Source organism: Nicotiana tabacum, chromosome 23 (assembly GCF_000715075.1).
Source record: "Nicotiana tabacum cultivar K326 chromosome 23, ASM71507v2, whole genome shotgun sequence".
NCBI classification, from domain to species: Eukaryota; Viridiplantae; Streptophyta; class Magnoliopsida; order Solanales; family Solanaceae; genus Nicotiana; species Nicotiana tabacum.
This window is the reverse complement of record NC_134102.1, coordinates 120230017-120302105: the sequence shown is the minus strand read 5'-3', so window position 1 is coordinate 120302105 and position 72089 is coordinate 120230017.

Genomic DNA, 72089 nt, shown 5'->3' with positions numbered 1-72089 from the left:
AATCTGCAACCATAATAATCAACAACCACTATCGTGTCCAGCTACACCTGAATCTGTACACAAGGTGCAGAGAGTAACATGAGTACGCCAACTCAGTAAGTATCAACAATAAATAAAGACTGAGCAGTAGTGACGAGCAATAAAGCATATAACGTTCATATCGGAAAATTTCAGTAGAATACTATATGCTTTAAAAATCAGGATTTGAATCAAAACATCTCGTTTAAACCCAGTTCCAGTAAAAATCATTTAAAGATATTTTTTAACAGTTTTCAAATAGAGAAAAAATGCAAAGGTGAGAAAAAATGATGAAATCATAAACATCCCCTCGGACAAAACATCACTCATATACAGCCCCTCGGGCAAACCTCACAGCCACTCGAGCCACTAAGGCATACTTCACTATCACTCTTGCTACTCGGGCATACCTCACAATCACTCATGCCTCCCAGTCACTCAGCACTCGCATTCAGTAGGTACTGCGCTCACTGGGGGTGTGTACAGACTCCGGAGGGGATCCTTCAGCCCAAGCGCTATAATCTGCACGGACAACTCACGTGCTGCACGGACAACTCACGTGCTATAATAATAAAGTATGCTGCAGGCGGGCAACCCCGATCCACACTCATCCTCACAATCAGGCCCTCGGCCGATATCAAACATGCTGCGGCGTGCAGCCCGATCCCATAAATATGCAACATGTTGCGGCGTGCAGCCCGTACCCATAAATATCCTCACAAATCAGGCCCTCGGCCTCACTTAGTCTTAAACCTCTCAAGCCCCTCAGGCATTTCAGTAAAACAGGGCACTCGGCCCAAAACATTTATATGCATCAAAATAGAGTCATAAAACTGAGTTATGCGGTAAATAAGTATAAACATGACTGAGTACAGATTTTTCAATCGAAAACAATGAGAGGATAGTAAGAAAAGGCCCCTAAGGGTCCAAACAACACTGGCACAAGGCCCAAATATGGCATTCAGCCCAATTTATAGAAACTCTTTCTAAAACATATAAGTATCATATAGTTTCAACAAAGTATGCAACTTTACAGTTGCTACGGAATGGACCAAGTCACAATCCCCAACAGTGCACGCCCACACGCCCGTCACCTAGTATGTGCGTCACTAAAAATAGTAGAATGATACAAAATCAGGAGTTTCGTACCCTCAGGACTATATTTACAATCGTTACTTACCTCAAGCCTAAGAACTTCTAAATTTTCAAATTCGGCAACCGATGCCGAAACCAACGAAACCACGTCCGAATGACCTCAAATTTTGCACACACATCACAAATGACACTACAAACCTACTCCAACTTTCGAAATTCCATTCCGACCCCGATATCAAATTTTCCACTACCAACCGAAATCGCCAAATTTCCAATTTCGCCAATTCAAGCCTAATTCTACCACAGACCTCCAAATTACATTCCGGACGCGCTCCTAAGTCCAAAATCACCTAACGGAGCTAACAGAACCATCAGAATTCAAATTCGAGATCGTTTACACATAGGTCAACATCCGGTTGACTTTTCCAACTTAAAGTTCTAAATAAGAGACTAAGTGTCTCATTCCACTCCGAAACCACTCCGGGCCCGAACCAACTAACCTGGTATATCATAATATAGCTTAAGAGCATGAAGGAAATAGAAATGGGGGAAATAGGGCTATAACTCCCAAAACGACCGGCCAGGTCGTTACATCCTCCCCCACTTAAACATACGTTCGTCCTCGAACGTGCCAAGAGTTGTTGCAAAAGCCAAGAAATGGCTGTGTAACTTTCCCATGCATATATCCGGGGGTGATCCCACGTCACCATATTCCATACAGGTCCGATAGCACAGCATAACTGAAATTCCTCAATTCAACCTAGCCCCCAAGCCTTCGAATCAAATTTCTGACATCCGAAATTTCTTATAAGATTAGAAGTTCGCATCTATATACCGTATGAGTCTAAACAAGATGTACCAAAAGCTGTAACCATAACTCAAATACTCAAATTCAAATACCGCAAAGCTCGCATGCTCGAAGCAATGATTTCAAATCACAGTATTGACTCAAATCAACCCAGTGCTGGTAATAAACCTCATATCAGACAAAACCTCGTTCTAAAACCTCCGTACACTGCCGATGATGAAAGAAACATACCGAATTTATAACCATTCATTAGACCAACAGGTGATGGAGCTCCCGTTCTTTCTACAAGAACTATAGCCAATTTTAAAGCCGACTTCCGATATTATCCTCCCAATTATACCACAATCAAATCTGATAACATCCATTCTAGGCCCAATGACCTCGTCTCATCCAACACGACCACTCTAGTGACATGACACATCAATACAATCTAAAGCCACAACTCGTGCAATCCGTGCACCAGATAGCAACATTCCAAATGTACCCAATCGTAACAATGACCCAAACAGGAGAACCGTTCCGCAAGCTCGACAGTACCACCCCGACGCAATGCTAAGAACCCATCACACACCGTAGAATCATAACACACGAATCTTACATGAGGGATCATATTTCCACATAACTTTGCTGCAATACGCGACCCTATCCAAATACTGGTCCATATGAAACACCTCAAGCCACCCTGCTAAAATTAATAACCATGCGCAATTCGACATCAAGTACCCAAAGTGCATTACCATAACCACGGAGAAGCAAACGACACCATGCCACATAAAACCCGAAAGAACATAACCAATACGTCATCAACCAAGCAATATCCAATACTATTCTCGCTCAAATTCCGCTATAGGGTCACAATAAAACCGCACCATATGTGCATAAAACCAACGAATCACAATTCATCGTAGCATAGAAGAGTAACTCACGGATCATTTCATAACACGAATAAGCTTCACATCAACCGAATGGCACATCCTTCAACAATAGCAGTATGGAGCCAATCAATCCGGCTCGGTGTAGAATACACATCCTAATTGGGCCTACCAATGGGCCCCAAATCAACTATGGTCAGCCACCAATAGATAAACAACCTCCGAAAGTCCACAATGATGGAATCATAATACCTTCTATCATATGGCTAGCTCCGGCCACAACTTCACAGTCCACAACCATGAAACAATCTGCTCCTGAAAACTCCCAATCTCCAATTCCATAGAACACATGAATCACCATATTTGATTCCACCTCCACCGCCCGAATGCCTAACACCTCTCTCATACACAATCATCCCACAAGAAATACTTTAAAAATTCTTCCGTGCCACCTGGAAAAAAACAAATTTGAATATCAACAGTCGATCAACCAGGAGAGTGCTGCAATACCAGCGAAGTACCCATAAATCAAAACACACTACCCCTTCTAAAATGTACACTCTCATCAAGCCATACCAAATAGTAAGATCATTTACCTAGTCATCTGAAACCGTCTATGCTACCTAAGAATTTATGTCCTTCCCTTCAAAACTGAACTGTGACCTTGTACATGTAAATCTTATTCCCGCACAACACACCACATCTATTATGCCATCACGTGACAAGCATAAAAATTTCATTATCAACTCCGAGTCACTAGCAGATTACATACCTTATTAGTCAGAAACCTATTTCTTGCTTCTTTCTAGGTGGAAATCATAACACACAACACGTTCCGTACATCGGTAGAAAATATCCAGTTCAAACCATGGTAGAACCCATCATGATCACTTTGAAATCCATTTGCACTTGATCAAGCTATCTGAACTGAATTCCTCTAACTCCACCAAGCCACACAGGTTGCCAAATTCGAGAGCACTGCCACGAAACACCTATAGATACTAGCCACATCATAAGTACCCAAAGAACCGATCATACCCATTACTATGCTAACCCAACCTACTACCAAGCGGTCCTATTTCTCCAAGTTCTTTCTAAATTGCCTTCAAATTGCTACTTTTTCCTTTTTAGAACACTACTATCCTTAACTAAAACTTACCCCACGAATTCTAGCATACAATCACGCCGCCCTAAGGCTTATAAGCTGCCGAATTCCCTTTTTTATGTATCCCAAAGGTTCCACAACCAAAAATGCTTACTCCGAAGAGACTTTATGTGAACCTAAAACTGTTTCCTTCACCTTCTTAATACTGAAATGCATAATTCACAATGATATAAGATGCCACGAGTCTCAATACCGTTCAATGCAACACCCAGATTTCTAGCCATATTTATAAATCTTGAATCCATTGGAACCATTCTCGAGAGTCATCCACTCTACTCAAATCTCGAATTAACCGACCAAACGGACCGAACGACCTGTGCCCCATTAGCACACCAACAACCAAGGGAATAAAGATTAACCCATACTCCTACGCAACCGAGCAAATTCCCACTCCATGTACACTACACTCTCTGTGAATAACCACTCAATTATTTTATGGTCCTCCTATAACCATAAAGTATAATACAACTTGTGTCTAGAAATTCCTTTACCCGAGTCATCCTCGATCTCGACCTCTACAAGTCATAACTGATTCACCGGTATACCCCGAACCGAAACTAATATGACCCATAACCGTGCAATCAACTCGTCGATAACAGACTCCCCCACTTAGCCTTAAGCTGCAATTATATAAAATTAGAACCCGTAAGGATTTCTCCTTCTCAATTAGCAAGGTCTCGTACCGTTAACCTGCCAGACTTCTCGAAGTCTTTTATTAAGCCTTTCATGAACATTCTGAATCTCCAGCCAAAATCATACATGTGACCTCCTACAGGGTAGCAAGTAATATTCCTCGCAAAAGCTTCATCAACATCACGCCACCGCTAGCTACACACAGGAGATAACCCACATGTGGAATTCCTTACCGATATCTTCCAATGACACTGCACTGAGTGCAACGACTACTAAATCCATAAATTCTCCTGAGTCCATGCTCGCCCACCATTTGTATAAGTCTACACTTTCCCTATTGACATCAACTGTACGTCAGCAATACCTTCCGAACTCAAGTCATATTGCACTTGACACGATAATCAGATCTTCATGCCTCTATTTATTTCAAACACACTCCTTTCTGCCATATTCAATTTTCATTTGTACACTAACCATCACTCCAAATAGAGTCTGCAGGCCGATTCACATACTAACACGATTCCAAACCATTCTACACTTTCTCAAGGCGCACGACTACCCTACTAGTGAATTCATATGCTAATCTGCCACTCTTACTTCGATTAAATCATCTCCTTTAAGAAACTTCTCAACCTCTACTTCTCCTACTTGACCTGCTAGTACTTCAACCACCGTGAAACACTTCCCGTCATGTCTTTCCTCATACTTTTCTACCCAACTGCTGCATCAAATCGAAATATATCTTTGTCGCACCTGAACCAATAAAATGTTACCAACTCTAAGTCTCTTCGAAGATCATCTTTCTCGAGCTATCAACATAAAAAATATCCATTCGCAACCACAATTACTACACAATCACTTACTCTTCTTGAGTCCAAACTCATTGACAAGACATGAGAATTTAATTTGCCCCAAAATTTAACAACGTGAAAGATCCTTCAAAACATTCACACTCGAGACTGTACGTCACATCAAAATGAAAATCAAGCGCCCAATGGCCTTCCTTTACATTTCAAGGAAACACTTCTCGTCACATTCAAATCATCTTAACACATCCCGCAGTTACATCATACTTATCACAAAGCCATTCCACCGCTCATCGAGCCACAAATTCCACTCGTAGGGGCATTACCGGACATATGAGTCCAAATGTACAGGTTACAACTGAAGCTACCGAGCCAAAACTACGGTTTAAACCTGTCCTCAAGTCCTCCAGACTAGCCAATCACCAAAACACATAATACACACCTCGAACCTCGATCATAGAATCACAAGCTGGCGATGCACAACTGATATCGAGCGCTCATGTGCGCATACGAATGCGTGGAAGGAATTCAAATAGTTATGTTTCAAGCTGAATCAATTTCGCACGATAGAATACAAGAAAATGAAATTTTCCTAAGGGTTTTGCAGCCTCTCGAAGATAAGTACAGACGTCTCCGTACCAATCCGCAAGACTCTACTAAACCCGCTTATGACTCGTGAGACCTATGTAACCTAGGCTTTGATACCAATCTGTCATGACCCAAACTAACCCCTGTCGTGATGGCGCCTATCGTGGAAGGCAAGCTGACTCATTTCCAAAACAAACCGATATTTTCATTTCAAAGATAATTTCAATGTTATTTAACATAAAAACCTTCGTAAAGGAGTTCCAATCAAAATAAAAGTACGGAAGGAAAATCTCGACATCGGGGTGTCACTAGTCACGAGCATCTACTACAATCTGTCTAACAATATCAAGGCTAACTCAGCCTGGAAAATAGCTAAATACAACTAGAGGAAGATAAGAGGGAGAAGAGCAGAGGCTGTGATCGCCAAACAGCTACCTTGCTATCTCGAGAAAATCTGCAACCAAAATAATCAACAACCGCTACCGTGTCCAGCTACACCTGGATCTGCACACAAGGTGCAGGGAGTAACGTGAGTACGCCAACTCAGTAAGTAACAACAATAAATAAAGACTGAGCAGTAGTGACGAGCAATAAAGCATATAACGTTCATATCGGGAAATTTCAGTAGAATACCACATGCTTTAAAAATCAGGATTTGAATCAAAACATCTCGTTTAAACCCAGTTCCAGTAAAAATCATTTAAAGATATTTTTCAACAGTTTTCAAATAGAGAAAAAATGCAAAGGTGAGCAAAAATGATGAAATCATAAACAGCCCCTCGGGCAAAACATCACTCATATATAGCCCCTCGGGCAAACCTCACAGTCACTCTTGCCACTCGGGCATACCTCACAATCATTCTTGCCACTCGGGCATACCTCACAATCACTCCTGCCTCCCAGTCACTCAGCACTCGGCACTCGGCACTCGCAGTCAGTAGGTACCTGCGCTCACTGGGGGTGTGTACAGACTCTGGAGGGGCTCCTTCAACTCACGTGCTGCACGGACAACTCACGTGCTGCACGAACAACTCACGTGCTATAATAATAAAGTATGCTGCAGGCGGGCAGCCCCGATCCACACTCATCCTCACAATCAAGCCCTCGTCCAATATCAAACATGCTGTGGCGTGCAGCCCGATCCCATAAATATCCTCACAAATCAAGCACTCAGCCTCACTCAGTCATAAACCTCTCAAGCCCCTCGGGCATTTCAGTAAAACAGGGCATTCGGCCCAAAACATTTAGATGCATCAAAATAGAGTCATAAAACTGAGTTATGCGGTAAACAAGTATAAACATGACTGAGTACAGATTTTTCAATCGAAAACAATGAGAGGATAGTAAGAAAAGGCCCCTAAGGGTCCAAACAACACTGGCACAAGGCCCAAACATGGTATGCAACCCAATTTACAGAAACTGTTTCTAAAAGATATAAGTATCATATAGTTTCAACAAAGTATGAAACTTTACAGTTGCTACGGGACGGATCAAGTCACAATCCCCAACAATGCACGCCCACACGCCCGTCACCTAGCATGTGCGTCACTAAAAATAGTAGAATGATACAAAATTTGGGGTTTCGTACCCTCAGGACTATATTTACAATCGTTACTTACCTCAAACCAGTCAAATATCTACCCCGCAATGCTCTTGCCTCTAGACTCGGCCTCCAAATGCTCCAAATCTATTCACAATCAGTACAATACATCAATATACGCTAATGGAATGAATTCCAATGGAAAAGCTACAAAATTAGACCAAACCCGAAATTGGCTCAAACCAGCCCTCCCGAGACCACATCTCGAAATCTGACAAAATTTAAAAGACTAGATAGCCAATTCACTCACAAGTCTAACCATACCAAATTCATCAAAATCCTACATCGTTTGGTCCTTCAAATCCTTAAATTACTTCTCCAAAAATCCCAAGACCTAACCCCTCATTTTCACTAATTACAATGACTAAACAATGGAAAATCACCATATATACAAGTATTAGGGCTCAAGAAACTTACCTCACTGATAGCCCTTGAATCACCCTTCAAAAATCACTCCAAAAGCTCCACAAACCGACTTGAAAATAGTGGAAATGAACCAGATTCGCGAAGGGTTCTATTTATGATTTCTGCCCAGGTTTTCGCACATGCGGGCTCTTTTTCCGCACTTGCGGGACCGCACCTACGGTCAAGGCGCCGGATCCGCGAACTCCACTTAATTCCCCAGCTTCCGCACCTGCGCTCCAGGCCTCGCACATGCGGGCTCGCAGGTGCAGCCAAATCCTTCGTGCCTGTGCAGCAAATTCTCCGCTTCTGTGCAGCAAATTCTCAAATTTTCCGCTTCTGTGCAGCAAATTCTCGCACCTGCGCTAGCGCAACTGCGCTCTCATACTCCTCTTCTGTGAAGCCTGCCCAACATCCCTTTTCCGCATCTGCGCCCCAGGTTTCGCACCTGCGGGCTCGCAGATGCGACCTCCAACTCGCACCTGCACAACCTGCCTAGCCCAGCATTGCCCGCACCTACGAACTCCCCACGCGCACCAGCGGCCTCGCACCTGCGACTCTTTCTTCCGCAGGTGCGAAAATAGCAGTAGCGGCAGCTTCAACTGCATTTTCCAACTTCGACAAATCCGTTAATCACCCGGAATCACCCCGAGGCCCTCGGGACCTCAACCAAAAATACCAACAAGTCATATATCAACATACGAACTTAGTCGAACCTTCGAATCACTCAAAACAATATCAAATCATCAAATTACCCTCGGATTCAAGCCTAAGAACTTCTAAATTTCCAAATTCGGCAACCGATGCCGAAACCATCCAAACCACGTCCGAATGACCTCAAATTTTTCTCACACATCACAAATGACACTACGAACCTACTCCAACTTCCGGAATTCCATTCTGACCCCGATATCAAATTTTCCACTGCCAACCGAAATCGCCAAATTTTCAATTTTGCCAATTAAAGCCTAATTCTACCACGGACCTCCAAATTACATTCCGGACGCTCTCCTAAGTCCAAAATCACCTAACAAAGCTAACAGAATCATCAGAATTCAAATCTGAGATCGTTTACACATAAGTCAACATCCGATTGACTTTTCCATCTTAAGGTTCTAAACAAGAGACTAAGTGTCTTATTCCACTCCGAAACCACTCCGGGTCCAAACCAACTAAACTGGTATATCATAATATAGCTTAAGAGCATGCAGGAAATAGAAATGGGGAAAACAGGGCTATAAATCCCGAAACGATCGGCCGGGTCGTTACATTATTTTTCCACAATAAGGAGCCATGACTCGATCATAATGTGCAAAACATCTTAACAAAATGTTCGGGAGTGAACAACTCAACCGAATAATATTTCACAATTTGGCACTTTGCCTCAATATGATTCACGGCCTTTATAATTCAATACCAAATTTTCTACAACGTGAACTGAAAAGTAATTCATCTTATTAACTAAATTTTCTATTTTAATTATTTGTAGGTAAAATCAATAATGAAAGTGTTTTCCATAAAAAAATGGCAACTCAAACAAACACAGAGTTCACATAAAAGCCAAGTGACAATCACACCAATTTATCCTATAAAAACAATCTCGGCAAACAAAGAATGAGGCATGACAAATAAGAGATTTAATAAGTTACAATAATTTTCCAACTTAATACTTAAGGGCGTCTACGAATTTCAACCGATATAATTTGCACATATAAACCAAGTACGTATTCGTCACCTCGCGTACATGGTATTTTAATTACACAATTTCCACATAAGACTCAATGCCTAAGGGATAATTCCCCCACTCGAGGTTAGGCCAGATACTTACCTTTTTGAAGTTATGCCAATATTTCATAATCACCTTCTTTCTTGAATTTGACCTCCAAACACCTCGAACTAGCCACAATTAATTCGATTTAGTCAATAAAATTTATTGGAATTAATTCCATAAGAAAATACTAATTTTCCAACAAAAACAAATCCGAAATTAGCTCAAATATCGTCTGTGGGGCCCATATCTCGGATCTCGACAAAAGTTACAAAATCCGAAAGCCCATTCAATCACGAGTCTAACCATACCAATTTTACCAAAATCCGACCTCAACTCGACCTCCAAATCTTCAAAACTTATTTTCAAATCCCTAGGTTCAAACCCCCGATTTACACCTCAAAAACATGTAATCTAGTCTGATTAGTCGATGATAATTCAATATTATGGAGTAGAAATGATCACAAGTGACTTATCTCAAGTTTCCCTTGAATTCTCTCTCAAAATCTCCCCAAAAACCGTGCTTGAAGACCCAAAAATGGCAAAACTCGGAACCCTTCTGGTTTTAACATGCTGTCTAGGATTTTCGCACCCGCGGTGATTTCTTTGCACCTGCGGTCTTCGCACCCACGGTGATTTCTTCGCACCTGCGGTCTTCGCACCCGCGATAATTTCTTCGTGCCTGCGGTCTTCGAACCCGCGATAATATCTTCACGCCTGCGGTCTTCGCACCCGCGATGATTTCTTTGCACCCGCAGTCTTCGCACCCGCGATGATTTTTTTCGCACCCACGGTCTTCGCACCTATGATGAGTTTTTCGCACCCGCGGTGCCTGGACAACCCATACATTTTCTCTTCTGCGAATCATTCCTCGCATCCGCGAACTCGCACCTGCGGCCTTTTTCGCGCAGGTGCGATCACACCAGCAGCCCAGCTGCTTCAGCTCCTCCTCCAAATCCAAATTCGATCCGTTAAGCATCCGAACATACCAACAAGTTCCATAACATAACACAGACCTACTCGAGGCCTCAAATCATATCAAACAACATCAAAACGATGAATCACACCTCAAATCAAAATCTATGAACTTTGAACTTTCAAATTCTATATCTTGTGCCGAAACATATCAAATCAATCCTAAATGACTTCAAATTTTGCACACAAGTCATAAATGACATAAAGAAGCTATTCAAATTTCCAAAATAATATTTCGACCCCGATATCAGAAAGTCAACCCCCGGTTAAACTTCCAAAAATTCATTTTTTTACTATTTCAAGCTTACTTCCACTACGGACCTCCAAATAATTTTTCGGACACACTCCTAAGTCCAAAATCACCATACAAAGCTATTGATATCATCAAAATTCCATTCCGGAGTCATTTACTCAAAAGTCAACTCTCCAGTCAACTCTTTCCATTTAAGCTTCTAAATAAGGATTGTTCTTTTAATTTAATTCCGAATCTTTAGTAAATCAAACTCGACCACACACACGGGTCATAATACATATTGTGAGGCTTCTTGAAATCTTAAGTCACTGAACGGGGCGTAAATTCTTAAAACGACAAGTCGGGTCGTTACATTCTCCACCTCTTAAACAAACGTTCGTCCTCGAACGTGCTAAGAATCTTTCTGAGGACTTTAAATTATTGAGTATATTCTTGCACACATACTTGTGGGTAATTCTACATTCCCGCAATTTAACACGGGTCCGACAACACCATCTCAATTGAGATTATTTCTTTTCTCCATTCTTATAAGCTTTAGAGCAAAAATCCCTAACTCTACATTCATTTCCAAAATACCTGATTTTCACTTCGATGCACGGTATTAGTCTCAACTGGCTATAGCAACTCATGCCTATGCACACATCAACTTTCTTGATAGTGTTGAAGTACTTCAAAAAAACATTCTGGGATATTTCATTCTTCCCCGCTTAGGATTATTCGCCCTCAAACACATAACATAACTTATCTCTTCTTTCGCACATCTCAATCCCCCAAATTTTTCTAACTCCCAAAATTTTCAGAAAATTTCGGCAGAGTCTCCCCTGTAATTGGGCCTAATTACCTGCCAGAGTTACACCAAAATAACTCCTACAACACATCCGCAACCCAACAAAATACCACAAGGTATATATCAATAACACTAATCTCAGCATTGCATTATCACAATAATATCAGGACATGAAGCACATCATATGTATGCTCATCACCACATCTCTGGTCTTAAAAGCTGTTCATAATTAATTCCTGTATCATCAATTAATCTCATATTAACCACTACCTCGTTTTAAATTTTTACAATACCGACAACAGAATGCGAGGCATATCACATTTAACGCCACCTGGGCATTCACCTCATAGGCTAAAACTCAATGTTTACAGCACGAAAATGGCTGAATATGAACAGAAAATATACAAGAATTATCGAATAAGCCTAACAGGCATGACTCCCTATTAATATTATTGTACAAATTAAATTTCACAAAGGGAGAATTTTAAACTCATAAATATTTCACCACAAGGACCTCGTCCTTAACTCCGAATCACAAGTGTTTTGCATATTGTGCCAACTGAAATTTCAATTTCCTTTCTTTCTTCCTTTCAATAAATTTTCGTAAACATTTTTTTTTTCATAACACATAATGAACCCTCATACCGGTAGGGTATATAATTCATAAAATTGGAATCAATTATTCCGAGATACATTAAACCCACTGTAATGAATAATAAAAATTACTTTTGGACTTATAGCCCTCAATGGTGCCCAAAAATAAAAATGATAGACACATGCTCACATCTTCAAATCTCCCAACAGGGATAAACATATAAGTGGGTCACAAAATTACGAAGCTCACCCATAAGTAGAGCATAATAGGAGGACTCACCTCAATATTCAAAACCGAATCAAATTAAGGGAAAAATATCCTTTTATAACAAAAAATAGGATCGTACCTATAACGTCACCATCTGATGTATTGGCCTCAGCCAAATCATAGCGATTATATCAACGGGTCAGGTCTCCACCTCTTAGGTGCCCACTACCCGCATGTCCTCCACCTCTAGCTGACTGTGCACGTGGAGTATTAACTGGAATAAAGCTCGTTGCCTAACTATTCTGATGAAATCCGTCTCTTCCAAGTCTGGGACATTCCTCTTGATGTGTCTAGTACAATCACACTGATAACAACCCTTCTGCGGGTTCGACTGCTCATACTGAGTCTCTGTCGGATAACAGAAATAACTATTATAGGAACCCCGTGCCGGTGGTGCATTAAAAGAACTTACTGTAGCACCCCGAGTATTCTGAAATTATTTCTGTGATCTCACTGGTACTGAAATGTAGAATTATTAAGAAAGCGGGAATACCGCAAGTCCCAGCATCATCCCATACCAATATCAACTCTTAATCATATACCAATTTTAGAGAACCTTTCAATACCACATAAATACATCTCAGGCCAAAACTGATATAACACATGACCCCCACAATCTGATAGTTGATAGTGGACTCCCCTCACTTGGTGTGAAGCCATATGGCACATTCTGATGATCCACAATACTAACCTTCATCGCTCGTACAACTCCGGTCATAAGACATCTCAAACTTTTCATATTTCCACGGCACCTCGTGCCCCATAATTAAATCATCATGTTTCCCCGGCACCTCGTACCCTCAATTCATATCTCAACTGCACGAACAACTCACGTGCCAAATATTCTCAATGTATATAAGATCCACATGATCAATCTATTTCCACTAAAGTGAGTTTAGAAATTTTAAATAGAAATCAACAAAGAATTAAATTTATTTTTTTTAGAATTCATTTGGGTGAAGAAAGTAACATTCCACATAAATTAAGGCATCAGATAAACTACTGGTTTGGTTGTAAAACTATTTAATTTAAAATAAAATAATAATTCCTTTTTATTTAAATCAACTCAATCATCAAAAATCAGTAAGAAAACCTAGAAATATACTTCTTCAGAGTCACGTGCTAAAAAGCCAAAGCCAACACAATATAACTAGGAACACAAAACATGTGATAATAAAGTCAACTAGTACATCACAGAAGAAGACAAGAATTTACATATTCAATGAAACAAAATCACCAAGATAGGAACATAAATAAAGAAATATCAACAGGGCACTTCAGAGGTACCGCCTCGTAGTCCCAAATCATAAATAAATTCACAATATCTCATTTTCTTATATCACCACGGGAGCCTTCACATTTAATATTTAAAGAAATTATTTTTTTCCGAAATGGCATCCCGCGTTTTAGCCATGGATTCTAGTAGTTCCCCTATTAGCCACGCGTTTCAAGCCACCCTTATCTCACCGCATACATTTTAACACCTTGACCTTATATCACCGCATGACTTCAAGTAGTTCCCCTACTAGCCATGCGTTTCAAGCCACCCTTATCTCACCGCATGCGTATCAATATCACAATATTTCACAAATCGCACCTCAAGTGCCCAAATATCACATCATAATACAACTTGCACCTCAAGTTCCCAAATATTACAACATATCACAAATTGCACATCAAGTGCTCAAATCTTACAACATATCACAAATTGCACATCAAGTGCTCAAATATTACAACATATCACAAATTGCACATCAAGTGCTCAAATCTTACAACATATCACAAATTACACATCAAGTGCTCAAATACTACAACGTATCATAAATTGCACGTCAAGTGCTCAAATATTACAACTTGCCACGAAAATCAACAACACATTATTTTTCCACAATAAGGAGACATGACTCGATCATAATGTGCAAAATATCTTAACAAAATGTTCGGGAGTGAATAACTCAACCGAATAAAATTTCACAATTTGGCACTTTGCCTCAATATGATTCACGGCCTTTATAATTCAATACCAAATTTTCCACAACGTGAACTGAAAAGTAATTCATCTTATTAACTAAATTTTCTATTTTAATTATTTGTAGGTAAAATCAATAATGAAAGTGTTTTCCATAAAAAAAAATGGCAACTCAAACAAACACAGAGTTCACATAAAAGCCAAGTAACAATCACACCAATTTATCCTATAAAAACAACCTCGGCAAACAAAGAATGAGGCATGACAAATAAGAGATTTAATAAGTTACAACAATTTTCCAACTTAATACTTAAGGGCGTCTACAAATTTCAACCGATATAATTTGCACATATAAACCAAGTACGTACTCGCCACCTCGCGTACATGGTTTTTAATTACACAATTTCCACATAAGACTCAATGCCTAAGGGATAATTCCCCCACTCGAGGTTAGGCCAGATACTTACCTTTTTGAAGTTATGCTAATATTTCATAATCGCCTTCTTTATTGAATTTGACCTCCAAACACCTCGAACTAGCCACAATTAATTCGATTCAGTCAATAAAATTTATTGAAATTAATTCCATAAGAAAATACTAATTTTCCAACAAAAAAAATCCGAAATTAGCTCAAATATCGTCTGTGGGGCCCACATCTCGGATCTTGACAAAAGTTACAAAATCCGAAAGCCCATTCAATCACGAGTCTAACCATACCAATTTTACCAAAATCCGACCTCAACTCGACCTCCAAATCTTCAAAACTTATTTTCAAATCCCTAAGTTCAAACCCCCGATTTACACCTTAAAAACATGTAATCTAGTCGGATTAGTCGATGATAATTCAATATTATGGAGTAGAAATGATCACAAGTGACTTACCTCAAGTTTCCCTTGAATTCTCTCTCAAAATCTCCCCAAAAACCGTGCTTGGAGACCCAAAAATGGCAAAACTCGGAACCCCTCTGGTTTTAACATGCTGTCTAGGATTTTCGCACCCGCGGTGATTTCTTTGCACCTGCGGTCTTCGCACCCGCGGTGATTTCTTCGCACCTGCAGTCTTCGCACCCGCGATAATTTCTTCGTGCCTGCGGTCTTCGCACCCGCGATGATATCTTCGCGCCTACGGTCTTCGCACCCGCGATGATTTCTTTGCACCCGCGGTCTTCGCACCCGCGATGATTTTTTTTGCACCCGCGGTCTTCGCACCTACGATGAGTTTTTCGCACCCGCGGTGCCTGGACAGCCCATGCATTTTCTCTTCTGCGAATCATTCCTTGCATCCGCGAGCTCGCACCTGCGGCCTTTTTCGCGCAGGTGCGATCACACCAGCAGCCCAGCTGCTTCAGCTCCTCCTCCAAATCCAAATTCGATCCGTTAAGCATCCGAACATACCAACAAGTTCCATAACATAATACAGACCTACTCGAGGCCTCAAATCATATCAAACAACATCAAAATGATGAATCACACCTCAAATCAAAATCTATGAACTTTAAACTTTCAAATTCTATATCTTGTGCCGAAACATATCAAATCAATCCTAAATGACTTCAAATTTTGCACACAAGTCATAAATGACATAAAGAAGCTATTCAAATTTCCAGAATAATATTTCGACCCCGATATCAGAAAGTCAACCCCCGGTTAAACTTCCAAAAATTCAATTTTTTGCTATTTCAAGCTTACTTCCACTACGGACCTTCAAATAATTTTTCGGACATGCTCCTAAGTCCAAAATCACCATACGGAGCTATTGAAATCTTCAAAATTCCATTCCGGAGTCGTTTACTCAAAAGTCAACTCTCCAGTCAACTCTTTCCATTTAAGCTTCTAAATAAGGATTGTTCTTTTAATTTAATTCTGAATCTTCAGTAAATAAAACTCGACCACACCCGCGGGTCATAATACATATTGTGAAGCTTCTCGAGACCTTAAGTCATTGAACGGGGCATAAATTCTTAAAACGATAAGTCGGGTCGTTACAAAAATATTATTAGTGTCTATTTTCTTTTGTTTCTTGATTTGAAGTCAAAATGACAGTAATCTTTGTTTCTTCTATAACAACATACTTTGCTGATGTTATATAATAATTTTTGTTTTTTCGAAATCCATATATCTATCAAATTTTCTATCTAGTACTCAGTTAAATATACTGGAACTCATCACATAGAATATAGCAGCATTCTGTATATTATACTGACCCAGTATAATATACTGATCTAGTATATTATACTAATACAGTATATTATACCGATCGAGTATATTATGTGCCATGACCCAAATACCTAACCAGTCGTAATGGCGCCTATCGTGGAACTAGGCAAGCCGACATTCTCAATATGCTTTCAATATATAACAGAAGTGAGCTAAAACAATTAAACTAACTGAAGGTTTACATAATGACGGGGTAAAACCCAAAACACGGGTGCAGAATGATAGCCCTACATCGGGGTGTCACTAAGTCATGAGCATTTAACAACCAATCTAGAAACAGAGTCTACTACAGTCTGTGCCAAATGCCAATACAAGAGAGAGAAGATAATAAGAAAAGTAGAAACAAGGACTGCGGACGTCGGCAACTACCTTGTCACGACCCCAAAATCCATTAAAGGTCATGATGGCGCCAGGCAACACCGCTGTCAGGCAAGCCAAAAATAAATACTTAATTTGGTTCTCATTTTTAATATTTTTGAAATCATATTTTCTTCAATTAAATATTAAAAGATGGAGTTTACAAAATACATAATAATATCTTTAAAAATTCCAATATAGTGCAACCCATAATCGCCTAAAACCCGGTGTCACAAGTGCATGAGAATCAACTAGGAATATAAAATAAAATACAACATCTGTCCGGAATACAAATTGGACAGGAAAATATTAATACTCTGAAGGAGACTCTGCTGGCTGCGGACTCATAACGTGAAATGCAGCTCACCTAAATCCCCGCAATAACCGCGCTTATCCGCCCACAAGGCCACTAGACATATATGCACCTGCACAAAAATGTACAACAAGTGTAGCATGAGTACGTAAATCAATGCGTACCCAGTAAGTATCCCATCTAACCTCGAAGAAGTAGTGACGAGGGGTCGACTTCGACATTTACTAAGGGCCAACAATATGATAATATGAAATTCTAATTAAGCATGATATATATAACAATACAACTCAGAACAAGAAATAACTGAAAACTTCATCACCCTATTTAAGGACCCAAATCACTTCCTTCATTTAAAACAAATAATCTTTCAAATAATGAATTTATACCAATTGTAAAAGGAACTTCCAACTCTATTATCACACACGAATACTGCCGAGGATGTTTGGCCCGATCCAACATAAATGTAAACTGTGCACTGCCGAGGGTCGAATGACGCGAACCATAGATGCATCTATTACCCCGCTCGCAAATCATACATGCGATGTGGTCAAATATAAATTTATCAATAAATCATAACCCTTTCTTGATTCTTTTCAAAATAAAGACAATTCAACTCGAAGCTTTTAAATCCTTAAAAATCCTCAACTCAGTTCCATTTGATACAGTTAACAAATATAATCAAATAACAGTGTCCACAAGCATGGTATAAACCTAAAACTACCCGACATAAACAAGAATACTAGCTATGTACGGACTCTCGTCACTTCGTGCGTACGTAGCCCCCACAATAACAACACATATTAATTAAGTTCACTTATGGGGTAAGTTCCCTCTTACAAGGTCAGAAAAGAGACTTACCTTGCTCCAAAATTCCATAACCGGCTCCCAAGCCCTTCCAACAACTCAAACTGATGCCCAATGCTCCAAAACTAGTCAATAAATGTGTAAACCCATAAATATATACTCTAATACTCATTATAATTCAACTTACAACAATTCCTAACTCCGCTTGAAAAGTCGATAAAAAATCACCCTTGGGCCCACGTACCCGGATTCTGAAAATTTTCAAAGATAAACTTTACCCATGACACCACGAACTCAAATATATAATTTATTCCAAATTCCATGTCCAATTTCGTGGTCAAAATCCAAAAATATCAATTTCTAGGTTTTCTACCAAAACCCCAAATTTCTACAAATTTTGAAGTCTAAATCCATATATAATTCAAGTATTTAACTTGATATAGGTGGGAATCACTTATCTTGACATAGATGATGAAAATCTCCCTTCCAAGAGCTCCAACAATCGCCCAACCAAATGAAAAGTGGAGGAAAATGGCCAAATCCCATCTTTTAAAAACCTCACTGCCCAGGCAATTTTTGCACATGCGGTCCCGCACCTGCGAGTATACCCTCGCAGGTGCGCATTTCCCCTACCTGGCCAAGCTCCGCACCTGCAGACAAAAAGGGGCCGCTTTTGTGAGCCCATCCGCTTCTGCGACTACTTCCCTCGCACCTGCGGTCACGCAGGTGCACCAAATCTTCCGCACCTGCGGTGGCTGGCCTGCCCTCACTCTTTCGCTTCTGCCGCTCATAGCTCGCACCTGCGGTTACCTCTGCGCAGGTGCGGTTACATCAGAAGCTGGAAGCTTTAGCTGTTCTTCCCAAGTCCAAACTTGATCCGTTTACCGTCCGAAATTCACCCGAGGCCCTCAGATCCTCAACCAAATATACCAACACGTTCCAAAACACATTACGAACTTAGTCGAGGCCTCAAATCATGCCCAATAACATCGAAACTACGAATCACCCTCCATTTCAAACTTAATGAACTTTGAAATTCCAAACTTCTACAATCGATGCCGAAACCTATCAAATCACGTCCGATTGACCTCAAATTTTGCACACAAGCCATAATTGATATTACGGACCTACTCCAACTTCCGAAAATCGGAAATCGACCCCGATATAAAAAAGTCCACTCCCGGTCAAACTTCTCAAAATATCCAAATTTCCAACTTTCGCCCAAAATGGCCTACGGACCTCTAAATCCACATCCGGACGCGCTCCTATGACCGGAATCATCATACAGAGCTATTCCCTGACTCGGAATCCCAACGGACGTCGATATAATTGAAATGCATTTCAACTCTATGAAATTCTTCCAAAACGCCAACCATCCACAATAGGTGCCGAAATGCTCCCGATTCATCCAAAACCCGATCCGGACATACGCCTAAGTCCAAAATCATCATACGAACCTGTTGGAACCTTCCAATTCCGATTCCGAGGTCGTTTACTCAAAAATCAAAACTTAGACAATTCTTCCAAATTAATGTTTCCGAGATAAGAATTTCCTTCCAAATTAACTCTGAACTTCCCGAAAATAAATTACGACCACGCGTACCAGTCATAATACCTGAAGTGAAGCTGCTCGGGGTCTCAAACCGCTGAATGACGTGCTAGAGCTTAAAACAACCGGTCGGGTCGTTACATTCTCTCCCACTTAAACATACGTTCGTCCGCGAACGTGCTAAGAATTGCTCTGGAGTTGTCTAAAATCGCCGTTTAACACCTCGTGCACCTACTCGTGCTGCCATAACCCAGTTGAGCACATTTGCCCGAGCAAACCCGAAAATCCTCCCTTTTATCTAGTCAAATAAGCCTTAAAGCCAAATTCCAACATCTAAAATCCTCTACCAGGTCTGTTTCCAACATACGAACGCCGTATTAATCACTACACGATGCACCAATACATGTTTGCATACCTTCGCGGAATCCAAACCATGCACTGCATAATTCACATGACCATAATACATCCCCTGATAACAACAGCCGAAAACCCATGAATCTGATGCTCACAACACACCTCATGACTCATATAAGTCCTGTTCCAACTCTTGCAATACTACCACGACAGAGAAGACGTGTAGAACTCATAACCACCTGCCAAATCACAATTTATAGAGTCTCACCTCTCGATAAGAACTATTACCTCATTATGGACTGAATAACAATATTTACTCTTTAATATGCTTCATATAAATCTGATCGCACTGATCCCATGTCCAATAATCTCGTCTCACCCAGTACAAGCTGCTCAGGCAATAAGCCACCTCAGACACTACCAAAAGTCTCATAGGATGCCACAATGTGCCAACAGTCCACAAACTCGAATGTGGTACATAAGAAAAACAAACTCTGGAAAGAACTACTCAATCCACACATCTAATTTAAACATCCGATAAGATATTATGAACCTTCCTCAGGAAATGGGAAGCAAAACGCACAATAGTAGATATGGGAGACTGTACTTAATAACACACTGTTGCGGCATGCAACCCGATCCACACATGATACCGTTGCGGCGTGCAACCCGATCCAACCATGATACCCGTGGCGGCGCGCCACCCGATCCAATCAACATATCCGTGGCGGCGTGCCACCCGATCCAACCATATACCTGTGGCAACGTTCCACCCGATCTACACATAATAATCTAAAGAACATACACATCGAGCCGTAACGCTCATATACACGAAATGCCCGAATATCAATCATAAGCACGCCAAGTGCATAATACAAATCCTGGGGAGACGGGTAGTGTCACGCACTACCAAACTCAAGCACGACTAAGGTGCGATATATGATCTGTATCTCGAGAGCCATCCTGCTCACATAATACCACAAACCATACGGGATCTCAATACGAGTGCGAATAATCAAACCACCTCACAACCCAGTTGGTATAATATAGATTGCACGGGATAGCTGATGAAGGAATAACATCCAAGGCCTGAAGACCCTTCCGAAGACAACGCTATGCTGAGATGAGCACATCTGGCATGATATAGAGCCCACATTCACATATAGATCCATCCACAGACCTCAACCAATTTTGATCATACCATGCTTGGCTAAATAGCCTCTCAAGGACCCACAACGACCTATTCACGACACATAAGAACAGCCTTCAAATCCAGAACAAACTTCCACATTCCATAACCAAATGAACCGAGTGCCCTTCAGGCATAAATTCTCACATTAGCGATAGTACTACAATCTCCATACTTGGTTTTAAATCTTTAATAAATCAAGTGACTACATGTCACACTTATATAATCTTCCATGGGATACACTCCCACGACCCTCCGCACCAGGTAACAAGTCTGCACATCCATACCACCGGTCACACTAATGCTGTAAAGCAAATCAAGAAGCCTCAATCAGTACATAAAACCTCTTACACATGATACCAATATTAAGTGACACTAAAGACAATACCAGCTTACTCTAAACATCCAAATTCTTCCCTGATCATCCGAGCTCGTGACATTCTTGTCAACACCGAACCACAACCTTGATCCTCAGCTTCCAATTTCCCAAGCCGCTCGATGCACCTAACATGCCAATACGTGAGAGTACTAGAATTCCATAATAACCCCTGATCCATTAATAGGATAAACATTTCATCAAATAGAAACCTTTTACTCAACTCATTTCAGGAGGACCATCGCCACACGTGACTGAATTCCCAAACCACAGAAAATACAACCTCATGTCGTAATCTAAACTGCCATAACTTTTTCGAAAATCCCTTTACATAACAGAGCGATACGAATCGAATATCTCCCAAATCAACCAAGTTGTGGTGGCACTCAATCCCAAGTGCACAGCCATAAACTACATGTATAACTTCACACTAGAGAAACTAGCCACTGCCATAACCATGCTGATTCAACCATTACCAACCAAGCCATTTCTGCTAATTTACTCGGGACTTGCCCTAGAAATAATGATAGCTCCACACAAAACATCACGAACCCAAATCCGCACTCATCTTGAGTGACCTTATTTCACGAGACCACGTTGTCTCCAAACTCACGAACTATCTCATACTTTCCTTGTGCGCATATTCGCATCTTCAATGGGTATACTCATTCTGATAATTTCCCTATGATTCCGAAGTTATTTTCTCCCATTCTTCCACTACTACACCGCATACCGCAGAGAACATAGAACACTCCAAGCCCCTTTTATAATCCGTTGCAATAGCTCAATAGTTAACCACACTACGGACTCGAAATCCTTAGGCACCACACTTTAACTTTTGAATCCACTAGGACCGTTGTTGAGAGTTACCCACTCTGACTTGGTCCCGAATATAATCAACCCCAAGGCTCTGCTAACACATGAACTCCCTCTCAAAGAAGCACCCGCTGAATCACTTCCCTTGTAAATCACATTTACGCAAAGCATAAACTCCGAGTCTTCCCGAAGCCTGAACATGAATCGATAAGACCAATTATAGCATACATTCCTCAAATCCTTGGCTCAAATAACTACTGATGTCCTCTTTCTTTAGTCGTAATAACCCACCAACATGCCGATAACCAGAAACCTCACAAGTAGATAACTATGCAATCCAATCATAGACGGTGGGGGCTCTCCCACTTAGCTTGAATCTACCATTGCATAACTCTGGAACCTTCTTCCTTACTGATATGATCTTGCGCAATCGACTCGCCAAATCCCTTGAAATCTTAATGTTAACCATTTCATGAATGCCTTGAATCACTAGCCACGTTTACATATTCTACCTTTTACCGGATAGCAAGTAAAGTTCTACGTAGAAGTTTCATCAACACCATGCAACAGTTAACCTGCTCACAAGAAATAACCCACCTGTGAAATTCCATGCCGACATCTTCCAACAATGCTGCACCGAGTACAATTACTATGAAATCTTTAAACCATCTTGAGCCCATGCTCATTCACCAGCCGTACAAGCTCGTTCACTCTCCATTGACAACAACTAAACGTGCGACGATACATTCCAATCCAAAGTCATGTTGTATCCTTCTTCATATCATGCAACTCTTTTTCGTAGTATCCAACCCTTCTCTGTATAGCAGCCAATATTCCAAATTAAGTTCGTAGACTTAGTCACTGTCCACCATGAGTTCCAAATCACTCTAAAAGTTTCCCAAGGCGTATAGTCATCCTACCATAGAACCCATATGCTACTCTGCCACTCTCCCACTTTGGTCAAACCCTCTCCTTTAAGCAACTACCCGACTTCTGTTTCTCACACTTGGCCTTCTAGAAATTTAAACACCTCAAGACACCTCCCACATGTCCTTCCTCATCCTTCGCTGCCCAATTGTTGCCTTAATTCAATATCTATCTCTGTAGCACTTGAACCAATAGATCGCTACCAACTTTAAACCCCCTCCCCCCGAAGATCATCTTCCTCGAGCCGTCAACATTAGAAATACCCATTTAAATTCCGGAATTACTGCACTCCGTTGTCTCTGACAACCGCTTCTCCGGGGCGACCTTAACACATTCAATCCGGGGCGACGACACCACGTCACAGATGAAAATCCCACCATGCTCAAAATACTAAATCTCATTACTCTGTCCACCAAAACCTAAACATTCATAGCCCGATTGCCTTACCTTTGCCGGAAATAAAACACTAGATCTCTGAATCATGCACTGAGTAAACCTCCTTCCAAGTCATTCACTGCTTCAACGCGTAGACAAGCATCCTACCATTACACCAACATTGTGCGATAGCAACGCGCGAATCATCATAACAATCAATAACAAGTCTCAAAACCTTAAGTAATACTTATTTTGAGCTGAAATGAAAGAACGACCTTCCTCAAGGCGACGACAATAGCCCAAAGCAAATATGCAGGGAGAAACATCCCGCACCACATTTGTAGTACCATTGGAATTCCTCGATTCCCAATTTATAACAAGCGTTTCACGCCTCATAAGATTGAATAGGAAGGAAATGAAGGCATAAGCCTCACAGGGATCAAATCACGCGACGAGGAATCAAGAAGGGAAGTGCTCCTAATAGCCCTGTAGCCTTTCGAAGATAAGTACAGACGTCTCCGTACCGATCCGCAAGACTCTACTAGACTCGCCCATGACTCGTAAGACCTAAGTGAACCTAGTGCTCTAATACCACTTTTTCACGAGCCCAAAATCCATTAAAGGCCATGATGGTACCGGACACCGCTGTCAGACAAGCCAAAACTAAATACTTAATTTGGTTCTCATTTTTAATATTTCTGAAATCATATTTCCTTCAAATAAATAGTAAAAGATGGAGTTTACAAAATACATAATAATATCTTTAAAAGTTCCAATACAGTGCAACCCATAATCGCCCAAAACCCGGTGTCACAAGTGTATGAGCATCAATTAGGAATATAAAATAAAATACAACATCTGTCCGGAATACAAATTGGATAGGAAAATATAAATACTCTGAAGGAGACTCTGCTGGCCGCAGACTCGTAACGTGAAATGCAGCTCACCTAAGTCCCCGCAATAACCGCGCCTCTGCGCCCACAAGGCCACTAGACATATATGCACCTGCACAAAAATATGCAGCAAGTCTAGCATGAGTACGTAAATCAACTCATACCCAGTAAGTATCCCGCCTAACCTCGAAGAAGTAGTGACGAGGGTTCGACTTCGACACTTACTAAGGGCCAACAATATGATAATATGAAATTCTAATTAAGCATGATATATATAACAATATAACTCAGAACAAGAAATAACTGAAAAATTCATCACCCTATTTAAGGACCCAAATCACTTCCTTCATTTAAAACAAATAATCTTTCAAATAATGAATTTATACCAATTATAAAAGGAACTTCCAATTCTATTATCACACACGAATACCACCGAGGACGTTCGGCCCAATCCAACATAAATGTAAACTGTGCACTGCCGAGGGTCGAACGACGTGAACCATAGATGCATCTATTACCCCGCTCGCGAATCATACATGCGGCGCGGTCAAATATTAATTTATCAATAAATCATAACCCTTTCTTGATTCTTTTCAAAATAAAGACAATTCGACTCGAAGCTTTTAAATCCTTAAAAATCCTCAACTCAGTTCCATTTGATACAATTAACAAATATAATCAAATAACGGTGTCCACAAGCATAGTATAAACCTAAAACTACCCAGACATAAAAAGGAATAGTAGCGATGCATGGACTCTCGTCACTTCGTGCGTACGTAGCCCCTATAATAACAACACATATTAATTAAGTTCACTTATAGGGTAAGTTCCTTCTTATAAGGTCAGAAAAGAGACTTACCTTGCTCCGAAATTCCATAACCGGCTCCCAAGCCCTTCCAACAACTCAAACCGATGCCTAACGATCCAAGACTAGTCAATAAATGTGTAAAACCATAAACATATACTCTAATACTCATTATAATTCAATTTACAACATGTCCTAACTCCACTTGAAAAGTCAAAAAAAAAAAATCACCCTCGGGCCCACGTGCCCAGATTCTGAAATTTTTTGAAGATAAACTTTACCCATGACACCACGAACTCAAATATATAATTCATTCCAAATTCCATGTCCAATTTTGTGGTCAAAATCCAAAAATATCAATTTCTAGGTTTTCTACCAAAATCCAAATTTCTACAAATTTTCAAGTCTAAATCCATATATAATCCAAGTATTTAACTTGATATAGGTGGGAATCACTTACCTTGACATAGATGACGAAAATTACCCTTCCAAGAGCTCCAAAAATCGCCCACCCCAATGAAAAGTGGAGGAAAATGGCCAAATCCCATATTTTAAAAACCTCACTGCCCAGGCAATTTTCGCACCTACGGTGCCTTGGCCGCATCTACGGTCCCGCACCTGCGACTAAACCCTCGCAGGTGTGCATTTCCCCTACCTGGTCAAGCTCCGCACCTGCGGACAAAAAGGGGTCGCTTCTGCGAGCCCTTCCACTTTTAAGACTACTTCCCTCGCACCTGCGGTCATGCAGGTGCGCCAAAACTTCCGCACCTGCGGTGGCTGGCCTGCCCTCACTCTTTCGCTTCTGCGGCTCATAGCTCGCAACTGCGAGCTCGCACCTGTGGCTTCCTCTGCACAGGTGCGGTTACACCAGAAGCTGGAAGCTCAGTTGTTCTTCCCAAGTCCAAACTTGATCCGTTTACCGTCCGGAATCCACCCGAGGCCTTTGGGACCTCAACCAAATATACCAACACGTTCCAAAACACATTACGAACTTAGTCGAGGCCTCAAATCACGCCCAATAACATCGAAACTATGAATCACCCTCCATTTCAAACTTAATGAACTTTGAAATTCTAAACTTCTACAATCGATGCCGAAACCTATCAAATCACGTCCGATTGACCTCAAATTTTGCACACAAGTCATAATTGATATTACGGACCTACTCCAACTTCCAAAAATCGAATTTCTACCCCGATATCAAAAAGTCCACTCCCGGTCAAACTTCTCAAAATGATCCAAATTTCCAACTTTCTCCCAAATGACCCTAAAATGGCCTACGGGCCTCCAAATCCACATCCGGACGCGCTCCTAAGATCGGAATCATCATACGGAGCAATTCCCAGACTCAGAATCCCAATGGATGTCGATATCATTGAAATGCATTTCAACTCAAATTTATGAAATTCTTCCAAACGCCAACCTTCCATAATAGGCGTTGAAATGCTCTGGGGTCGTCCAAAACCCGATACGGACATACGCCTAAGCCCAAAATCATCATACGAACCTGTTGAAACCTTCCAATCCTGATTTCGAGGTCGTTTACTCAAAAATCAAACCTTAGACAATTCTTCCAACTTAAAGCTTTCGAGATTAGAATTTTCTTCCAAATCAACTACGAACTTCCCGAAATTAAATTCCGACCACGCGTACCAGTCATAATACCTGAAGTGAAGATGCTCGAGGTATCAAACTGTTGAATGATGTGCTAGAGCTCAAAATGACTGGTCAGGTCGTTACATACCTCGTAAGTCTCCGATAATCAGCTCGCGTACGAACTTAATAACCGCCAGAACCGTACACACCTAGATATGCACATGAAGTGTAGGGTGTAGCATGAGTACAACCAACTCAGCAAGTAACAGAACTAAATAACGAACTGAGAAGCAGTGAATCTTCCAGAAATAGATATGAATCTTCCAGAAACTTCACATCAACCACAAATAACAACTAAGTGCAACAATGAATAAAAGCAACTATATCCTCTCAAGGCAGCAGTCACTCAACTCATCTCAACAGCTCATGCTCTCGGCTCTCAGCCCTCAATACACACTCTCAATAGGTACCTGCGATCATTGGGGGTGTATAGATTCCAGAGGGGCCCCTTCAGCCCAAGAGTTATATTGCTGTGGCGTGCAACCCGATCCAATATTATTGCGGCGTGCAACCCGATCCAATATTATTGCGGCGTACAACCCGATCCAATATTGTTGCGGCATGCAACTCGATCCAATATTGTTGCGGCGTGCAACCCGATCCAATAATATATATATATATATATATATATATATATATATATATATAGCCTGAAGGCTTGTTGCGGCGTGCAACCCGATCTATATACCTCACAGCTCACAGCTCGACACTTAGGCTCTATCTCAGTCACTAACCTCTCCAGCCCCTCGGGCTCACAAAATATCATAATAATCAGCCCAAACACAGAATACAACAAGTATCAATAAGAAATGAGAGGGAACGGAGATATAACACACAAGTAAGACTGTGACTGAGTATAAGACAACAATTAGTAGTCAATTCAACAAGTATACGACCGCTGCGAGTCCCAACAGTGATATCATATGGCCTAAGCATGGTTTCGAACATGAAAGGCAGTCAATTGCTCAAAGACAAGGAAAAACAAGTAATAACAATGGCTATTCGACTTTACAGTCTCATGGGACGGACCAAGTCACAATCCTTCACGGTGCATGCTCACACGCCTGTCACCTAGCATGCGCGTCACCTCCAAATATTCACATCATACCAATTCTCGGGGTTTCATACCCTCAAAACTAGATTTAAGATTGTTACTTACCTCAACCGCGCAGAAATCCGACTCTGAAATGCCTTTGCCTCTCGAATCGGCTTCCAAATGCCCCGAATCTAGCCACAAACAGTACGAGATAATCAATATTGGCTAAGAGGACCAATTCCACAAGAAAACTACTAAAATATAGTCCAAACTCCGAAATCGGCTCAACCCGTCCCCCCGGGTCCACGTCTCGAAACCTGACGAAAGTCACAAAACCCGAAATCCCATTCACTCACGAGTCTAACCATACCAAATTTATCAAAATTCGACCTCAATTGCCCCTCCAAAACCCCAAAATTCACTCTCTGATTCTCAAGCCCTAATATCCCAAATCTCACCTCAAACACTCACCAACTAGGTGTAAAAGTCAAAGGGGAACACCATTATTAAAGATAAATAGGCACAAGGAACTTACCTCAGTGATTACTCCGAAATCTCTCTCATAATCCCCAAAATCCGAGCTCAAAAATGACGAAAATGGTGAAAAAACTTGAAGTCTTCTATTTATTGGTTCCGTCCACACTTCTCGCACCTGCGGCTCCATTTCCGCATCTGTGGAAAAATCACTAAAACACTACCTCTGCTCCTGCGATCAAGTGACCGCATTTGCGCTCTTCGCGGGTGCGGGAACTACATCGCACCTGCGGTCCAAACTCGCACTTGTGCTCCTAAATCCGCTTCTGCGACCATCGCAGGTGCGGGAATGCCATCGCACCTGCGTCCTCTGCCAAGATCCACCTTAGCCGCATCTGCGGCTCCTCCTTCGCTTCTGCGGGCTCGCACCTGCGGTTCCCACTCTGCAGGTGCGGTTACACCAGTAGCAGCAACTTCAGCTGCATTTCCTCAACTCCCATCAAGCAGTTAATAACCCGAAATCACCCAGAGGCCTCCGGGACCTCAACCAATTATACCAACAAGTCCTATAACCTGATACGAACTTAGTCGAACCTTCGAATCCCTCAAAACAACATAAAAACACCAAATTACACCCTGATTCAAGCCTAAATAACTTCTAAACTTCTGAATTCCACAACGACGTCGAAACTTACCAAACCACGTCCGATTGACCTCAAATTTTACACACAAGTCAAAAATGACACCACGAACCTACTCCAACTTCCGGAAATCCAATCCGAACTCGATATCAAAATTTCCACTGCCAGCCAAAATTGCCAAAATTTTAACTTTCGCCAATTCAAGCCTAATTCTACTACAGACCTCCAAATCATATTCTGGATGCGCTCCTAAGTCCAAAATCACATAACGAAGCTAACGGAACCATAAAAATTCAAATCCGAGGTTGTTCCCACAAGTTGACATGCGGTCATAGTTTCCAACTTAAGCTTCCAATTAAGAGACTAAGTGTCTCAATTCACTCCAAAACAACTTCAGACCCGAACCAACCAACCCGGTAAGACATAATACAGTTGGATATCTGCTCCGCATCTCCCGCTGGGTCTCCCAAGTAGCCTCCTCCACAGGCTAACCTGTCCACTGCACCTTCACTGAAGTTATATCCTTTGACCTCAACTTCCGAACCTGCCGCTCCAAAATGGCCATCGGCTCCACATCATAAGTCATATCACCCTCCAACTGAACCGTGATGAAATACAAAACATGGGATGGATCGCCGATATACTTCCGGAGCATAGAAACATAAAATACTGGATGCATACTCGACAAGCTAGTTGGCAAGGCAAGCTTGTAAGCCACCTCCCCTATCCTCTGAAGTACCTCAAAAGGTCCAATGAACCGAGGGCTCAACTTTCCCCTCTTCCCAAACCTCATAACACCCTTCATGGGTGATACCTTCAGTAGAACCTTCTCCCTGACCATGAAAGACACATCACGGACCTTCCTGTCAGCATAGCTCTTCTTCCTAGACTGGACCGTGCGAAGCCGCTCCTAAATCAATTTCACCTTGTCTAATGCATCCTAGACCAAGTCTGTACCCAAGAGCCTAGCCTCACCAACTCAAACCATCCTACCAGAGATCTACACCGCCTCCCATATAAAGCCTCGTACGGAGCCATCTGAATGCTCGACTGATAACTGTTGTTATATGCAAACTCCGTGAGCGGCAGAAACTGGTCCCATGAACCCCAATATCTGGATAGTGCACTCGGACTGTCCGTCCGTCTGAGGGTGAAAGGCTGTGCTCAACTCAACTTGAGTACCTAACTCTCGCTGCACGACCCTCCAAAACTGCGATGTAAACTGTGTGCCTCTATCTAAAATGATGGAAACTGGGACACCATGAAGGCGAACAATCTCTTGGATGTAAATCTCAGCCAACCGCTCTGAAGAATAAGTAGTACCAACTGGAATGAAGTGTGCGGACTTAATTAGCCGATCAACGATCACCCAAATCGCATCGAACTTCCTCGAAGTCTGTGGGAGCCCAACTACGAAATCAATGGTGATCCGCTCCCACTTCCACTCTGGGATCTCTAACCTCTAAAGCAAGCCACCCGGTCTCCGATGCTCATACTTAACCTGTTGACAATTGAGACACCGAGCCATAAACCTAACTATATCCTTCTTCATCCTCCTCCACCAATAGTGTTGTCTCAAATCCTGATACATCTTCGTGGCACCCGGATGAATGGAATACCGCGAGCTATGGGCCTCCTCAAGAATCAACTCCCGAAGCCCATCCATATTGGGCACACATATCCGGCCCTGCATCATCAACACGCCATCATCACCAATAGTCACATCTCTAGCATCACCTCGCCAAACCCTGTCCTGGAGGACGAGCAGATGGGGGTCATCATACTGACGCTCCCTGATATGATCATAAAGAGAAAACCTAGAGACCACACAAACCAATACCCGACTCGGCTCCGAAATATCCAATCTGACAAGATGGCTAGCTAAGGCCTGAACATCCAATGCCAAGGGTCTCTCTATTTCTAGAAGATACGCTAAACTCCCCAAACTCTCCGCCCGGCGACTCAAGACATAGGCCACCACATTGGCCTTCCCGGTATGGTACAAAATGGTGATATCATAGTCCTTGAGAAGCTCCAAGCACCTCCGTCGACGCAAGTTAAGATCCTTCTACTTGAACAGATGCTGCAAACTCAGGTGATCAATGTAGATCTCACAATAAACCCCATACAGATAGTGCCACCAAATCTTCAAGGCGTGAACAATAGCTGCTAACTCAAGATCATGGACAAGATAGTTCTTCTCACGGGTCTTCAACTGGCACGAAGAATAAGCAATCACTCCACCCTCCTACATCAGAACACATCCAATACCTATCCATGAGGCATCATAATACACTGTGTAAGAACCAAAAGCTGATGGCAGAACTAGAACTGGGGTCGTGGTCAAAGCAGTCTTGAGCTTCTGAAAGCTCTCCTCGCACTCATCCGACCACCTGAATAGAGCACCCTTTTGGGTCAATTTTGTCAAGGGCGATGCAATAGATGAAAAACCTTCCATAAAACGACGGTAATAGCCCGCCAAACCAAGAAAACTCCTAATCTCCGTGGCTGAGGACGATCTGGGCCAACTCTGCACCGCCTCTATCTTCTTCGGATCCACCTGAATACCCTCGCTGGATACCACATGCCCCAAGAACGACATTGAACCGAGCCAAAACTCACACTTGGAGAACTTTGCATAAAGCTTCTCCTCCCTCAATCTCTGTAACACAATCCTCAGATGCTGGGCATGCTCCTCCTGGCTACGAGAGTACACCGGGATATCATCAATGAATACAATAATGAACGAGTCCAAATAAGGCTGAAACACAATGTTCATCAAATGCATGAATGCTGATGGGGCGTTAGTCAGCCCAAAAAACATCGCAAGGAACTCATAATGGCCATATCGTGTCCTGAAAGTTGTCTTAAGAATATCCGAATCCCAAATCTTCAGTTGTTGATACCCTGACCTCAAATCAATCTTGGAGAACACCCTCGCCCCCTGAAGCTGGTCAAATAGATCATCAATACGTTGCAAAGGATACTTGTTCTTGATTGTGACCTTGTTCAACTGCTTGTAGTCAATGCACATCCTCATAGAACCATCCTTCTTCTTTACAAATAGAACCGGTGCACCCCAAGGTGACACGCTAGGCAAATAAACCCCTTATCAAAGAGTTCCTGAAGCTGTTCCTTCAACTCCTTCAACTCCGCTGGTGCCATACGATACGGTGGAATAGAAATGGGCTGGGTGCCCGGCACCAAATCAATACCGAAGTCAATATCCCTATCAGATGGCATGCCCGACAGGTCTGTAGGAAACACATCCGAAAAATCATGCACCACCGGAACAGAATCAATGGCAGGAGTCTCTGCACTAACATACCTCACAAAAGCCAAATAGGATAGACAACCCTTCTCAACCATCCGCTGAGCCTTCAAGTATGAAATCACTCTACTGGGAACATAGTCTATAGAACCGCTCCATTCAACCCTCGGCAACCCCGACATCGCCAACGTCACAATCTTAGCATGACAATCTAGAACAACATGACATGGAGACAACCAATCCATACCTAATATCACATCAAAATCGACCATACTGAGCAACAAAAGATCCATTCTGGTCTCCAGACCCCCAATAGTCACCACACATGACCGATATATGCGGTCCACAATAATAGTATCACCCATAGGAGTAGATACATGAACAGATGAAACTAAAGACTCACGGGGCATATCCAGAAAATGAGCGAAATATGAGGAAACATATGAATAAGTGGAACCAAGGTCAAATAATACAGAGGCATCTCTGTGGCAAACTGAGACAATACTTGTAATCACAACATCTGAAGAAATGGTATCTGGTATGGCAAGGAGGGCTTAGAAACGGGCCTGGCCACCCCCTGATCTTCCTCCCCCTCTCGGGCAACCCCTAGCTGACTGGGCTTCACCCTGGGCTGGTTGAGCGAGTGGTGGAGGGGTTGGTGCTGATGACATAGACTGGCTCCTCTGCGGAGCAGGACCTCCCACTATACGACGACACTCTCTCCTCATTTGACCAAACTCCCCACATTCATAGAAACTCCCTGGTGCTGATACAGGGGACTGAAGGTAGCCCCGAGCATCGGGATAACTGGCAGATGGAACTGGCATAGACGAACCCTGACCCGATGAAGCACGGGACGAACTCTACGCTGGGAGGGCACCGAGAGATGAACGGCCCTACTGATAACTGTGAGAACTATGGCCAGATGATGCACCACGGTGAACTGGATGAGCCGTCTGAGCATGTATGAAAGGACAACCTCTACCGTGCTGGAACTGACCCCCAGAAGAAGCAACGCTAAATCCACCATGTCCACAAGGCCTCTTGGCCTCCCTATCAACCCTTTCCTGGCTGTGAACCATCTCAATCTGACCAGCAATGTCGACAACCTCATCAAAAGTAGCATCAAACACTCTCTCTCTGGTCATAAGCAATCGCAGCTAAAAAGTGAGGCCATCTATAAACCTCCTGATCCTCTCCCTGTCTGTGGGAACCAACCAGATAGCATGACGGGCCAACTCCGAGAATCACATCTCATACTGTATCACAGACATATCACCCTGACGGAGTTGCTCCAATTATCTGCGCAGCTCCTCTCTGTGGGACTGAGGCACGAACTTCTCCAGAAAGATACCGGAGAACTGCTTCCAAGTAAGGGGCGATGTGCCGACCGGCCTACACCTCTCATAAGCCTCCCACCAACTGAATGCAGCCCAGAGAACTGAAAGGTAGTGAACGAGACCCCACTGGTCTCCAGAATACCTGCTGTACGGAGTATCCTCTAACACTTGTCCAAGAAACCCAGTGCATCCTCTCCCTCTGTACCACTAAAATATGGAGGCTGGACTCTCCCAAACCTATACAATCTATACTGCTCATCCTCAGGCATAGCAGGAGCCACATAGTCCTGAGCAACTACAACCGGCTGGGCTGGTGGTGCCCCCGGTGTCTGGAGTCCCTGTACTACCTGCTCAGGCATGCGGGCGGCGGGAGTCTGAGTGCCTCCCCCGGCCTGAGAAGTGGCTGTTGCCATCAAAACAGAGACCGCCTGAGCAAGGCCGGTACACACGGTCAGAATCTGAGCTAAGGCATCTTGAAGGCCAGGAATCACGATGGGCACAAGTGGTGCTTGAGCTGGTGCATTAACAACTGGAATCTGGTCCTGATCTAGGGCAACTAGTGGATCTGCAGATACTTCCCCAGCTGCTGTGCAGGTTGCACCTCTGCCCCTACCGCGACCTCAGCATCTCGCGGCCCTGGCTGTTCGTACTGGTGGTTGTCCATCCTACAAAGTAGTACGAGTCCTCACCATCTACGAGAGAATAAAACAACAGATATTTAGTTACTAGAATCACAGATTCACATGACAATAATTCAAGAATATCTAGTTTTTCTAAGGGTTCTGTAGCCTCTCGAAGATAAGTACAGACGTCTCTGTACCGATCCGCAAGACTCTACTAAACCCGCTCATGACTCGTGAGACCTATGTAACCTAGGCTCTGATACCAACTTGTCACGACCCAAATACCTAACCAGTCATGATGGCGCCTATCGTGGAACTAGGCAAGCCGACATTCTCAATATGCTTTCAATATATAACAGAAGTGAGCTAAAGCAATTAAACTAACTGAAGGTTTACATAATAATTGGGTAAAACCCAAAACACAAGTGCAGAATGATAGCCCGACATCGGAGTGTCACTAAGTCATGAGTATCTAACAACCAATCTAGAAATAGAGTCTAGTACAGTTTGTGCCAAATGCCAATACAAAAGAGAAAAGATAATAAGAAAGGAGAAACAAGGACAGCGGATGCCGACAGCTACCTCGTAAGTCTCTGATAATCAGCTCGCGCACGAACTCAGTGATCGCCAGAACCGTACACACCTGGATCTGCACATGAAGTGTAGGGTGTAGCATGAGTACAACCAACTCAGCAAGTAACATAATTAAATAAGGAACAGAGAAGCAGTGACGAGCTATAAAAATACAGTTCATTTTAAAAGTTTTCAGTAAAGAGTGAACATGCTTTCAAATCCGGTGGTATAAGTCAAATCAATTCGAGCTCAAGTAAAACAGATATGAATCTTCCAAAAATTTCATAACAACAGATAACAACTAAATGCAACAATGAATAAAAGCAAGTACAACCTCTCAAGGTAGCAATCACTCAACGCATCTCAACAGATCATACTCTCGGCTCTCAGCACTCAATACACACTCTCAATAGGTACCTGTGCTCACTGGGGGTGTACAGACTCCAGAGGGGATCCTTTAGCCCAAGCGCTATATTGTTGCGGTGTGCAACCCGATCCAATATTAATGCAGCGTGCAACCCGATCCAAAATTATTGCGGCGTGCAACCCGATCCAATATTGTTGCGGCGTGCAACCCGATCCAATATTGTTGCAGCGTGCAACCCGATCCAACTCGGTACTCAGGCCCTATCTCAGTTACTAACCTCTCCAGCCCCTCGGGCTCACAAAATATCATAATAATCAGCCCAAATAGAGAATACAACAAGTGTCAACAAGAAATAAGAGGGAACAGAGATATAACACACAAGTAAGACTGTGACTGAGTACAAGACAACAATTAGCAGTCAATTCAACAAGTATACGACCGATGCGGGTCCCAACAGTGATGTCATATGTCCTAAGCATAGTTTCTAACATGAAAGGCAATTGCTCAAAGACAAGAAAAAACAAGTAATAACAATGGCTATTCAATTTTACAGTCTCACGGGACGAACCAAGTCACAATCCCTCACGGTGCACGCTCACACGCCCGTCCCTAGCATGTGCGTCACCTCCAAATATTCACATCATACCAATTCTCGGGGTTTCATACCCTCAAAACCAGATTTAAGACTGTTACTTACCTCAATCGCACAGAAATCCTACTCCGAAATGCCTTCGCCTCTCGAATCGACCTCCAAATGCCCCGAATCAAGCCATAAATAGTACTAGATAATCAATATTGGCTAAGAGGATCAATTCCACAAGAAAACTACTAAAATATAGTCCAAAATCCGAAATCGGCTCAACCCCCCCCCCCCCCCCCGGGCCCACGTCTCGAAATGCGATGAAAGTCAAAAAACCCGAAAGCCCATTCACTTACAAGTATAACCATACCAAATTTATCAAACTCCGACCTCAATTGCCCCTCCAAAACCCCAAAATTCACTCTCCAATTTACAAGCCCTAATCTCCCAAATCTCACCTCAAACACTCACCAACTAAGTGTAAGAATCAGTGGGGAACACTATTATTGAAGATAAATAGGCACAAGGAACTTACCTCAGTGATTACTCCAAAATCTCTCTCAAAATCCCCAAAGTCCGAGCTCAAAAATGATGAAAATATAGGTTCTGCCCAGACTTCTCGCACCTGCGGCTCCATTTCCGCATCTGCGGGCAAAGCCCCGCTTCTGCAAAAAAATCACTAAAATACTTCCTCCGCTCCTGCGATCAAGTGACCGCATCTTCGCTCTTCGCGGGTGCGGGAACTACAACGCACCTGCGGTCCAAACTCGCACCTGCGCTCCTAAATCCGCTTCTACAACTATCGCAGGTGCGGGAATGCCATCGCACTTGCGTCCTCTTCCCAGATCCACCTTAGCCGCATCTGCAGCTCCTCCTTCGCTTCTGTGGGCTCGCACCTCCGGTTCCCACTCTGCAGGTGAGGTTACACCAGTAGCAGCAGCTTCAGCTGCAATTCCTCAACTCCCATCAAGCCGTTAACAACCCAAAATCACCCCGAGGCCTCCGAGACCTCAACCAATTATACCAACAAGTCCTATAACCCGATACGAACTTAGTCGAACCTTAGATTCCCTCAAAACAACGTCAAAACATCAAATTACACCCGGATTCAAGCCTAAAGAACTTCTAAACTTCCGAATTCCACAACGACGCCGAAACCTACCAAACCACGTCCGATTGACCTCAAATTTTACACACAAGTCAAAAATGACACCACGAACCTACTCCAACTTCCGGAAATACAATTCGACCCCGATGTCAAATTTTCTACTGCCGGCCAAAATCGCCAAAATTCCAACTTTCGCCAATTCAAGCCTAATTTTACTACGGACCTCCAAATAACATTACGGACGCGCTCCTAAGTCCAAAATCACCTAACAGAACCATAAAAATTCAAATTCGAGGTCATTTCCACAAGTCGATATCCGGTCGACTTTTTCAACTTAAGCTTTCAATTAAGAGACTAAGTGTCTCAATTCACTCCAAAACCACACCGGACCCGAACCAACCAACCTGGTAAGACATAATATAGTTGTAAAGCACAAAAGAAGCAGAAATGGGGGGAACGGGGCTATGACTCTCGAAATGACCGGCCAGGTCGTTACATTATGCATGAAAGTTTATGAGTTTACATATCAATTCAGAAAGCTCCAGCATATTATACTGGTGTTTTGTTGTTGTTTTGCAATATTTTATGCAGCATTTTTCTCTGGTTTTAATTAAAGATACATCCAGTATTATATGCTGGAAAGTTTGTTGTTTTCACATATCTGGGAACCTTAAAAGCATAGATGTACTCAGTTAAATATACTGGAACTCCTCACATAGAATATAGCAGCATTCAGTATATTATATTGATCCAGTATAATATATTGATCTAGTATATTATACTCATATAGTATAATATACTGATCTAGTATATTATACTCATACAGTATATTATACTAATCCAGTATATTATATAGATCGAGTATATTATGCATGAAAGTTTGTGAGTTTTACATATCAATTCAGAAAGCTCCGTCATATTATACTGGTGTTTTGTTGTTGTTTTGCAATATTTTATGCAGCATTTTTCTCTGGTTTTGAATCAAAGATACATCCAGTACTATATGCTGGAAAGTTTGTTGTTTTCACATATCTGGGAACCTTAAAAGCTTAGATATCTTCTTCTGTTTTGAATGACAGATACTTCTAATATAAAGTGCTTGGAGTTTGTGAAATTTACATATTAATTCATAAAAGTTCAGTATATTATACGGGTGTTTTGTTCTGCACCACTTTATAAAAGCAATTTTTCTAGTTTTACGTAAAAGATACATCCAGTATTATATGATGGAGAGTTTTTAGTTTTCACATATCTAACCATAAAACTTTAGTCATTATTCTATTATTTCTTGAATTTCAAGAGGAATTATTATAAAAAAAGAACGCACAAAAAGATTTAAACAAAAACATATTATATTAATAGAAAATAAAACTACGTAATTAAAATAATTAAAATAAAAATAAAGAAAATAAACCTTTAAACAAAAGGTTTATACACCCAAAAAACGACAAAACAAAAAACTAATCATCCATATCATCACTGTCAGAGTGACGATCTGCTCCACAACCACCATAAGAGCCATCTTGGGCTATCACCTCTATCCTATCCAGCTTGTCGTTGATTTTTTCTAAATCCTTTTCATACTTCTCTATGAACTCTTCAAACTTCAACTCAAATGCCTCTATAATATCTTATTTGATTTCAACAAAAATTATGAAATACAACTTATTATCCATATAAACACACCATAAAAAATATAAACTCCAATTCACATTATACATAAAAATAGAAACACAAACACATGCTAAAAATATAGACTCCTATGAAAAGAGTGAAAATGTAATTATTACTATAACACAACTCCCAACGTAAAATATAAATTACTTTTTGTGGTTAAAAATGCATAAAAGACTGCACCCAATGGTTATGTAAAGTACTGGAATTCAGACGAAATGATGAAATATTATAGGCAACTATATTAGAGTCACTTGTATGTTACGTTATAAAATAGCTATTACGTCATAAAATACCATATTTATGTCACGACCCAAAATCCACTAGTCGTGATGGCACCTAACACAACCCGCTAGGTAAGCCAACTAATAACTATTCAATTTCAATAATATTAATAAGATAATTAAGTAAAAGGAATTATCTAAATCTTATACATTCCTCAAGAACTGGTAGTACAAATCATGAGCTTCTAAGAATAGAGTTTATAAAGCTGAAATGAAATAAATACATCGTCTGTTTGAAAAGTACATAAACAGAATCTTGTTATAGATCTAAGGCTACCACGAACAAGAGGCAAGTACATATTCAGATCCAGCTCCCAATGAACAACCATCGAACACAGCAACATCAGCTGCCAACATCTGCACGGAAGGTGCATAAGTGTAGTATGAGTACAACCGACCCCATGTAGTCAATAAGTAACAAACCTAACCTTAGGTTGAAAGTAGTGACGAGCTAACAGAAAGGTCGGGTCCAACACCAATATTCTACAACGTTTCATAACAGCATAGTATACGTAACAAAGGAGTATCTCAGAAATAAAAAGCTCAGTCCGTTCACAGTTCCAGAAAAATAGGCATTTCTTTTCAAGTATCTTAGTGAAAATCTAAATCTTTTACCGAAAATGACAAAATACGAGTAAGTTTGAAAACTGTGATTTTTCCCAAATCTCCTTTCAACAAATAGTAATATGTTTCATTATCAGATAGCATGAGAAAAGTACTTCTCTATGCCTACATGTCAAGATACAGGTAAAATCACAAATGTTCCCAAAACTGGGTAGTAGAAGGAAATGCACCTCTATACATGTATTTCAAGTACGCATGTCAAATGCAATGCATCTCGATGATGAGCTCATGTACTCACACTCTCAGAGTACTCAATCTCACTATCTCGCATTCTCTCTCACTATGCTCAGCACACTCAATCACTCAGCGTTGTACCATACCCGCTGCGGCGTGCAACCTGATCCATATATATAGTCGACTGTGCTCACTGGGGGTGTGCAGACTCCGGAGGGGCTCCTTCAGCCCAAGCGCTATATTGTTGCGGCGTGCAGCCCGATCCAATATTGTTGCGCCGTGCAACCCAATCCAATATTGTTGCGGCATACAACCTGATCCAATATTGTTGCGGCGTGCAACCCAATCCAATATTGTTGCGGCGTACAACCTGATCCAATAATTATATATATATATATATATATATATATATATATATATATATATATATATATATATATATATATATATAGAGAAGCCTTGTTGCGGCGTGCAACCCGATCCAATAATATATATATATAGCCCGAAGGCTTGTTGCGGCGTGCAACCCGATCCATAAATGTAATCAATATATCATGCTGCAGCGTACAACCCGATCCCAAAATATCACTCTCACTCTAGCCCTCGACCTCACTCAGTCATCAATCTCTCCAGTCTCACTCACGGGCTCACAATGTCATGAAACTAGCCCGACAACAATGATATATTGTATCAATAAATAAAAACTGAGACTGAGATATGGCATGAATGCATGGATATGAGTGAGTATGAAATATCAATGAAATCAGTGAGATGACAGTAAGAAACGACCACTATGGGTCCAAACAGTATCGGCATAATGCCTAAACATGATGTCTAGCATGATTGACAGCTTAACTACTTTATCACATGGTGAAAATACGGATATCAACAAAGTAGGATCACTATACAGTGCCATGGAAACAATAGAGTCCCAATTCACATGGTGCACGCCCACACGCCCATCACCTAGCATGTGCGCCACCTCAATACCAATCACATAACACGCATTTCGGGGTTTCATAACCTCATCTCGAAGATTAGAAGAGTTACTTACCTCGAACAAGCCAATACCAATGCCGAGCAACCCAAGCGATGCTCCAAAGATGCCATCACGTGCGTTCCGGCCTCCGAACGGCTCGAAACTAACCAAAAACAACTCAAATACATCAAACAATGCTAAAGGAACCAATCCCGATTGAAAAGGTCAAATCTTGAATCAAAAGCCGAAAATCGGCCAAAATCCCAACTCGGGCCCGCACCTCGGAACCCGACAAAATTTACAAAATTCAACAACCCATTCAATTACGAGTCCAACCATACTAGTTTCACTCAAATCCGATTCCAACTCGATGTTCAAAACTCAAAAATTCGTATTATGAAAGTTTAGGCCAAAACTCCCAATTTCCTCTTTAAAATTCACAATCCAATTACCAAAAACGAAGGTAGATTTGTGATATAAGATCAAAAATGAGTAGAGAACACTTACCCCAAGTTGTGTGGAAAATTTCCTCTCCAAAATAGCCCAATCCGAGCTCCAAAATGCGAAAAATCTCGAAAACCCTCCTTTTTAACACTGCCCAGACATTTTCCGCACCTGCGGTACCTGGGCTCGCACCTGTGCATCCGCTGGTGCAAACATCTGGGCGCACCTGCGAAAAATGACTAACTACGGCTGCCTCCGCTCCTGCGACCAATGCTCTGCATCTGTGCTATTGCAGGTGCGGAGAAGCTATCGCACCTGAGACCCTCGCTGGTCTCCACCCATTCCGCACATGCGCTCAACCTGCCGCACCTGCGGCATCGCATCTGCGGTCCCTTCTCCGCAGGTGCGGTCACACCAGCAGCTCTCAGACTTCAGCAACTTCTCAAATCAAATTCCAAGTCCGTTAACCATCCAAAATTAACCTGAGGCCCCCGGGACCCCAACCAAACATACCAGCAAGTCTAATAACATCATACGAACTTAGTCGAATCTTCAAATCACCTCCAACAACATCGAAAAACACGAATCATACCTCTATCAAAATCTATGAACTTTGAAACTTCAACATCCACAACCGATGCCGAAACCTATCAAATTACGTCTGATTGACCTCAATTTTGCACACACATCACATCTCACATTTCAGACCTACTCCCACTTTTGGAATCGAAATCCGACCCCGATATCAAAAAGTCCACTCCCGGTCAAACTTTCCAAAATTCCAACTTTCGCCATTTCAAGCGAAATTCTACTACGGACCTCCAAATCACAATCCGGACGCGCTTCTAAATCCAAAATAACCCAACGGAGCTAACGAAACCATCAAAACTCCGTTCCGGGTTCAAATTCACAAAAAAGTCAAACTTGGTCAATTCTTTCAATTTAAAGCTTCAACAATAAAATTCATTCTTCCTATTTGATTTCGAATAACCTAAAAATCAAAACTGACGATTCACATAAGTCATAATGCATCATATGGAGCTACTAAGGCCCTCAAACAACCGAGCGAAGTGTAAATGCTCAAAATAACCGGTTGGGTTGTTACATTCTCCCCCACTTAAACATATGTTCATCCTCGAATGTGCCAAGAGTTGTTTCCAAGCCACCAAATCACTATTCCATCTTACCACGCACGTACCCGGGGGTGACCCCATGTCACCCTAACCCATATAGGTCTAATAATACCACATAATTGAAATTTATTAATTCAACCTAGCCCACAAGCCTTAGAATCCAGTTTCCAATATCCAGAATTTCTTATAACATCTGAATCCCGCAACCTATGTACTGTATAAGTCAAAAGCCATAACCATAACTTAAATACTCCAAACTCAAATACCACATAGCTCAAATGCTCGAAGCAATGATTTCTAATCACAGTAGCTTCTCAAAACAATCCAATGCCGGTAATAAACCTCATATCAAACAAGACTCCATTCTAAAAACTTCGTACACTGCCAATGATGAAAGAAACATGCAGAACATATAACCATTTATCAGATCAACAAGTCGTGGAGCTCCCTCTCCTCCAACAAGAACCATAGCAATTTATAAGCCGATTCTTGATATTATCCTTCCAATTATACCATAATCAAATATGATAGCACCCATCCTAGATCCGACGACTTCATCTTAACAAATACCAGCTACTCTACCGACATGCCACACCAATACTATCTAAAGCCATAACCCGTGCAATCCGTGCACCAATAAGAAACATTCCAAATGTACTCAATCACGAAAAATGACTCAAACAAGAGAACCGCCCCGCAAGCTCGACGGGTACCACCCAAACGCAATGCTAAGAACCCCATCACACACCATAGAATCATAACACACGAATCTAACACAAAGGATCATATCTCAACATAACTCTGCCGCAATGCGCGACCCCATCCAAACACTGATCCATAGGAAATACCTCAGCCACCATGCTCCAAAATCAGTAACCACGTGCAATTCGACATCAAGTACTCAAGGTGCATTACCATAACCATGGAGAATCAAATGACACAATGCCCCACAAAACCCGAAAGAACATAACCCATACGTCATCAACCATGCAATACCCAATTACTCATCTAGCTCAAGTTTCGCTGTAAAGCCCAAATAGAACCACACCAAGTGTGCTTATAACCAACGAATCAAAACTCCTCGCAGCATACAAGAGTAACTCACAGATCATTTCAGAATACGAATAAGCTCAACAACAATCAAATGACACATCCCTCAACAATAGCAGTATGGAGCCCACCAATCCGGCTTGGTGTAGAATACACATCCTAATTGGGCCTACCAATGGACCACCAAATCAACTCTGGTCACCCACAAATAGATAAATAACCCTCCGAAAGCCCACAATGAGTGAATCATAACACATACTATCATCCTCTGACTATCTTTGGCCTCATTTTCACAGTTCACAATCACGAAACAATCTGCTCCTGAGAACTCCTAGTCTCTACATCCATAGAACACACAAATCTCCATATCTGATCCCAACTCCACTGCCCGAATGTTTAACACATCTCTCATATACGATCATCCCATGAGGAATACTTCTAAAATTCTTTCGTGCCACATAGAAAAAATTGAATATCAGCAGTCGATCAACCAGGAGAGTGTCTAATACCAATGAGGTGCCCATAAATCAAAACACATTGCCCCTTCTGAAATATATACTCTCGTCAGGCTATACCGATTAGTAATATCATTTGCCTAGTCATCTAAAACCGTCCATGCTGCCTACGAATTTATGTCCTTCCCTTCAAAACTGAAATGTGACCTTGCACATACAAATCTCAATCCCACACAATACACCGTGTCTACCATGCCATCTTGGGAAGAGTACAAGAATCTCATAATCAACTTTGAGTCACAAGCAGAATACATACCCGATCAGTCAGAAACCTTCCATTTGATCTCTTTGCTGGAACACCACGATCCTTTACCAAAATTCACCACACAAGAGCCCCTAGTATAAAATAACAACGCCCTAAGGCCCATAAGCCGGCGAATTCCCTTTTAAGTACCCCAAAAGCACCACAACCGAGACATCTACTCCGAAAGACCTTATGTGAATTTAAAATTGCTCCTCTTCCTTTTTCTTATACTAAAATGTAAAATCCATAGTCATACAGAATTACCGCAAGTCTCGAAACCATCCAATGTAACTCTCAGTTTCTAGCCATATACACATCTTGAAAATTCCCAATCGCTACATATAAATCTTGAATCCATTAGAACCATTCTCGAGAGTCATCCACTTTGCTCAAATATAAATTGCACCGCCCCAAATAGGCTGAAAGACACGTCCCCCACTAGCACAACAACACCCAAAGAAGTAACCCTACCTTAATGCCACCGATCAAATTCATACTCTATGTACACTACATCCTAATAACCACTCAATTATGTTATGATCCCCATGATTTTCATATACTCCTAAAGTGCCATAACCCGTATCCAGAAATTTCCTTACTCGAGTCATTCTCGACTCAACCTCTGCAAGTCATAACTAATCCACAAGTATGCCTCAGACCAAATTAAAATTTAATACATAACCATGAAATCAAATCGTCAATAGCAGGCTCCCCCACTTGGCTCAAAGCCACAAATCAAAACACTCCATAAATCACAATACCCATACTTTATTACTGCCATAATATTGCAGTTTGAACAATGAAAATTCTTCTCAAGCTCATACAACGCCAACCATAAAGATACCTTAATCGTCCGCTAGACTCGTAATCATTCTCTTGTCACTCAAGTCAACTTTCTCAACCAGATTCAAATTCAAATCCCAACACATATGCCCCATCGGCAGAAAAGAAACTCTCTACTCACATCATAAGGAACACACCTCCGTAGATTACTCCGCAGGGGATAACCCACCTGTTTAACCTTAAATCGGTATCTTGCTAAACCCTTTCGCAATTACAATTACTATGAAATCACTTAATCCTTCTGAGTCTAACTCATTAACCAGACATGAGAATTTAATTTGCTCCAAAATTAACAACGTGAAAGATCCTTCAAAACATTAATACTCAAGATTGTACGTCACATCAAAATGTAAATCAAGTACCCAATGGCCTTTCTTCTACATTTCAAAGAAATCCTTCTCGTCACATTCAAACAATCTGAACACATCTCACAGTCACATCATACTCACCACATAGTCATTCCACCGCTCATCGAGCCACAAATTCCACTCGTGGGGACATTATCGGACATATGAGTCTAATTATACAAGTTACCACTGAAGCCATCGAGCTCAAGCTACGGTCTAACCGTGGCCTCAAGTCCTACAAACTGGCCCTTCACCAAAACACAGAATACACATCTCGAACCTCGTTCATAGAATCACACGCCGCCGGCGCACAACCGATATCGAGCGCTCACATGCGCATACGAATATCTGGAAGGAATTCAAAGAATTACGCTTCAAGCAGAATAAATGCCGCACGATAAGGAAAGAAAGATGGAAAGTACATCCTAAATGTCCTGTAGCCTCTCGAAGATAGGTATGGACGTCATCATACCGATCCGCAAGACTATAATAAACACTTGCTCATGACTTGTAGAACCTATGAACCTAGAGCTCTGATACCAATCTGTCATGACCCAAAATCCACTAGTCATGATCGCACCTAACCCAACCCGCTAGGTAAGTCAACTAATAACTATTCAATTTCAATAATATTAATAAGACAATTAAGTAAAAGAAATTATCTGAATCTTATACATTTCCCAAGAACTGGTAGTACAAATCATGAGCTTCTAAGAATAGAATTTATAAAGTTGAAATGAAATAAATACATCATCTATTTAAAATTTACATGAACAGAATCTTGTTATAGATCTAAGGCTACCACGAACAAGAGGCAGCTGCATCCGGGACGCAGGTACATCTTCAGATCCAGCTCTCATCGAACACAGCAACATCATCAGCCAATATTTGCACTCAAGGTGCAGAAGTGCAGTATGAGTACAACCGACCCCATGTACTCAATAAGTAACAAACCTAATCTTAGGTTGAAAGTAGTGAGGAGCTAACAGAAAGGTCGGGTCCAACACCAATATTCCACAATAGTTCATAACAGCATAGTATACGTAACAAAGGAGTATCTCAGAAATAAAAAGCTCAGTCTGTTCATAGTTCCAGAAAAATAGGCATTTCTTTTCAAGTATCTTAGTGAAAATCCAAATCTTTTACCGAAAATGCCAAAATACGAGTAAGTTTGAAAACTGTGATTTTTCCCAAAACTCCTTTCAACAAATAGTAAGATGTTTCATTTTCAGATAGCATGAGGAAAATACTTCTCTATGCCTACATGTCAAGATACAGGTAAAATCACAAATGTCCCCAAAACTGGGTAGTAGAAGGAAATGCACCTCTATGCATGTATCTCAAGTACGCATGTCAAATGCAATGCATCTCGATGATGAGCTCATGTACTCACACTCTTAGAGTACTCAATCTCACTATCTCACATTCTCTCTCACTATGCTCAGCACACTCAATCACTCAGCGCTGTACCATACCCGCTGCAGTGTGCAGCCCGATCCATATATATAGTCGACTACGCTTACTAGGGGTGTGCAGACTCCGGAGGGGCTCCTTCAGCCCAAGCGTTATATTGCTGCGGCGTGCATCCTGATCCAATATTATTGCAACGTGCAACCCAATCCAATATTATTGCGGCGTACAGCCCGATCTATATATATATATATATCGCCCGAAGGCTTGTTGCGGCGTGCAACCCGGTCCAATAATATATATATAGCCCGAAGGCTTGTTGCGGCGTGCAACCCGATCCATAAATATAATCAATATATCATGCTGCAGCGTGCAGCTCGATCCCAAAATATCACTCTTACTCTGGCCCTCAGCCTCACTCAGTCATCAATCTCTCCAGTCTCCTAGCGATGCTCCAAAGATGCCATCACGCGCGTTCCGACCTCTGAACAGCTCGAAACTAACCAAAAACAACTCAAAAACATCAAACAATGTTAAAGGAACAAATCCCGATCGAAAAGGTCAAATCTTGAATCAAAAGTCCAAAATCGACCAATAGCCCAACCCGGGACCACACCTCGGAACCGGACAAAATTTACAAAATTCAATAACCCATTCAATTATGAGTCCAACCATACTAGTTTCACTCAAATCCGACTCCAACTCGATGTTCAAAACTCAAAAATTCGTATTATGAAACTTTGGGCCAAAACCCTCAATTTCCTCTTTAAAATTCACAATCCAATTACCAAAAACGAAGGTAGATTCGTTATATAAGATCATAAATGAGTAGATAACACTTACCCCAAATTGTGTGGAAAATTGCCTCTCCAAAGTCGCCCAATCCGAGCTCCAAAATGACCAAAATGCAAAAAATCTTGGAAACCCACGTTTTTAACACTGCCCAGGCATTTTCCGCACCTGCGGTGCCTGGGCTCGCACCTGCGCATCCGCTGGTGCGAAAATTTGGGCGCACCTGCGAAAATGACTAACTCTGGCTGCCTCCGCTCCTGCGACCAATGGTCCGCATCTGTGCTATCGCAGGTGCGGAGAAGCCATTGCACCTGGGACCCTTGCTGGTCTCCACCCTTTCTGCACCTGCGCTCAACCTGCCGCACTTGCAGCATCGCATCTGCGGTCCCTTCTCCGCAGGTGCGGTCACACCAGCAGCTCTCAGACTTCAGCAACTTCTCAAATCAAATTCCAAGTCCGTTAACCACCCGAAATCAACCCGAGGCCCCGGGGACCCCAACCAAACATACCAACAAGTCTTATATTATCATACGAACTTAGTCGAATCTTCAAATCACCTCCAACAACATCAAAAACATGAATCATACCTCAATCGAAATCTATGAACTTTGAAACTTCAACTTCCACAACCGATGCCGAAACCTATAAAATAATGCCCGATTGACCTCAAATTTTGCACACACATCACATCTCACATTACAGACCTACTCCCACTTCCGGAATTAAAATCCGACCCTGATATCAAAAAGTCCACTCCCGGTCAAGCTTTTCAAAATTTCAACTTTCGCCATTTCAAGACAAATTCTACTATGGACCTCCAAATCATAATCCGAACGCGCTCCTAAGTCCAGAATAACCCAACGGAGCTAACGGAACCATCAAAACTCCATTCCGGGTTCAAATTCACAAAAAGTCAAACTTGATAAATTCTTCCAATTTATAGCTTCAACAATGAAATCCATTCTTCCAATTCGATTCCGAATAGCCTGAAAATCAAAACCGACGATTCACATAAGTCATAATGCATCATACGGGGATACTCAAGCCCTCAAATAACCGAGCGAAGTGTAAATGCTCAAAACGGCCGGTTGGATCATTACAATTTATTACGTAATACAAAGCAATGTGTATCATATAATAAGTAAAATAAAAATTACAACTTCTGCATTGTTTTACCCTTCTCCATTATAATATACTGACTTATATCGCTTCATAAGTAGCATTTTCAGCATAATATACATAAACCAACTTATGAAATCCAACTTATTATCCATAAATCAATAAATCGCTTCAAATTAAGCAAAAAAAAAAAAATACTGGATTGTACACATCCAGGATAAAATACTGGAGAAAATCCTTTCAGGTGACATACCTCCAGCATAATATACAGGAAGCAAAATTTTAAAGTCTTTAATTCCAGCAAATTATTCTGGATATAACTTCTCCGTTGTTTTACACTTCTCTATTATAATATACCGGTTTATAGCGCTTCATAAGTAGCATTTCCAGTATAATATACAGGAACAATAAGAAATCCAGCTAATTATAATAGAATAGCATCAACAGCTCTAAATCATGAACAGGGTAACTCTTCTCGTGAACCTTCAGCTGCCGTGAAGCATATGCAATAACCTTGCCACCCTGCATCAATACCGCACCCAGACCAATACGAGATGCGTCACAATATACTGTATAAGATCCTGAACCTGCGGGTAACACTAATATCGGTACCGTAGTCAAAGCTGTCTTGAGCTTCTGAAAGCTTGCTTCACACTCGTCTGACCACCTGAACGGGGCACCCTTCTGGGTCAATCTGGTTAACGAGGCTGCTATGGATGAAAACCCCTCCATAAATCGACGGTAATAGCCCGCCAAACCCAGAAAACTATGAATCTCTGTAGCTGATATGGGTTTAGGCCAATTCTGGACTACCTCGATCTTCTTAGGATCCACCTGAATACCCTCTACTGATACAACGTGACCCAAGAAAGAAACTGAACTCAACCAAAACTCGCATTTTGAGAACTTAGCATATAACTGGCTGTCTTTCAGAGTCTGAAGAATGATCCGAAGGTGCTGCTATTATCCATAAAAACACACCATAAAAAATATAAATTCCAATCCGTTAATCTTTATTTTAATCAATAAGTCGCTTCAAATCCAACAAACAAACAAAATAATAAAACTGGATTGTACACATCTAGGATAAAATTCTGGAGAAAATACTTTCAGGTGATATATCTCCAGCAGAATATACAAGAAGCAAAATTTTAAAGTCTTTAACTCTAGCAAATTATTCTGGATATAACTTCTACATTATTTTACACTTCTATGTTATAATATGCTGGCGTATAGCGCTTCATAAGTAGCATTTCCAGCATAATATATAGGAACCAAACAAAATAAGAACTTCAGCTAATTATACTAGAATATCATCAACAAAAATTATGTAATCCAACTTATTATACATAAAAATACACCATAAAAAATATAAACTCAAATCCACATTATACATAAAAATATAAAAATAGAAACACAAACACATGCTAAAAATATACATTCCAGTATATTGATCTGCATTTCAATCCAAAATATCTTTTAAATTACAGCAAAAAATAAAAAACTATTTATTGGTCTTTATGTTGCGCCTTTTTGAAACGCAAGGTTTGTCTAATCTTCCAGTGGCCTCATCTTCACTAACCAGATATTCTAGCTCCTTCTTCTTACCATAATTGTATAATAATGCTCCATATCTGGTTCAAAGACGTGTAGGATCAAAGATGTTCTTGTCAATAGGTATCTTCTTGCCTTCAATAAAATACTCCGCAAATGCAGAGCAATATATACCACAATCACTACATACAAAACACATATTAAGAAAGAATAAAATAAACAATAAAGGAGTAAAAACTAAAAAATATGATATATAAAAATATTGCAGCTTATGCTTTTTCCTGTTGAGGCAAGTCATCCACTGATATAAGAGGAAATGGTTCATATAGATCCTCTTTTCCCAAGTAATGTGATCTATTCGTTGCAATGTCACTTCTTTGCTCATAAAATGTAGTAGTGTTGAGCAACAATGGTATCATTACAGCAAATGAGTGCAATGCTTTACGAACTACAACATTATGTCTTGGGGATCTCATTGAGTCATACATGTATATGCAGCCATCATGCAAAGATAGAACGCCCAACACCCAATGCCATGCATCTTTTACATTGATTGGCATAAGAACATAATCAACGAAAAGCCAGGGGGTGCTACAAAGAATGTAAAACCCAAGCACATACTCTTTTAATTTCTTTGTCAACTCAAATATCTGTTTTTTACATTCATGCTATCTATGGTTGATTTATTGTACACCTCTTCAATGGCAGAACTGAAATAGTTGTCGGTAGTTGTCATCCTTATGTTTCCATATTTGACTTTCTTCCGGAGGTAATAGAATATAATATCAATATGCTACAAAAAGAAAACAGACATCAATAGAATATACACATACACATACCGATACTAAAACAAAACAAAAAAATAATGTATGTTGACATACCGTCTTATTGATACCTATACCAGCATAATGAAGTTCAAAAAACCATGTCCTCTCAGCTATAAATGCAATTCCAAGATCAAACTATTCCTCCAGTATATCATCCTTCTTTTCGTACCCCTTCTTCCTATAAAGATTTAATAAATATATAAATATAATAGTCCAAACTATCATTACAAAGAAAATACAATCAAAACATAAATAAATATGTAAAATTACCTGCGAGTTTGAATTAACTTTGTTTGAACAAACTTACTAAACTCATCACTAATTGATACAGGAATTTCTTCAGTAATTGACGTTTTAAAAGGGTGATCCCATTTCACAATAACACGAGGTACAACAGGTTTTCTTATTTTTGTTGCATCTTCTTGACTAGAGTCGTCCAAAACCTCATAAGCTTGGACACCTTCAAAACTTGACTGAATAGGCAAGGAAGAAGTTGCAGCATCTTCAGGCCTAGAGCATTTTGGAGTAGATGATATTATAGGAGCAACACCTATGGACTCATTAACAAACTCGGAAGTTAATTTATGAATCTGACAATCAATCTGAGAGTCAGTCATCTCAATTTCATGATCTGGAATCATCTCGGTTGATGATTTTTTATAAACCTCTACAGCTGGAACATCTTCATTGCATGACTGTTTAGTCATCTTACCAGATGGAATATCTTCATTTGTTGTTTGTTTACACAGCTCAGCTATTAATTTATGAGCCTCTAAATCACACATTTCTAACCATTTATCTTCATCCGGAATTCCAACATCAACAAAACCATATGCTACATGAAATATGCATTAATATTTTAGAAAATATAAATAATAAAAAAATTTGAATATACAACTTTACGTTTCAATACCAGAATTCTCTTCCTTTATCACTTCTAAATTAAAATCTTCTAATTCCCCATGTTCATTCTTGACATGATGTTTTTTGATATCATGTAAATCCTCTGCAGAGCCAGAAATTGAAGAATTAAAAATAGTATATTTTATACTCATCGTCTAAATTATACTGATCCGATATATAAAACTGGACAACATTCCTTTGGACATCACACTTCCTGTATAATATACAGTACACTAGTATACCTTCTTTATTTTCATTGACTACATCTTGGTTCCTATCACCATCACCTTCTACATCTTTTTTCACATCTCTGTTGTGTTGATGCTACATCAAAAAATTTAAATAAAATGATATTAGCTTTAAAACTACCAAAAAATAGAAAACAATACAGAAAATAAGTACAAGTACACCTCTAACGTGCTCTTCTTCATTGAATCAATTGCATTGAACACCTCAACAAATTTCTCAGCAAGATAATTTTTTTAAGCCACTAGTTCATCCTTGTATTCCTTCTTTAATAATGATACTTCTTTCTTCAATTCCACTTGGCCATCTTGCAAAATCTTAAACTGAACATACCACTCACTATCTTTAGGTGGTGGGTCGACAGAGGCTTTACCTATACTCTGATGTTTGTCATGAATATTCTCCATAACCTTCTTCTCTAAATCATTTGCAGCTTTATTTTTCATTTTTGATTTTCAGGTGTAGGATCGACAAGGTCATTATTTGCTGCAGTAACTTTAGAATATTTTTTTATTTTTTCAGTTGTAGCATTGATAGAGACATTCTCCATCATCTGCTTCTCCAAATCATTAGCACTCATACTTTGCATTTTTGATGATTCAGGTCTACGATAGACAAGATGTAACGACCCGGTCGGTCGTTTTGAGTATTAAAACCATATTTCCCTATTTACTGCTCAAATTGTGATTTACGATTGTTACTTGACTTGCCGGGGTAATTGGTTCGGGTCCGGTGAGGTTTTGGAATGATTTGGAACACTTAGTTCCAAGGTTTAGAATTTAAGTTGAAAGGTTGACTGGATGTTGACTTATGTATAACGACCCCGAAGAATTTTTGCTAAGGAAATTAAGGTTTTGTGGTGCCGAGGTAGATCAATTAGTACAAAGATTATAAAAATTTCTCGCAGCTTGGACCTTTTGGGCTGAACAATGCACTGGGGAGTAAAGGAAAATTTATGATAGAAAAATGCGTTTCTGCGGTCCATTATGCTACCGCAGAATCACTCTGCGGACCGCATAATGGCCGCAGAGTGAAGCAGTTATGAGGTAAGATTTGAGGAAAATCTGCGGTGAATTATGCGACCGCAGACCCGTTCTGCGGTGCATTATGCAATCGCAGAACAGGTCTACGGGCCGCATAATGACCGCAGACCGGGTCAGTCATGCTCAATTTTGGAGGCCAAATTATGCAGCCAATATGTGGACCACATACGTGTTATGCGATCGCATAACTGCGTCAGGGCTTTCATTCTTTCTAATTTTTGACCCGACCCAATTTCAATTTATAGCCCTTGAAGCTCATTTTGGAGCAAAAAAATCTGACATTTTTAGAGAGAAGGGAGAGTGTTCTAGAGAGAAGAAGAAGCTCAAGTGCTTTGTTCATCAAGATCTTGTTTAAGCTTTGAAATCTAACAAGGAAATATCACAAGATCTTCACCCAAAAGGTAAGGTTCTAACCCCTAGTCTTCAATTTCGAGTTTGGGTAAAGATAGGTGATTAAGAGTATGATTCTTGGGTGTAAGAGTATTATTTATACGTATCAATAAGGTTTATGAAAAGATTGTTGAGTTCAAATGGGTAAAAATTGGGTTGAAAATGGTAGAAATCTTCAAAGACTTTAATTAAAGATTTGAGGGTAGAGCTGATGTCGGAATTTCGGATTTCTATTGAAAAGTTAGTATTTCCTTATGGAATTAATTACAATAATTGATATTGACTGAATCGAATTAATTGTGGCTAGATACGAGGCTTTCGGAGACTAATTCTCGTGGCAAGGGCATAGCAGAATAAAGAATTATACGGTTTGAGATAAGTAATAGTTCTAAATTTGGTCCTAAGGGTATGAAACCCCGAATTATATGTTATATGATTGGTTTTGAGGTGATGCACATACTAGGTGATGGGCGTGTGGGCATGCACCGTAGCAGTTGTGACTTGGTCAAATTCCATGGAACTCTGTAGTTGAATAATCTGTTGATACCAGTACATTCTCTAGGTGTTAGAGAAAATTGAGCTGAGACTCGTATTAAAAATCATGCTTAGACATATGCTGTTAGTATTGGTACCCACTGGGGTCATTTCTGTGGTTGAATTATATGTTCAAATCGTAATTTCACACTCAGTCATGTTATTCACTTCATATCATATCCCAATCTCTGTTGCTATTTATTAATACATCATATTATCATTTTTGGGCTGATTATCATGATTTCTGAGAGCCCGAGAGACTGGAGAGGTTGATGACTAAGTGAGGCCGAGGGCCTAATTGTGAGGATATTTTTGGGATCGGGCTGCACGCCGCAACATGTTTCATTGATTTATGCCATGATTGGCTTGATATAGCGCTTGGGCTGAAGGAGCCCCTCCGGAGTCTGTACACACCCCTAGTGAGCGCAGGTACCTACTAAGTGTGAGTGCCGAGTGCGATTGCCGAGTGGAGTGCCGAGTGCGAGTGCTGAGTGACTGTAAGGAATGAGTGACTATGAGGAAAGAGTAACTGTGAGGTTGGAGTGAATGGGAGGACTGAGTGATTGTTACTCTTAGAGGATGCATTGATTGCATTATTTGCTGCATTTCAGCTGCCATATATCACTATTTTGGAAATTCAAAAAAATATTATTTTCTGTGTCAGTCAAATTTGATATGAAATTTCTGTGAAATATTAAATGTTGAATTTGAGAGCATGCCTACCCTTTTATGTTGGAAAGTATTGTATTTAGACTTAGCTGAGAAGCTCGTCACTACTTTTAGTTCCTTATTTATTATTGTTACTTGCTGAGTTGGTTGTACCCAAACTACACCCTGCACTTCGTGTGCAAATTCAGGTGATCCCGGACACAGTGAGTGTTGATTTTTTCACACAATTAATTTTTTGGAGATTCAGAGGTAGCTGCTATGTTTCACAGACCTTGTCTCTCCTTCCCTGTACTTTTTCTTATTGTATTTGGTCTCAGATTATTATAGACCGGGTTTCCCAGACTTGTAATGTATAGATGCTCATGTACTCAGTGATATCGGATTTTGGGAGTGTGTTTATTTCTAATGTTTGTAGGATTTACTCTTAAACTTAATTATTATGTTTTCAATATTTAAAAGAAATTGTGGGTTATTGGTGTTGTCGGCTTGCCTAGTATTGAGATAGGCACCATCATGACAGGTTATGATTTTGGGGCGTGACACAAGATCATTAGCAACTTTTCCCTGCTTCTTCAAATTATTACCATCTTTCCCCTTCTTCTCCAAAACATTAGAAGCTTTCTGCTGCCTTTTCGCATTCATTTTATTCAGCATTTTGCACTGCCTTTTTGAAGTTTCAGATGGATGATCAACAAAATCATCATCTGAAATAAGGTGTTTCTGATCTACATTATCCACCATTTCATTCTCAAGAGACATATTCCTTAAATTCAACTACATAAATATACATTTTAGTAAATTTCATTAACAAAATTATATATAGCAAAAGTAACTGTTAATACATGACAAAACAAAAAGAAATTAATTTACCTTCTCAGAAGGTAGTTTGTCATTTAACTCCTCAAACTTTAGCTGCCGTGTAACCTTCCATCTAAGAATTCGTGGAGATGTATTTTGACATCGAACAGCGACAGAATTATGCAAATATCCACAACATTCATAGAACTATATCTCAATAGCATAAGGAAATCCCGAAATCCAATAATATTGTCGCTGCTTATCCAAAATACCTGACATTGTTCTCACTGTTTTCTAATATACATCTATTCCCCATGGATAACTATTGTAATCACCCTCGTTAACCAAGTCCAAGTACTTCCTATCAACTAATTTTGTGTTCTTAGTAGAAAAGAGGAACGCATTTATAACAAATAGCACTGCCATCTTAATAGCATCTTCAACAGAGTCAAATGTTTTTGTAAGAAAACAATGCACAAGTTGTTTTTTAGAAACAGAAGGGTAATCCACAGAGTGCTTTCCAATTGATCGATTATTCTTTTGCGTAGCTTCACTAGAAAGCTGTACATCACAGGTACATTTTAATCCACTCACACAAGAAAAATCAGCCAAACCAAAATGTAGCTTAACCCCATTGACAAGAAACACCATTTCATTCACATTCCCTTTTTCAACCTCCTTGGTTAATGTCACGACCCAAAATCTAACTAGTCGTGATGGCACCTAACCCAACCCGCTAGATAAGCCAACTTTCATTTATCCACTTCCAATAACAATTATTAAAGAAATTTAAGTAAATAAAGGTCTTAATTTTATACATTCCTCAAGAACTGGTAGTACAAATCATGAGCTTCTAAAGATAGAGTTTACAAAGCGGAAATGAAATAAATACATAGTCTGTTTGAATAGTACATAAACATAGCTTTTATAAATCTAAGGCTACCATGAACAAGAGGCAGATACAATAGGAACGCAGGTACATCTTCAAATCCGGCAACCATCGAGCACAACAACAACAATAGCCAATATTTGCACACAATGTGCAGAAGTATAGTATCAGTACAACCGACCCCATGTACTGAGTAAGTAACAAACCTAGCCTTAGGTTGAAAATAGTGACGAGCTTCCACCAAGGTCGGGTCCAAAACCAATAGTCCACAACAGTCCCTAACAACATAAAGCAAATAATACCAGAAGTAACTGAGAGATAAAATGCTCAGCTAAATCATGATTTCAGAAATAATAGTTCTTCCTTCCAAGTACATCAGTGAAAACCTAAATCGTTTACCGAAGTTGCCGAAAATATGAATAAGTTTGAAAACAATAATTTTCCCAAAACTCTTTTCCAAAATAAGTAAGATGTTTCATTTTCCTTCTAGATAACCCGTGTAAAAACAAATGCATCACTATGCCCATCTGTTAAAAATGTGTGAAAATCATGAATGATGTGATGCAGTACAACATGAGGAAAATACATCTCTATGCCTGTATGTCATGTGTGCATGCCAATGCGATGCAACTCAATTATAAAATCATAAACAACCCCTCGGGCAGACCTCACAATCACTCGTATACATCCCCTCGGTCTTACCTCACAATCACTCGTAAAGAGCCCCTCGGGCATACCTCACAATCACTTGTAAACAGCCCCTCGGGCAGACCTCACAATCACTCGTATACATCCCCTCGGTCTTACCTCACAATCACTCGTAAAGAGCCTCTCGGGCATACCTCACAATCACTCGTAAATAGCCCCTCGAGCATACCTCACCATCTCTCATGCCTCCCAGTCACTTAGCACTCGGCACTCGCACTCAGTAGGTACTTGCGCTCACTGGGGGTGTGTACAAAGTCCGAAGGGGCTCCTACAGCCCAAGCGCTATAATCTGCACGGACAAGTCACGTGCTATCATATCATATCAAAATCTGCACGGACAACTCACGTACCATAATAAGCCAATAAGGCCTGCTGCATGCGGGCAACCCCGATACATATAATAATAATAATATATATAAAGCCAACATGACCTGCTGCGGCGTGCAGCCCAATCCCAAAAATATCCTCATAATCAGGCCCTCGGCCTCCCTCAGTCATCAATCTCCCCAGTCTCTCTCTCATGGGCTCACAATGTCATGAGAATAGCCCAAAAATGATGATATGATGTATCAATGAATAACAACAGAGACTGAGATATGATATGTAATGAAATGAATATGACTGAGTATGAATTTTCAATTTAAAACAAATACTTCACAACAATATGACCTCTGTGGGTCCCAAAATACTGGCACATGGCCTCAACATAATTTTTAACGTGCTTTTCAGCTCAATTTCTTTAACACATAAAACCGCATGGAGAATGCCAAGATTATTTAACAACAAAATTCCACAGAAACAATTATGTCACAATTTCGATTGTGCACGCCCACACGCCCGTCACCTAGCATGTGCGTCACCTCCCAACAATTCACATAATACATATATTCAGGGTTCATACCCTCAGCTCAGAGATTAGAAGAGTTACTTACCTCGAACAAGCCAAATCCAATGCCGAGCAAGCTAAACAATGCTCTAGAAATCCCATTCTGCGCTTATCCACTTCCAAACGGCTCGAATCTAGTCACAATTAATTTTATTCAGCCCACGAAAATTATAGGAATTTATACCATATCAAAATACAAATATTTTCCATAAAATCCGAAATTACGCCCCAAAAATCACTCGTGGGGCCTACGGCTCAGAATCCGAAGAAACTCACAAAATACGATAACCCATCCAATCACAAGTTTAACCATACTAATTTCACTAAAATCCGACTCCAAATCAGTTTTCAAACTCGAAAAAATCGTTTTGTGACATTATAAAACTTTCCTTCTATTTCTCTTGAAGATTCGATAATCTTACACAAAAAATGAAGATTAATTCATGAAATATAATTACAAGGGAGTCAAGAACACTTACCCCAAGTTGTGTGAAAAAATTCCTCTCCAAAAACTGCCCAAATCGAGCTCCAAAATCAGAAAATGGGTAAAAATCATGAAACCCCGAATTTAAGCTTCTGCCCCAGCGATTTCCGCATCTGCGGACAAGGGGTCGCACCTACGACCCTCGCTTCTACAGACAAATGGGCACATTTGCGACCCAGGCTGCTTCTGCAGAGAGCCAAGCGCGGATGCGACTCCGCACCTGCGGACAAAATTTCCGCACATGCGCTGCCCGACTTCCTCACCCTTTTTCTACTTTTGTGCCATTCCTTCGCACATGCGGCCTCGCAGGTGCGGGAAAATTCTTCGCACATGCGAGCACTGCCCAGTTCCACTCTTGGCCGCTTCTGCGACTGGCTGCGCGCACATGCGGCTTCGCACTTGAGATCAAAAGTTTCGCAGGTGCGATTACACCAGTAGGCAGCAGTTCCAGCATTTCTTCAAGTCCGAATTTGATCCGTTAACCATCCGAAACTCACCCGAGGCCTCCCGGGACCTCAACCAAATATACCAACAAGTCCCATAACATAACACGGACCTACTCAGGGCCTCAAATCATACCTAACAACATCGAAAAGATGAATTACACCTCAATTCAAAATCAACGAACTTTGAAGTTCCAAATTCTACATCTTGTGCCGAAACACATCAAATCAATCCGGAATGACTTCAAATTTTGCAAACAAGTCACATTTCACATTACGGACCAATTCCAATTTCCAGAATCGGATTCCGACCCCGATATCAAAAACTCACCCCCGGTCAAACTTCCCAAAAATTCAACTTTCGGCATTTCAAGCCAAATTCCACTACGTACCTCCAAATAATTTTCCGGACACGCTCCTAAGTCCAAAATCACCATACGGGGCTATTGAAATCATCAAAACTACATTCCGGGGTCGTTTACACATAAGTCGATATCCGGTCACTATTTTAACTTAAGCTTTAAACCTTGAAACTCTGTGTTCCAATTCATTCCAAAACCTCACCGGACCCGAACCATTTACCCCGGCAATTCACACAACAATTAAAAAGTACAATTTGAGCAGTAAATGGGGAAACGGGGTTGTAATACTCAAAACAACCGGTCGAGTCGTTACATTCTCCCCCACTTAAACATACGTTCGTCCTCGAACGTGCCAAGAGTCGTTTCCAAGCCATCAAATCATTGTTCTCTTACCACACACGTACCCGGGGTGAACCCACGTCTCCGTATTCTATATAAGCTTGACAACACAATACAACTGAAATCATTGATTTAACTTTAGCCCATAAACCTTGGAATTTAATTTCCAACCTTTAGAATTTCTTTCAAGACACGAATCCTCCATTTACACACTGTATGAGTTTGAACAATTGTATCAAGCCATAACCATAACCATAACCACGGATATAATCACCTAACATATTACACAACTCGCACGCTCGTAGCACCATTCCTGATCACAATGACTACTCCAAAACCAACCAAATACTAGTATTAAACCCATATCGAACCAAACCTCATCCCAAAACCTTCGTACACTGTTGATAATAAAAGAAACACGCGAAATTTCATGACCACTTACCAGATCAACAAGTCACGGAGCTCTCTCACCCCAACCAGAACCATAATCACTTTCTGAGCCGACTTTCAATATTATACTCCCGAATATACCGAAATCAAACCTGATAGTACCCATTCTAGGTCCAATGACCTTATATTACTAAACACAACTATTCCACAGACATGCCGCACCAATATAACTCAGATCCATAACCCGTGCCATCCGTGCACCAATACGCAACAATTCAAATGTACCCAGTCATGGAAAATGACTCAAATGAGAGAACTGCCCTACTAGATTAACAAGTACCACCACAAAGAAACGCTGAAAATTCATCATACACCGTAGAACCATCACCCGATTCTAACACAAGGTTCATACCTTAACATAACTCCGCTGCAATGCGTAACCCCATCCAAACATTGGTCCATATTATATACCCGAGCCACCCTGCTCAAAATTAATAATGACGGAAAGGCAAATGACAAAAAATGCCACACGAAACCTGAAAGGACATAACCATTACGATATCGATCATGCAATACCCAAATGCTCATCTCGCTTGAATTCTGCTATAAAGCTCAAATAGAACCGCACCATCTGTGCACATAACCAATGGATAACAACTCCTCGTAGCATAAATGAGTAACTCACATATCATTTTAGAACCAAATAAGTTCAACATCAATCGAATGACACATCCCTCAACAATAGCAGTATGGAGCCAACCATTCCGGCTCAGTGTAGAATACACATCTTAATTGGGCCTACCAATGGACCCCCAAATCAACTCTGGTCACCCACAATTAGACAAATAGCCCTCCAAAAATTCACCGCGACTGATTCATAATACATCCTATCATCTGACTAGCTTCGGCCATGACTTCACAGTCCGCAACTATGAACAATCTGCTCCTGAAACTCCTAAATTCCAAATTTATAGGACACGTGAATCATCATAACTGATCCTAATTCTAGCCTTCGAATGACTAACACATCTTTCATGCACGATCATTCCACAAGAAATACTCCCATAATTCTTTTTTGCCACATAGCAATAATTTGAATATCAGCAGTCTATCAACCATGCGATTACTGCAATATTAATTATACATCCGTAAGTCAAAATACAATGCGCCTTCTGAAATCTGCCCCCTTTTCATACAACACCAAGTAAAAATAGTGTTCAGCTAGTTATTTGGAACCGCCCATGTTGTCCAACATTCGTTACCTTCTCTTCAAGACTGTACTGCCACCTTGTATATGAAAACCTAGCTTTCGTACAACACATAACATCTATCTTTCCATCATGTAAAAAACACAAGAATCTTATTATCAACTTTGAGTAACCAATAATTTATATACCATTTTAGTTAGAAACCTTTCTCTTGCTTCTTTCTAGGAGGAAATCACAATACACAACACGTTCTCCACACTGGTAGAAACCATCAAGAATACTTTGGAATCCATTTGCACAACCAAGCTATTATGACCGAATCTCTCTAACTCAACCAAGCCACGCAGGTCACCAAACCCAAGAATATTGCCACCAAAACATCTGTAAAGTCTTACCACGTCGTAATTACCCAAAGGACCGATCCTACCATTACTATAATGGTCCAGTCTACTACCCAGTTGTCCTATTTATCCGAGTCCCTTTGGAATTTGCCTTCAAATTGATACTTCTCGTTGATGAAACACCACGATCTTTAGCCACAACTCCCCCACAACCTAGCATAGAACCACAATGCCCTACAGCCCATAAGCAAATGTATTCTTCTTAAGCACCTTCAAAACTACTACAACTGTAACCCTTACTTTGAGAATACCTTATGTGAATTTGAAATTGTTCTTCTTATCTTCCTTATACAAAAATGTAGAATCCATAGCCATACAGAATTTCTGCAAGTCCAGGCACCATCAAATGAAAATCTCAGCTTTTATCCATACGCAAGTCTGGAAACATTCTCAATTGCATATATAATTCTCAAACCCACTAGAATTTTTCTCCGGAGTCACCCACTTTGCTCAAATCTAATTGCACCGCCCAAATGGGCCAAAAGACACGTGCCCCGTTAGCACAACGACACTCAAAGAAGTAACTCTACTTTAACACCACATATCAAATTCATGCTCTGTGCGCACTATATCATTCACCAATAATAACTCACTCATCCCACGATTTTCATATACTCATACGTGCAATATAACCCGTAACCAGGAATTTCCTTATTCGAGTCATCCTCGATCTCAACTTCGGCAAGTCATAACTAACCCAAAACTAAACATTTACATATAACCATGAAATTGAATTATCAATAGCAGGCTCCCTCACTTGGCTCAAAGCCATAGATTAAAACACTCCATAACTCACAATACCCATACTCTGTTCCTGCCATAATGCCACAGTCAGTTCAACAAAACTTCTTCTCCAACTCATGCAACGCCAACCATAAAACACCCCAATCAGCCGCTAAGCTCGTATTTATTCTCTTAACACTCATGTCAACTTTCTCAACCAGATTCAAATTCAAATCCCAACACATACGCCCCGTCGGCAGAAGAGAAACTCCTACTCACATCATAAGGAATACACCTACGTAGATTACTCCGCAGGGGATAACCCACCTGCTTAGCCTCAAACTGGTATCTTATTATACCCTTTCGGAGTCACAATTACTATACAATCACTTAGTCTATCTGAGTCCAAACTCATTAACCAGACATGAGGGTTTAATTTTTCTCAAAATTTATACACGTGAAAGATCCTTCAAAACATTCATACGCAAGACTTTACGTCACATCAAATCGAAAATCAAGCACCCAATGGCCTTTCCTTTACATTTCAAGGAAACACTTCTCGTTATGTTCAAATCGTCTTAACACATCCCGCGGTCACATCATACCCATCACACCGCCATTATACCGCTCATCGAGCCACAAATTCCACTTGTAGGGACATTACCGAATATATGAATCCAAATGTACAATTTACAACTGAAGCTACCGAGCTTAAGCTGCAGTCTAACCATGGCCTCATGTCCTCCAGACTGGCCCATCACCAAAATACATAATACACATCTCGAACCTCATTCATAGAATCACAAGACGGCGATGCACAGCCGATACTGAGTGCTCATGTGCGCAAGTGGAAGGAATTCAAAAAGTTATGTCTCAAGATAAATCAATCTCGCACGATAAGGAAAGAAAGATGGGATGTATATATATCCTAAATGCCCTGTAGTCTCTCGAAGATAAGTATGGACGTCATCATAATGATCCGCAAGACTCTACTAGACACTTGCTCATGACTTGTAGAACTTATGAACCTAGAGCTCTGATACCATTTCTGTCACGACCCAAAATCTAACTAGTCGTGATGGCACCTAACCCAACCCGCTAGGTAAGCCAACTTTCATTTATCCAATTCCAATAACAATTATTAAATCAATTTAAGTAAATAAACGTCTTAAGTTTATACATTCCCCAAGAACTGGTAGTACAAATCATGAGCTTCTAAGGATAGAGTTTACAAAGCGGAAATGAAATAAATACATAGTCTGTTTGAATAGTACATAAATAAAGCTTTTATAAATCTAAGGCTACCATGAACAAGAGGTAGCTACAACAGGAACGCAGGTACATCTTCAAATCCAGCAACCATCGAGCACAGCAACAACAACAGCCAATATCTGCACGCAATGTGTAGAAGTGTAGTATCAGTACAATCGACTCCATGTACTGAGTAAGTAACAAACCTAGCCTTAGGTTGAAAGTAGTGGCGAGCTTCCGCCAAGGTCGGGTCCAAAACCAAAAGTCCACAATAGTCCCTGACAACATAAAGCAAATATTACCAGAAGTAACTCAGAGATAAAATGCTCGGCTAAATCATGATTTCAGAAATAATAGTTCTTCCTTCCAAGTACATCAGTGAAAACCCAAATCGTTTACCGAAGTTGCCGAAAATATGAATAAGTTTGAAAACAATAATTTTCCCAAAAATCCTTTCCAAAATAAGTAAGATGTTTCATTTTCCTTCTAGATAACCCGTGTAAAAACAAATGCATCACTATGCCCATATGTCAAAAATGTGTGAAAATCATGAATGATGTGATGCAGTACATCATGAGGAAAATACATCTCTATGCATGTATGTCATGTGTGCATGCCAATGCGATGCAACTCAATGATAAAATCATAAACAGCCCCTCGGGCAGACCTCACAATCACTCGTATACAGCCCCTTGGGCTTACCTCACAATTACTCATAAACAGCCCCTCAGACATACCTCACAATCACTCATAAATAGCACATCGGGCATACCTCACAATCACTCGTAAACAGCCCCTCGGGCATACCTCACTATCTGTCACTCAACACTCAGCACTCAGCACTCGGCACTCGCACTCAATAGGTACCTACGCTCACTGGGGATGTGTACAGACTCCGGAGGGGCTCCTACAGCCCTAGCGCTATAATCTGCACGAACAACTCACGTGCTGCATGGATAAATCATGTGCTATCATATCATATCAAAATCCGCACGCACAACTCACGTGCCATAATAAGACAATAAGGCCCGATGCATGCGAACAACCCCGATCCACATAATAGTAATAATATATATAAAGCCAACATGGCATGTTGCGGCGTGCAGCCCGATCCCAAAAATATCCTCACAATCAGGCCCTCAGTCTCCCTCAGTCATCAATCTCCCCCAGTCTCTCTCTCATGGGCTCATAATGTCATGAGAATAGTCCAAAAATGATGATATTATGTATCAATGAATAACAACAGAGATTGAGATATGATATGTAATGAAATGAATATGACTGAGTATGAATTTTCAATTTAAAATAAATAATTCACAACAATATGACCTCTGCGGGTCCCAAAATACTGGCGCATAGCCTCAACATAATTTTTAACATGTTTTTTAGCTCAATTTCTTTGACACATAAAACCGCATGAAGAATGCCAAGATTATTTAACTACAAAATTCCAGAGAAATAATTATGTCACAATTTCTATTGTGCACCACCACATGCCCGTCACCTAGCATATGCATCACCTCCCAACAATTCACATAATACATATATTCAGCGTTCATACCCTGAGCTCCAAGATTAGAAAAGTTACTTACCTCGAACAAGCCAAATCCAATGCCGAGCAAGCTAAACAATGCTCCAGAAATCCCATTCTGCGCGTATCCACTTCCAAACAGCTTGAATCTAGTCACAATTAATTTGATTTACCTCACAAAAATTATAGGAATTTATACCTTATCAAAATACTAATATTTTTCACAAAATCCGAAATTACCCCCCAAAATTCACCCGTGGGACCCACGTCTCGGAATTTGACGAAACTCATAAATTACGACAATCCATCCAATTACGAGTTCAACCATACTAATTTCACTCAAATCTGACTCCAAATCGGTATTCAAACTCGAAAAATTCATTTTGTGACATTAAAGAAATTTCCTTCTATTTCTCTTGAAGATTCGATAATCTTACACAAAAAATGAAGATTAATTCATGAAATATAATCACAAGGGAGTCAAGAACACTTTCCCCAAGTTGTGTGGAAACTTTCCTCTCCAAAATCGCCCAAACCGAGCTCCAAAACCGAAAAATGGGTAAAAATCACGAAACCCCGAATTTAAACTTCTGCCCCAGCGATTTCCGCATCTGTGGACAAGGGGTCGCACCTGCGACCCTCGCTTCTACGGACAAATGGGCGCATTTGCGACCCAGGCCGCTTCTACGGAGAGCCAAGCACAGATGCGACTCCGCACCTACGGACAAAATTTTCGCACCTGCGCTGCCCGACTTCCTCACCCTTTTTTCGCTTCTGCGCCATTCCTTCGCACATGCGGCCTCGCAGGTGCAGGCAAATTCTTCGCACCTGCGAGCACTACCCAAATCCACTCTTGGCCGCTTCTGCGACTGGCTGCGCGCACATGCGGCTTAGCACCTGCGATCAAAAGCTTCGCAGGTGCGATTACACCAGTAGGCAGCAATTCCAGCATTTCCTCAAGTCTGAATTTGATCCGTTAACCATCCGAAACTCACCCCGAGGCTCCCGGGACCTCAACCAAATATACCAACAAGTCCCATAACATAATACGGATCTACTCGGGGCCTCAAATCACACCTAACAACATCGAAAAGATGAATTACACCTCAATTCAAAATCAACAAACTTTGAACTTCCAAATTCTACATCTTTTGCCGAAACACATCAAATTAATCCGAAATGTCTTCAAATTTTGCAGACAAGTCACATTTCACATTACAGACCTATTCCAATTTCCAGAATCGGATTTCGACCCCGATATCAAAAAGTCACCCCCTCCCCCCCGGTCAAACTTCCCAAAAATTCAACTTTCGGCATTTCAAGTCAAATTCCACTACGTACCTCCAAATAATTTTTCGGACATGCTCCTAAGTCAAAAATCATCATACGGAGCTATTGAAATCATCAAAACTATATTCCAGGGTCGTTTACACATAAGTCAATATCCGGTCACTATTTTAACTTAAGCTTTAAACCTTGAAACTAAGTGTTACAATTCATTCCAAAACCTCACCGGACCCGAACCATTTACCCCGGTAATTCACACAACAACTGAAAAGTATAATTTGAGCAGTAAATGGGGAAACGGGGCTGGAATACTCAAAATGACCGGTCGGGTCGTTACAGTTAACAAATAGTATATCAACTGTGTTTGCAGTTTTATACTAAGCAAATCTAACAAATAGCCAAAACAAGTTGACTTAAAAAGTTCATGTTGTGTTGTTGATAATTTTGTTTTCAAATTGCTAACAATCTCAGAACTTCTGGTTCCTTTTCACTTTGAGAACCACTAATTTCGCATTCCTTAGCACTTTGAGAATGCGTTATTCTAAGACTAGCTGATCCAGAGGCATTCGAAGCTAAGGCTGGCAAGTGGGCCGGTCCAGGCCCGGGACCGGCTCGGGATCGCGTGCCAAACGGCTAAACGGGCCAGGACCGTTTGGTCCGGTTTTAGCGGGCCCGGTCCGGTATCATGGGCCGATCCTATGATTTGGGCTTGTCAGGCCCGGGACCGTTTGGCCCGCCAGGGCCCGGGACCGGCCCGGTCCCTTAGCGGGCCAAACGGTCCCAACGACTATTTTTTAAAAAAAATAAATAGCCATTGGGCTGTCAAAAATAGCAGTTGGCTATTTATCAAATAGACATTTAAACCCCCCCCCCCCCCAACTTTGTTTTAATCCCAAACTTTTTATAATTATACTTTTTTTCTATTTTCAACTATAAATACCCCATCATTATTTTATTTTTTCTTACAAAATCATTAATCTATCACAATCTCTCTCTAATTTACTTCTATAATTGCTACGATTGCTTACTTTATTGTTACAATTTGTGAAACAATTATGAAGTTGGTGAATTGAAGTCTTCAATGATAATCAATTTCCAACAAGTTGTTCGTCAATTCGGTAAACCCGTTCCAACTCTTAAGTTTTAATATTATAATTTTGTTTATTTTATTTACTTTGCTTGATTAATTAAGATGGCTTATTCCTTAAAAAATATGTTTAGTAAAAATAAGGGAAAATCGAAGAGTGGTGAATCTAGTGGCTAATCTGTTCCTCCTCCACTTCCCCCGGCTCCCCGACCCAAACCTGTTACCCGTCCTACACCTCCTATTCTTGATAGCGATAATAGTTTATTACAATTTACCGAGAGTCAATTTTGCCATAATATTGCACCCGGTGAACAATTAAACCATGAATATATGAATGCTCTTTATGGTAATCCAACTATTGATGAAAATGATGATGAAGAAATAGATTTTGATGAAACGCAACCGGATGACGATACACCCACTAGTCCTGCTCCTGAAGTTAACCCAACTAATAATAATCCAGATGATCCCCCGTCTGACCCTCCTATTAGTGCCCCTACTTTTTTCTAGACAACCTTCTAAACGGGCAGAAACATCTCTTGTTTGGCAATTTTTTACTCAACTAAGAGAAAAAAATAGGGCTAAGTGTAAAACTTGTGGCAAAGAGTTAGTTTTTCAATATGTTGGAAGTCGGGGGGGACGGGAAGTTTGACTAGACACATATTGCTACACCCTCAAGATAAAGCTAGATATTTTCGTATGAAAGCTTTGGCTGAGGGGACAAGTGCACCTAGTCAGGCTGACCTTAGTACCGGGTCAAATCAATTTCAACTGGGAATTAACACTGTTACCGGTGGTATTTTATATTATGATCCAAAAAAGGATCGGGAAGAATTAGCAAAAATAGTTACTGTTATGTGCTTACCCTATAGTTTTTCTTCTAACCCCCACTTTGTGCATTATATTAGAAAAGTTTATAATCCTACTTATAAAGGTTTTCCTCGCACAACCGTAAAGAGTGATATTTATAAATATAAACATGAATATGAACAATATTTGCGCTATTTATTTACTCATATAAATTGTCGTCTTGCTATTACAACTGATATTGGTAGAAGTGGTAATGACTGTGATTACCTTACTGTTACCAGTCATTGGATTGATGAGCATTGGATAATGCAAAAGCGCATTATTGCTTATAGAATAATTAATTCACGTCACACAGGGCAGTTTATTTCTAGCACGATTGCGAATATTTGTAGATATTTTTGCATTAGTGAAAAAATAATGTTAGTTTCAATGGATAATGCTACTAGTAACACAAATGATGTAGCCTTGCTTACCACTACACTAAGTCCTGTATTTAGTAATATTTTTCATGTTAGATGTATTTGTCATATTTACCATTTAATTGTGGGTGATGGTATGCGAATTTTAAATGTTGAAATTGAAAAGATTAAAATGGCTCTTAATTGGCTTTTTTATTCAAACCGTAGAAGTAGACTTAGAGAATATTTTAAAAGATGCGATGAATCTGGCCTAAGAGAAAGAAAGGTTCCTAAACCTTGTCCAACTGGATGGAATTACATGTATGAAAGTTTAGTTGTTTCATATGAATATAGAAACCCCATAAACTCAACGTTTAATGCTCATGTAAGTGATGATGATGAGCACCTTACAAATGCGGATTGGGCTAATGTTAAAATGCTTGTAGATTTTTTAGAAAAATTCCATATTTCTACAAATGAATTTTCTGGGCAATATTATCCTACTATTTCTAACTGTTTAGTTTATATTGCAGAACTTGCAAATTTGTTTGATCATTTTTCAGATGGTGGGGAAATTTATCAACTTGCTATTGATTCCATGAGAAAAAAGTTTAAAAAATATTTTTTTCCCTATTCCCCCTATTTATGGTATTGCTGCATTGTTAAATCCTACTATGAAATTAGGAGGTCCTTAATTTTGGTATGAAACTGTTTATAATGGTTTAGCACTTGAAGATGAGGAGTTGTCTAAACTTTCGAACACAATAGCTTCAATTAAAATAAATGTTTAAACTATTTATAATGCTTATCAAGTTGCATTAGATCATGCTAGACCAAATGTTCCAACTCCTTCTTCTTCTAGTTCTCAATTATCTAAAAGAACTGTGGGAGTAAGAGCACTTAGTGCTTGGGCAGGGTTCAAGGGTTCTCAAGGTTCTAGTACTAGTGATTTTTCACAACTAAATAAGCTTGAAGTTTATTTGTCACAGGGAATTGAGGAAGTGAATCCCGACGGCTCCTTTAATATTTTGGAATGGTGGAAGGACAAAGAAAAACACTTTCCGATTCTTTCAAGGATGGCCTGAGATATTTTAACTATTCAAACTTCAACAGTGGCATCAGAGAGCGCTTTCAGTCAAGCAAGACTTCAACTCGGTGATTATAGAGCGTCTATGAGGGAGAGCTTGGAAAAATCAGCACTTTTCAAAGATTGGATCCGTTCGGAAAGAAGAAAATTTGGACTTGCTGAATCACAACCAGAGGTAGACGAAACTTACGAAGAAATGCTAGCTGAACTTGCGGAGGATGATGCTTCGCCTGGAAGCGGTGATGACCAAGCTTCATTTCCGCCACCACCAACGGAAATTCCTCCGGACCTTGAAGGATTTATGAAATTTGTAAGAGATACCATGTAAATAAATATGTAACTTATATTTTGGCACATCTTGATTAGTTTCTTTTTCTTCTCAATGGTGGTATTAGCACCTTGTTGTGCTCATTCCATAGGGGGTAGGAAGACTAAGAAAGATATTGCCATAATTTTTAATGCTATAATAAAAATATAACACATTGATTTGAATATCTCTTTACAATATTTTTGTCTTTTTATATATCTTAAGCTATACATATAGTATAATATAGTATAGTATAGTATATAATATACTATACTATATATATATATATATATATATATAAAAGCTTATATTTATACTATACTATAGTCTATACTATATATACATCTCATAAGATATATAAGCTATATTCGATATACATATATATATAAGCTTATATATATATACTATACTATACTATATATACATCTTAAGATATACTATAGTATACTAGATATACTAGATATATATATAGTATAGTATAGTAGATATACATGTATATATAGTATATCTTAAGATGTATACTATCGAATATGGCTTATATACTATGTATATATAGTATAGTATAGTATAGTATATATATATATATTATATATACAACTTAAGATATATAAGCTATATTCGATATACATATATATACATACATATATATATATATATATATATATATATATATATATATATATATATATATATATATATATATATATATATAAGCTTATATTTATACTATACTATATATACATCTCATAAGATATATAAGCTATATTCGATATACATATATATATAAGCTTATATATATACTATACTATACTATATATACATCTTAAGATATACTATATATACATAGTATACTAGATATACTAGATATATATATATATAGTATAGTATAGTAGATATACATGTATATATAGTATATCTTAAGATGTATATATAGTATATAAATTGAATATAGCTTATATATAGTAAGATGTAATATATATTATAGTATAGTATAGTATATATATAAGCTTATATATATATATATATATATATATATATATATATATATATATATATATATATATATATATATATATCGAATATATCGAATATAGCTTATATATCTTAAGTTGTATATATAGTATATACTATACTATACTATAATATATATACATCTTACTATATATATTATATATATCTTAAGATGTATACTATCGAATATGACTTATATACTATGTATATATAGTATAGTGTGTGTATATATATATATATATATATATATATATATATATATATATATATATATATATATATATATATATATATATATATATATATATATATATATATATATATATATATATATATATATATATATATATATATATATATATATATATATATATATATATATATATATATATATATATATATATATATATATATATATATATATATATATATATATATATATATATATATATATATATATATATATATATATATGTGTGTGTGTGTATATATATATATATATATATATATATATATATATATATATATATATATATATATATATATATATATATATATATATATAGTATATAAATCGAATATAGCGTATATATCTTTATTACTATTTTGTTTTCTCTAACTTCTATAAAAAAAATTAAAAATAGAA